A 72,089-nucleotide genomic window follows, 5' to 3' on the forward strand; every position below is an offset into this window, starting at 1 on the left:
TTTGTGTTTACCTAACTCTATTAATTTTGAGTATTTCAGACTCCCACCTAATTTAGCAATCACAAACTGATCCCCTCCATTTTTTGATCTTCCAAATTTTGGATTCCCCCAATGCCTAGAAATTATGAAAGAAAAACTTGATGACTCTTTGACTTTTGGTTCTAAGTATATGACCTACTGGTGTGACTGTAACAGCCCTGTTTCAGTTTGGCATCAACCGAATGAATGGAGGATTATTCTTTAAGTATAGTTAGATATTTAAAATAGCCTTTACTATTTACAACAGTATGATGAATATTTGCAGCTGATAGAGAGCTAGAAACTAAGTGAGAATATTATATAAGTTCAGTTCACAACTCAAATATGTTTCAAATATGTTGAAAAACATATTTGCTAAGCTATTCTTTTTGGTACAGCTACAACTTGTTGCCCATTTATATCAAGTACTTCATGGTGATATAGTTTATACATTTATGTCACCAAAGTCCTATTTAGATGGACTATGCTTTATCTTATAACAGGAGATAGAAAAAGAAAAGGAGCTCTTAAAGAACTCTGCCTAAAGACATGTATGGGAGGGGTAGGGACATAGTAGAACATCACACAGTGCATACGACATATGATTTCAGGTCATAGGCCCTAGGGATACAATTGGTCCAGTTTAATAAAAAAGATAGAAATAATGGTAGCAGAAACTGCAATTTTGATCAAAAGCAAAAACATAGGGTATTCAACATTATATTTGTGTTTATCAGCTTGGACTACTAAATTGACAAAAACTGATTTTTTACACTGAAAACATAAAGATCTGAGACTAATTGGAAAAATTTTAAAATATGAGTAGTAAAGCACACCAAACATTAAAATATATTATAAAAACAAATAATAAAACATGTTAGTATTGGCTAATATCCAGATAATCAGAAGACAGCAATCGATCAGAAGACAGAAGCAATAGATGTATCAAATATTTATAGAAATATAGTTCAAATATAGCACCATTTTAAATTTATATAGAAAAGATTAATCAAAAACAGTGTTACAAAAAATGGATAGCCATTTGGAAAAATATAGCTGAATTTCTTCTTCCCTCAGGCCTCACATCAAAATAAATTTTAGACTGATTCAGCATTTTAACATAATAAATTAAAACTTTCATGTGCTTGAAGAAAACACTAAAGATATTTTTAATACATGCTTAGAGTAAAATGACCCTTCTAAGCAGATGACACAAAATTCAAAAATCATTAAGGAAAAGATCTGATAAATATAGCAACATACAAATACAAAGTTTAAAAATGACTGACAAAAGTGGTTTAAAGTAATAAGGAAGTGTTAATTTAATTAGAGTAGCATGTTATGAGTTCACATGCAAATATGTACAAATTCATAAATACATACAAAGACATGTATATCTAGGATTGTAAATGCATAAAAACTTAGTTGAATTTATAAAGGGAAACCGGAGGCCAGAGTAATATATTTTTCATCATATATCTTTCAAACTTCTATACACTTTTTCATTATCATCATGGGTTACATTAACTCTTCTGAACAAAATGCAATTTATAAAAATAAACATGTGACCTTCTGGTTCCAGCCATACTAAAATAGCTTGTTTTGGACTAATCCTCCAGCACAAAACATCTATAAAAGCTGGAAAATTTTATAAAGCATGGATTTGAAGGTTTTGGAAAGCATCCAATGTAGAAAGGGCTTAAAGAGCTAATCTCCTTGAGAAAAGGGAATGTATAAAATGTGAGATTCATATTCTTTCTGGCATTCCTTGTTCACTAAAGTCATTTTCCATTATCAGACAAAGGAAATAGAACATAGGCAGGAAGTGCAAGTCTTGCTGCACTGAGCAGAATGACGGCAGATTTTGAGGCTCCCGTACTGTCTGCCAATTTAAAGGACAAACACCAGAGGAGAAGGGAACCCCACAGATAGAGTTCAAAAATTAGTATACAAATCTCCCCTAAATCATTGGCTGACTTCTAAACTGCACTCAGAGAGTAAGCCTTAGAAAAATCTTTTTAAGTCTTAGTAGAGACAGCATGTGGGACACTGAAATGCTAAAGCAGAGATCACAGCAGCCACATGGTATTGGGAGAACAGCTGGAGTTCAAACCACGCCAAGGTGGGTGACTTTGGTTAAGACCCAAAGCTTTAATCTGAGACCCCAGAAAGACAATGCTATAATATTAAGGGCTATACCTTAGGAATAAAGACAAAAAGAAAATAGCTCTAACAATGACTAAAACCAAGTTTTAATAGGACCAAGGGGATCCACTAGTCCTCTGGCTGTTTTTCAAAAGAAAATTTAGCCCACCTGGAGGAAGACAACATCATTTTGAATTTCTACAATTTTGATCCAGTTCAAAGTATGAGGCATGCCAAAGGAAAATAAACAAATGACCAAAAATCAAAGAAAAATAAAGAAAAAGAGAAATCTATAGGTGATTTCAATATTTTAGTTACTTGTTATTAGCTAGGTTGCCAAAAAATAAAGAGAAAGAGAAAAATAATTTTTTAAAGATTTTATTTATTTATTTGACAGATGGAGATCACAAGTAGGCAGAGAGGCAGGCAGACAGAGAGGAGGAAGCAGGCTCCCCGCTGAGCAGAGAGCCCGATGCAGGGCTCGATCCCAGGATCCTGGGATCATGACCTGAGCCGAAGGCAGAGGCTTTAACCCACCGAGCCACCCAGGTGCCCCGAGAAAGAGAAAATTTTAAGAGCAGCCAAAGAAAATCACACCTTGCTTACAAAGGAGAACCAAAAGAAAAAAAAATTAAAACTTACAACTTAAGGATCATCATTAGTATGGGAGGTTGAAGACAATGGAGTATCTTTAAAGTGATCAAATAGAAAAAGACAATTCACTTAGAATTCTAACTAAAATATCCTTAAAAAATGAGCAAATACACAACCAGTAGGCTTCACTACAGGATATGATAAGATAGTTCCTCACACTGAATAAATATAACACTATATGGAAACATAGAACATCAGAAGTAATGACAAACATTGGAAAAGGTAAATGCAAATGAATACTGACTACTTTAATGAACAACAATAATGTCTTCTAAAGCAGATCACAAATATAGAAGTAAGATTTAGCACAACGGAAGAACAAAAGGCAGGAATGGGGTAAACAGCATGAAATTGTTTGAAGGTGCTTGCTCTGAGAAGTGACAAAAGTGCTAATTTAAAGGTAGACAGTAATACATAAAAATGCAAATTACATTCTCTAGAAACTACTTAATGGAAAAGGCAAAAATTGGAACAATGAAAATCAACTTTAAAAAACATTTAGAAAAGAGTCAAGAGCCAGCATGGCACTCTCCTGCCCTACTATTCAACTGCAAACCCAACAGGAAGTTGCAAGCCCATGTTATTTTAGCTACTTCTTCATTACACAGCAGGAGGAGAAGATTCTTCTCTCCTCCTACCACAACCCAACTAACGACAGACAGTCCCAGCTCTGCCCATGAAAACCCCCTCCTGTATGAACTCCCAGTTTACTCCAATGGACCTTTTGTTTATAACAGCCCTCACAATTTCCTCCTTTCTTCTACAAAAAAGTGTTCCGCTCCTTTGTTCTGAGGACTTGTCTATGGTTTTCCTGTAGCTGGCTTGACCCATATTGCAGATATGGGTCTTGACCCATATTGCAGATATGGGCTCTGCTATTCCCAAAATAAACCTTTTTTTCTGGTAAAATAACTGGCAGTTGTATTTATTTATTTTGTCTCTTTTAAAGATTTATCTTTATCTTTATTGTTAATATTTATCTTTATTTATCTTTATATAATTTAAGATAAATTTTATAATTTATCTTTATCTTTATATAATAAATATATTTATCTTTATCCCATTTATTTATTTAGAGAGAGCTGTGGGGAGCGACTGAAGGAGAGGGAGAGAAAGTCTCAAGCAGGCACCCTGCTGAGCGTAGAACCCTACTTGGGCTCTACCTCACACCCTGAGATCACAACCTGGGCCAAAAAACAAAAAACGGAATCAATCAACTGTACCACTCAGGCACCCCAACTGGCAGTTTTATTATCAAGATTAACAGACTAATTAAATTAAACCTGATTCATCCAAAAGTAGACAAGAAAAGAGGAGTAAATGGATTGAGAACAAATGGAAAATATATACTAACCATAAGGGGTAAGTATATTTCAGAGCTGATCAAGGAAAAATATATAACCAAAGATGGAAAGAGCACACACAAACTTTATTGGACAATGAACACTTCTGACTTGTTTGCATGTGGGGGGGGACAGCCCTCTCACAACATGAGACTGATGAGAAGCAGACGGGGGAGGAGAAGACAAGGGAATATGAACAAGGGGCCAGGGGAAAGCACGAGGGACTTACATGCCTAAGTGATGTCCCTTAGGAGCCCCGTGGGGCATTTGTCTGGTTACTGGAAGCCTCCTCTGCAGTAGATGACTTCTTCAGGGCATGTGTTTATGACAAAAAATCTTCACACTTCATACTTATTCTGAAAAAAAGATATTTACATAAAGACATTGGACTGTCTATATACCTAACATAAAAGATGCTGGCTAGGGGAGGGGAAATAATTATTTAGAGCACAGAATCCAGAACCATATTTAACAGTTTGAATCCTGGCTCCAATATTTATTTTCTGGGTGATTTTGAGGAAGTTACTGTACTCCTCTTGTCATCCACAAAATGAACATGATAGTAACACTACTCTCCTCACAGGATTATTGTGGAATGTGTGAACTGAGGTAAAAACTAGTTATGACAATGCTGGCATAAATAAACACTATGTGAAAAGGGCTATTATTAGTACTATTTTTAAAAACCATTTGATAGGCTTCACTCTTTGCCTGGTTGCTTTGTAATGTCTTTGGGAGTATATATGTGGTAAAAGATGTATTTTACTTTTTAAAAAATAAGTTCTCATGCAACAACTAAATATACTCCTAAACTGACACATTTAAATGCCTAATTAGGTTTATTTCTTATTAGAGTGGTACTCACCCTTACATGTACAGTACTGGATTGCATTGCTATGACTGGATATTTTCTGAAGTTTGTAAGCACGTATTCAAAGTATTTAGGCATCAGGACTCTAACATTTGGTCTATGCTCTTACTCCTGGCTGTATCTCGGGGAAATATAGAAAATATGATTGGAAATATAAAGAATTTATTTGAAATTAGTCACAGCTCTATGTGACTTTGGCCAAGGTAGTGCATATTCCATTTTTTTTTTCATCAGCAAAGTGAGAGAATAAATGGTAATTAGATGAACTCTAAGTAATTCATCTAACACAGCAACAATCTGTAACAAATGTAAATATTTACGCACACATAAACTCAACACACAACATAGGCAGAGGTATTCCAACTATAGTTTTCAATGAAACCTAAGATTTTTTCTTTTGTTTTGTCGATTAAAACCATATCAAAGTTATAGGACAATTTCCAGCACATCTGTTCTGGATTATATTACCATAATTGTTTCCTTCCACTGAACATCTCAGCAGTACCAAAGCAATAAGCCAAGTAGGAGCAAAAATCTTATTATTAGGCAGTAACAACAGTCTCCAAATCTTTTCTTCCTGTACAGTAAAATACCTGAAGTCAAACACTTCTCGTGGAATTCTTCAAATTAAAATAAAGGTCATTTGTACTTAACAGCTATAAATGAACACTCACCTCTCAACTTAGCGCAAACACAGGATCTGGCTTATTTTTATTACTCAAAGTCCAGTCTGCACCCCATCTGGGTCTGAGCAGTGGAAGATAGAGCAGGCCATAGGCAGGGACTTCAGGGGAATGCACCTAGCTGCCAAGGTCCAGAATGCCCAAAACAGAGCTGCCTGTTCCCCCGCTGCCAGATCTCACAGGAGCTCCATAGTCTCCATCCAGGGCACTATAGAGTGTCTGCTGAGGCACCCTATAGTGCCCTGACTATAGAGACTTGACTCCCACAATGTCCTGTGCGCCCGCCCGGCACCTCGGGCTCACGTGGCCCTCCACACTAGAAATGAGGAAAGCAGCAGGAGGAACCATCAGCCCCACGAGGATGGCTGGCGAGGCTGGGGTGGCCCCTGTTAACCCAGGCCTAGAGTTCCAGGATACCTAAAGGAAGACGCTGGGACATTGAAATCTGCACCCGCGATTCGTGCTGACTTGGCACCCAGCTTCCTGAGATCTTCGAGAATCTGGGTGGCACAGAGCTAGGACAAGCCAAAGGCGCGAACATGTCCAGAACATCGGGAACTGCCAGGGTCCCTTCTCCACAACAGAAGTGCTAAAGCCGTGAAAACCAGATCTTGCAATATCTCAGGGCCAAACCTCGCGTGATCTCAGAAGCCCGGGCGGGTGGCTGGGGATAAAAGAAACGGAAGGCAGCTGTGAATTACAATTGCGGGACAGGCCTTACGTCAGCAGGACCTTATGGAGTATGATGTAATCACCTTTCCAGACTCAGAATCCACGAGAGAGAGGCCCTCCCCTAGTGCCTTTCAAAAATTCAAAGTGATCTAATTTAGGCCTGCAGTCTAACAAGTTAATGAAAGGATCACATTATTTGGCTAAACTATTTTTTCAGCTCCTGAAAATTATGGTGCCTGGGTTGAAATATCACCTCAGATAAGTGTTTTTAAAAATGTAAACAATGATTCTTTGTGCAGTAAATTAGTTTGAGCTTCAAATCTGAAGTTTGGTATGTTTTCAGAAATAACTGTTTGTTTTGCTCACTATAGTCTTCGAGAGTTTACAGTTCTTTTAAAAACATTTTAGAAATGCTAGAGAAGGCAGTATCTCGAAATATAATATTGAATAGAAAAGCATACATTATAATAAGCCAACTATCTAACAGATTAGGAGAGAAATCTTTTTGGAGAATTCTGCTTTGCTTGAAATACCCAGATCACTTTTATTAGATGCAGGACATTAAAGAAATAACACATGGTCTGGTAAACTTTAAAAGTTGAAATAATGTTAATATTAATACCATTTTATAAGCATTGACCTCTGTTTTAGATCCACATTTAGAATGTTTATCAATGATGGGGCGCCTGGGTGACTCAGTGGGTTAAGCCTCTGCCTTAGACTCAGGTCATGATCTCAGGCTCCTGGGATGAAGACCCGCATTGGGCTCAGTAGCGAGCCTGCTTCCCTCTCTCTCTCTCTGCCTGTCTCTCTGCCTTCTCCTGATCTCTCTGTCCAATAAATAAAATCTTTCAAAGAATGTTTATCAATGATCTATCTTCATTAGCTATAGTGTCTTCTGCTGTGATAATATGCAACAATATTCTTTTATGTCCTCAAGGGAAAAAAATTAAAGATTGTTGTAATATTCATTCAGCAATAATGACCAATCATTTATAGAATGTAAAAATCATTGAATCTCTTGGGTAAAGAGATAATGTCACAGTTCTCAAGGAGCTTATCACTAACTTTAAAGAACTAAATCTAATACAAGTCAAAAATCTAAAAATTGGTATGGTCAAATTAAAAGGACATATTAGAGAGCATTACTTAATTCTTACCAAGAGAATTGTAGGAAAATTCCTAGACGATTTCACATTAAGTGCTGATGGATCAGTAGTGTAGCATAGCAGATACATAGTTTCCCCAAGGTAAGTAACAAAAATGACTATAATTATATTAATAATAAGAACATATGTTTACCACAATCTATATGTGTGATGTCAAGTAGGATATACATCTCAGTTCTTAGAGCAATCCCTATGAGTTGTTATTCATCCCGTTTTTCAGGTGAGGTAATCAAAGTGTAGAAAGTTAAGAAACTTACTCAAGGCCATAATTTGTGTAGAAAGGATAGGTAAGCAATATGGAGCAAGACTAAGGAAGTTCATAAATGTTTTTATAAGATGATTTGTTTTTCTCAAATAATGGAAACTTATGGAAAAGTGTAATTCCAGTGAAAGATTTAAAGATAGATTAAAAAGGAACAGAAAGAAACAAAATGAGACTCCAACTGGAGACATTGTAATAGTACAGGAAATTGATGGTGAGTGTCTAAACTAGGGACAAATATGAGAGTCTTTATACTGACAAAAATAAAACTACTGGGGTGGGGGGAAAAATGGGGAGCCAAAGATGAATCTGAGTAAAGTTTACATTTCAATCATGCTATGTAAGAAGGTATAATGTGTCTTTTGGGAAAATAAAGTGTTCCCACAAATCTGCTTTAAATTTTGGTGTTTTTAATCTACAAATGCTTAAGTTTTGACTACCTATATTTTGAACCACTTAATTTCTGGCCAGTGCATGGTAAGTGGTCATAGTATTATTTTCTTTACCATTTGTTCCCCAGCAATGGTCTATATGAGCCTCTCCTTTATTGTTTTTCTATTATCCAGCTCTCTTGATTTTCCAGATCTCTGGCTATGACTTATCTCCCCCTTTTCTGCTCCTAAATACATAGTCATTTATTTTCTGAAAATATATGAAGTATTTACTGTCTTGTCAATTTTTTATAACTACTTTATATCTTTCAGATTCTATCCTCATTTTATTCCAATTTTCCCTTGATACAATGCTCCCAAATATATGATTGTCTCCTCTTTCATATACAAATAGCTACTCAAGTTGACTTTGCAGACTTCTGGTGTTGAGGATGTTATTTGTATTAATGTCAATAACCCAAATTTAAAAGACTTAAAATAATTTTGCTAATTTAAAATGATTTCTTGATCAAAATAAGGAAGGGACTAAAAATATTTTGAAACATGATTAATTTTAATATGTTTACAGGGAAAGAGTAAATCCACCAGCAAGAAAAAAAAATACCATAGTTAACATTTTACAGGTTTTTAGTCTCAAAGCACAATACATTTTTCATAGAAACAAATATATCACCATCATAGGTACCATAATATGGCAACATTTATAAACAAGGCCATTTACCATTAATAAAACCAGTGGCAATGGTGATACAATACATTAGTTTATCTTTGTTAAAATTTTTACTATTATACTTCCTGGCCTGCAGGAGTATTTGCCAGGATACAAAAGAAAAATGTGTGACCTCACTTTGAACAATACATAGAAAGCTCTGGCTGCCTTTGCTTAACCCTATATTTACTATATTATCACTAGGAATGTTTTCATACCACTACTCTACCATGGAACAATAGATCATTCCACTTACTATTAAAGCCATTCCCAAGGAATCAAATGTTTTAATAGATTCATTTGGAGATTAAGTAATTATTTTATACAAAATAAGAAGTACAATATCAGGACATAATATTTGATATGCCTAAACTTAACAGAGGAGAAAAACTATACCAGTATTAAGTGGAAAACAATTTCAGATTATTTGGAGTAGGTAATGGCAGAGTATTGAACTGGGGAAAAATGTGATAATATGGTTCCTCTCATTTTTTAAGAATTGATTATTTTTAAATGCACCAGATGATTTTCTGAAGTCCATTCACATTCACTGTTTAGATTCATTTTATTAGTGGCATATACAAAGCACCATATAAAATAACATGTGAAATGTAGAACAATCATGACTATGTAATTAACTATAGAAATAACTGCTAAGAAAATATAGCAATATTTAACACAGGATTTCTAAAACCATTGCATATTCATTATTTTCCCATAGTTAATAATGTCCCATGTTTAATTTTTACAGAATTTATCAAGATTTATAATGCATTTGGTACTTTTTGGGGGGCTGAAAATAGTTGATATCTTCTGTACAGTAATGTTACAATTTTATACAAACTTCAGAAATATGGCATTGAATAGTCTTTATGATCCTCTTCCGAGTGTTCCATTTCACACAACAGCAAATACTCTGAATGCCTTTCCTCCTGGAGGATTCTGTAAACTGCAAAAAAATACAGAAAGTATATTGATGTCATCTCCACATATAATCCTCCAAATAAATCATGTTTATTTATGACAGTCAAGAAAGCAGCTCTATGAATCCAGATGGCCAGCTTTCTTAGGCTACTATAGTTTATAGTTATTGGAAAGCTTGAGTGAGGATGACATAATTCTTTAAATCTTGGTTGTATGCTGGGCGGCAAGTTTACTAAAATTTAAGGTGCACAGTGGTAATAATAGTATTTTATATGTAATGTAACAGATTCCAGATCACGTTTTCCTGTGTTACCACCTTTGATTTTAATAAAGCAGAGTTAGGCAGCTGTTATTCCATTTTATTGGGAGAATATTAAGATCCAGGTTTACAACTGACCAATGTGGTTAAAAGTTAACTGCAAGTTAAGAAGACAGTGATACTTAAATAATACTCTAGAGTACTATTATTTTTGAGTACCTACTATGAATTTCCCAGACCTATAACAGACACTAAATGCCAAGTTGTCTTTTTATTAAAAATGGCACTCAGATGGTTATGTGGAAGGCAATCTACCTTACATAGCACCATCCTTGGGGCCATTTATAGAAACTTAATTGTATATGTGAAACCTCCACTGGCAATTTTAAAGAATCCGGTAAATGTCTAAAAGTTGGGAACTTTTTTTTATCTATACAATATACATGAGAGTTAAGGTTTTTTCCCCAAGTACAAATGATTTGAAAAAATCACTATAGGTTCTTTGCTCTTAACTTTAATACTTGATAAAGTAAGTCAAACTAATTTTCCCAAGCCACTAAAATATATACTACTGATGGACTGAATAGTATAAGACCAGAAGACATTCATTTATGTCATACAAGGTATCCAACTTCTAATCAAAAAGAATTTGTTTTTTGTGAAAAATCAGACCATTCTTTAGCAAATACTTTGTCATATAAAAGGATTAGAGAAATATCCAGTGCCCTTCTCAACTAGAAATAATTACATATAAAAACTAATCTAGAAAATCCAAGAGGATGAAAGAAATTTCCTTATTATAAAATCAATTAACAAAAGAGTGATTCTGACTCGTAATCCGATATTCATGTTGATTTTTATAAGCCTGTAGGAGACAGACATCTCTGGTACTGCAGCTTTTCCCATCCCTGGATGACCAATTATTACACAGCGTGCAAAGGAAACACACTGGCACAGCCACAGAACTCCAAACCCATATTAAGGTGAGCTGGTTGTAAAGCAAGGGTAAAGGGGTATGTGTGTGTGTGTGTGTGTAAAGGAAGAGACTGTAAATATATAAAACACAAAATATATATGTATACAATTTAAAATTTACCTTTCTGAGAAGATTCCATTCTGAAAAGAAGCAGTGTAAGTCTTTCTTTTGTCCACAGGCATGACATCAACATAACCACCGTGATTTCGAACCACTCCAGCATGGACGGCTGCTCTGCAGATACTGGACAGCTGAAGGGACAAGGAAAAACCCATTGTTACTAGGAAATTCCTGCTGAACTTATCCAGTCTACTCTTGTATTGGACTGAAGTCGGTGACACCTGTTTCTATATGGACAATCAGCGGTTACAGGTTGATGGTTTGTGCATAAAGGAATGTTTCAAAAGTCACAGTCAAAGCCAATTCTGAGTGAGTCTGAGGCAGATCTTAAGCGTAGCTAGGACGGTAAATTCCCTTCACCATTAAATCTAACAGACACTTGCCTTTCCAAATAGCAGGCTTTGGCTATAGAGCAGCAATCAGATGCAAATTTACTCCTTTTATCTCTTGAAGGGCCCATTTATCATTCTCAAATTTCAGCTTTTGGGAGTCCCTACTGGAGCCACTCTTTTATGTTCCATTTTGACTTATAAACAAATCATAGATCTGTATGTCTTTACAGTCCCTTTTCCAAAATACAGGTGTGTATTAAATGGGGAGCTTTCTTCTATTAAGTAATGTAATCTACACACAGCAAATTTGCTCAAGAAGAAAAATATAAAGAACAATCATAGCTTCTTACCTATATTTGCAATGGTCTATCACTTTGGTTTGAATGGTCTGACGTGAAGTGCTAGGAAAGTGCTATGATTACACTGTACCAGTTATATAGTCTGAACTGAACTGGATTTCTATGGAAGAGAAAATTATTTTCAGGCCCAACACTTTAAAATGATTAACTATGGATTTCTAGAAGTTGGCTCTTTTCCTTTGTCCCCCTAAAGTCTTCTCCAGACTTTCACATTTGCTTTAATCCCAATGTTCTGCCAAAATTTGTCAGTAGCTACATACAGCCTGAGGAAATCCAAAAAAAATGAAACACTTGAACTGTTTCAGGATAAAACAATCCCCCTCATATCCGAGGGGTCTTTTCTGATCCCACTGGTGTGTTCCTTTTTTTTACCTCTATGCACATGTGAGCGACTTAATGTGCTTTTTAAGTTCACATAAGCATGTGCATCTTACATGACCTTGCTTTATTACTGTGCTCTGAACTTTGTGGCATCAGTCAGAACTTATTAGATCAGAGAGCCTGAATGCCAAGCTGTTTAATCCTTTTCATGTTTTTGCTATGTCACAAAATACCATATATCCAAAGCCTCGTATCCTTACTCCAAAGAGGCATTTTATTCAGTTTAAAGTCCCTCATTGTATTAATTTTATATCCAATATGGTTCATAACAGATGAAATTAAAAACAATTCTGTACACATTTCAGTATTTTTCTTGCTCTGTTAAAAGAGTATCATCAGCATTTTCCCCAAGGCAATAAAAGTGCTTAGATATAACACTCACTAAATCCAAGCACTTGATATGTTTTGAAACTACTGTTTTGCCCACAACTATGCAGTCAGCAGGCATTCCTATTTCAGTTCAAAGGTCAGAAGAGATTTTCTTTTTATACCCATGCTTCGTAAGAATTAATATATCATGAAAAGAAAAATAATTTATCTGTGAAAACAGTGGAATATTTTTAATGGATGCAGAAATTAACTTCATTTGTAACAAATGAGAAAAGTTCAAAGCAATAGAATGTACAAGTTGTAGCTATATAAACAGAGAGAGAGAGACAGAGAGACAGGGAGGGAGGAAGAGAAGATGTCTTTCCATATCTTGTATTTAAAGAGACAATGTATTTTGTAAGGGGTGGGAAGACTGGCAATTAATGCTTAAGTCTCCGACTCTGCACTAACCTCATAATAGTAATCTTTTTATTTCCAAGTTACTTTTAAACGGATCTACATAATAATACATAATCACCTATATTCATTGCACTAAGGAAGATAAAATGATCTCTAAAATGATTTCTAATAAAACATTAACTCTAGAAAAATAGACGGCTGATGGATATAGAAGTGTATAGGGTATTTTGAAAGATTTTCATGAGGCATGACAAAAATTTTTAGAAAAGTTTTGGTGTTTAAACAGGTAATCTAAAAAGAATAACTTCTTTTGAAATCTTTGATGATTTTAGATAGGTTTATTCATTTACACTTATTAATTTATTTTTTCAACAAATATTTTAAAGATATTTGCTTAATTTCTGATGTCCTGTGTGCTCTAAGTTTGTTAAGGCAGGATGTAATACTGTTTTGTTCACAGGCTGGCTCACATCAAATTGTTGATTAAAAAGCGATGCATGAATTGCCTAGCTGTCACCCTCAAGGAACTTCAAAATAATAAAAGAGGTGGAGAAACAATCCTAACACTAACAGAATCAGCTAACTGCTAAAAGGGGAAAAATAAAGTTATAGGGGCCAAAAGAAGGGTCACATTACAAATGTATGAGGAGATCCCCCAACACACTCCACAGAGAAAGTGGTAATAATTTAGGATGTGAAGAATGACCATGATTTTAGCAGACAGAAAGATAAGAAGAAAAGCACAAACATGAGGATCAGAAAGTTAGGATACCAGAAACACATTTAAGCTGTAGATAAGAATAGTGCAAAGCTGAAGCCTGGGAAGGACTCAGATGTGGAAAAAATCTCAGAGCTAATGCTGAACTTCAAAGAAACAAAAACAAAAACAAAAAAGCCTGGACCTCAATGAACTTACCAATAGAAATAAGGTGATCAATACTATTTCAGACCGCTTTTCATGAGCCTATTTCCATAGTATTTTATTGAATATGTATTTCAAAAGTGTATTATCTGAATTTGTTTTTGCATCTCTCTGGCTTAGAAACTGTAATGGTTTCTAAATGTCTGCCACATAAAATCTAAACTCATCAGCATGCTATCAGACTCTCCAAGGACATGTTTCAAGAGCCAGATCCCTCAATCCCTCAAATCAAATTGGCTGCAGGCCCTTTGTAATTCAATGCTCACCTGTTCAGAGACAAGCAAACTTATGTGTTATGCATGCATCTTACCTGCTGTTCCCTCCCCATCTTTGTAGATGCTGTTCATCCCACCTAGGTTGTGTCCCTAATCCAATTTACAACCCACACTTGAAAGGTGGCTCAAAGAGCACTTGTCCCTATGGAAGCCCTCCCAGTTAATAGTCCTTGTTCAACCCAGTAACGTTGTCCATTATAACATCCCCTCAAGTGGTTTCCTTCTGTATGTATTTTAATGTACTATCTGTTCTTGATTCTATGCTACTTTTTAAATGTTCCTTTGCCAGCAAAAGATATTGTTCATATACCTGATAATTTCTTAATTATCAAGTTTACACTATAAAATACTGAAGAACCAAAAGGAAGATTTAAAAAAGAAAAGTCAATTTTCCTTCAAATGACTCTGGACTATTTCCTATGTGTCTGATATACAACAAATGGGTAAGACATAAAAATTTAGTAAAAATAAATTATTATGCACTCATATGTGCATACGGATAGTCATTTTTCAGTGTTACTGCTGACTAGCTTCTCTGAGAATATGTATATCCACATAGAATCTGTTCCCTTATTCTATATATAAATGTACATGCATTAATGTGTGTACAAATATATACATGAATACTGAAAGTTGAATAAATTAAGATACTTACATCAGAATAAACTCGAGTTCCAATTACACGAGCATAATGCGGATTTGCCTGCATACAGTTACGAGGACAATAGACTCTGAAAAATATATATATAATACTAAGTAGCTGGTTACTTCAGTCATTCTCACTAATAAGACCACAAACAAGCATACATAACAGTTAACACCATTCTCGAACTTTCTCATCTTTTTTTCTTCTGAAATAGGTCCATTGTATAAGCCAGGCAGTAGATGCAATTGCTTCTGCTTAATTTACTCACTTCCAGCTTTTGGCACAAATGTGTTCTTTTCTTTTTTAACTTAGCCAAGAAGCTTTCTAATTTCTGGATTAACCAGAAAGAAACATCAGGGTGCATCCCTGAGTATCTGGGAATTGGTACCCAATGTGTCTGTAGAATTTAGTAAACAGGTAACTTGAAAAACATGACTCATTGCCTCATACTTCTTATAGTTTGTTTCTTCTATGTTCACATCTTTGGTATCTCGTCTAATTTCATGGTTTTACTCATGATTATAAATTGTTGGATTTCCAAATTTCTATCTCCAGTTAAGACTTCTTAATTCCAAATTTGTATGACCTATTGCTTATTCAATATCTCCACTTAACTCTTACAGTCATTTCAAACTTAAGTGGGTTTAAAACCAAATTCCTAAGCTCTTCCTCTGGCCCCCCAAATCTGTTCTTTCTGTAGGCTTCCTACAATAAAGGGTAACTCCATTACTCCAGGTGCTCAGGCCAGAATCTCTTAGTCTAGCCTTGATGCCTCTCTTTATCTCACACCTTACATTCAGTCCCTCAGCAATTTCTCTTGCTTGTATGTTACAATCATAGAATTCCTCAACACCTCAGTTACTATAACCCTAGACTTCATGGTATCTAGCTATTGGTTCTTCTATGACCTCCCTGCTTCCAACCTAGCCCCATCCACTCTTTTGTTCCCCCCACTTATATAAAAGCATACAAGTCCAGTCATATCATTCATCTGCTCCAAATACTCCAGTGGCTTTCCATCTCTTTCAGAATAAATGACAAGATCCTTACAATGATCAACAAGCCCTACATTTCTTGCCCCCCCACCATTACCTATCTGATCTCATATCCTCCTCTTCTACTTTCTCCCCCAGCTCCAGTCATACTTGGCTCATAGTTATTTCTTAAACATACAAAAAACAGGCTCTTCCTCAGGGCCTTTGCACTTCTCTTTCTCTGTGCCTAGAATATTCTTTCTCCAGATTTCCTATTGCCTTCCTCATAACTGATTGGCTTAGCTCACTTAATAACATATCCAAAAGCCCTTTATTTAAACATCCAATTAGATTTAAAAATCCAATTATCACTGTTCAATCAATCACGTGTTTAAAAACTCCACTCCAAGAGTTTAAGAAACTACCAAGTGGCACTTTTTTTTTTTTTTAAAAAAAGCAATGGACTCTTCAATTCACACACATGCACACATACACAAAGACACTTGTGTACTAAAAGGAAATTAAAAACTAAAACTGGAAAAAATTCATTTTAGTAAATAGTAAATCAGAATTTCAACAAAATGACTACACAAAAATCACTGTCTGATGAAAGAATCAATGATTTTCCTAAAAGCATTCTAAAGAAACATTTAATTGCTACTACCTTTACCAATTGAAGAAACTCCTTCTTAAAAAAGTTCTTAAGAGATAGCTGCATTTCTTATTTCTAAAATCTATATAACATTGTACACTTTAGAGTATACCTGTGAATTATAACTTCTAAAGTAGAACCATTTAAATATAAATAATAAATGAGTCCAAGTTTTTATAACTTTAAAGAGCTATTTTTATAAAAGATGCTATAGGGGATTTCTAGAGGAAGAAAGTTGTCCCCATTGGCTGAGATATTTTCCCCATGTGTTCCCCATCCTATGGCAGTAAAATCAAATCCTCTGCCTTTAGGATCACACTGAAGGCTCTACCTTGACTATATTTAGCACTTGGTTTGTGGAAGGCAAAGGTCAGAGCTCCAGACTGAGTTAGTATCTACTTAGGCAAGTTCAGGTCAAAGAAAGACTAACGGAGGTTTTTACTTGGTTGTGTTCTGATCTCTGGTTTTAATACCTTGTTACGTACTACTGAGAATGTAGATAGTGACCCGGTTGGCATTCCTTTATATACAATTTAGTTATAAGCTTTGAATAAAAATGTTAACACGTTTTAATGATACCTGCTTTTACATCTTGAACAATCAACAGGTTTCAAAGACTGTGTCATTTGTAGATATATGTAAGTCAGGATATGATTTCTGCCCTCCACCTCTGTGGAGGTCAGGAAAAAAAAAAAAAAAGGATTTCTAGTAACTCACACAAACACATGATATTTACAAGATTATGGAACTAAATAATAGAGACTTCTTATTTGGGGCTACTCTGCCTGCTACGGAACCTTTCAATGACACAATGGTACAGGTAAATATTGTTTCTTCATGCTCATCTTGAGCTAATTTCCTTTCATTTATTTGTTCTTGGCATTTTCTCCAGAATAGATTTATGTCTCAACTTATTTAAGTCATATGATATTCTGAAACAGATGTACCAACCACATGGTTCCTTAAAAGTTATAAAGTGTTATATAAATCATACCATTATAGCATAATTTGTGAAACTATTAAAAAATTGTATGAGAAAAAAAAAAGACAACACTTTGTTTCTCTAGTGTCTAAAAGAAAATGGTGGGGTGGGGGGGGCTTTCCTGACTACCTAAGGTCAAAATTATGTATATCATTACTTCAACCAAATTGTTATGTTGGTAACAGTAAAAGGTAAAATTAAATTTTTTAAAAAGATTTTATTTTTTTTATTTAGAGAAAGAGAGATAGAGAGAGTGCACGCACAAATGGGAGGGGGTAAAGGAAGAGAGAATCCCAAGCAGACTTCATGCTGAGTGCAAGGCTGAGTCTCAGGACCCTGAGATCATGACGTGAGCTGAAATCAAGAGTTGGATGCTTAACCAAATGCCCACCCAGTGCCCTGGTTAAATTTAATTTTAAAAATTTCTCTCATGGGGGAATATTTCCCCTCCCTGGAGTAACCAAATAAATAGGAAACATTTATTAACATTTCACTGGTTAAATTTAATTTTAAAAATTTCTCTCATGGGGGAATATTTCCCCTCCCTGGAGTAACCAAATAAATAGGAAACATTTATTAACATTTCACTTTAGTGATTTTTATTTTTTTTTTTTTAAGATTTTTATTTATTTACTTGACAGACAGAGATCACAAGTAGGCAGAGAGGCAGAGAGTGAGGAGGAAGCAGGCTCCCTGCTGAGCAGAGAGCCCGATGTGGGGCTCGATCCCAGGATGCTGGGATCATGACCTGAGCCGAAAGCAGAGGCTTTAACCCACTGAGCCACCCAGGAGCCCCAATGTGATTTTTATTTCTTTTGGAAAAATATTGCTAAATTATTCTGCAGATATTAAAATAACCATTTACTGAGTATCTACTAGAGGGATGCTTTATGCTGGGATGCTCTACAGAAATTATCCTCACTGTTTGGTCCTCATAAGCCTAGTCAAATGGCTGAGATAGAGCTTAGCATACTACAGTACACAGGGAGTATTTAATAGTATTCATAAATGGACAATTCTAAAATTTTTGTTTTTTCTATCATATGATAATGGCAAAATTTACCAGCTTCACCTACCTTAAGAAGTAGCATCACAATCTTTTATTACCTTATGAACAACCCATCTCATTCTTTAAGTAAAACACCACTTAAGTTTCAAAAGATTCAGTGACAAATCTTTTCCAAAACAAACTTTACCATAAAAAAGTAAGCTCCCTCAATTTTTAGTAATTACAGTTTATCAATTACAATTCTATCTCTAAATCTTATTATTGGCTTTTAGAATTAACATGTGATTACTTTGTATTAATGGAGGAAATGTGGATAGAAATAAGACTGGAAGTGAAGAGATCTATTTCATTTTTCCTATGTATGGTTATAACGTATGGCCATAATACTTCTAACAGTTTTCACCTTAGTGTGGTCAAAATAAATGAAGTACTTTTCATTATTGTATTATAGATAAACTCCATTATAATTTTTAAAAAGATAGTGTGCAAAAAATAATAAATAAAAGAAAGGCAGAAGATGGGTTTTTTGACTTAGCAATCACAATTAGATTTATCCAATTTAGAAACTGAATGGCAATGCTTAAAAATATGTTACATCATTATAGTTTTTGTGGTAACAATTTGTTATAGACTAACTGTGTCTCTCCAAATTCATACGTTGAAGCCATCTCCCAGTGTGACTGTATTTGGAGATGGGCCTTTATGAAGTTGATTAAGGTTAAATGAGATCATCAGGGTTAAGCCCTGATCCCAGGAAAGGAGAATCTTCTCTCTGTCTCTGCCTTTGCCCCTGTCTCTCTCTCTCCCGTTCCCTACGTCTCCTGCCCTGTGAGAACACAGAGAAAACGCAGCCATCTGCAACAAGGGGATAGGCTTCAGAAGAAACCAAACCTGCCCACACCTTGATCTTAATATTCCATCTTCCAGAATTAGGTGAAAATAAATTTCGACTTCTAACACCTCTTGTTATAGCACCTGAGCAGACTAAGACAGAAGTCTTCATAGCACATGTGAACATGCAGAATACATCCAGCAGCTCTGGTATTATGGAAGAGCCAAAAGCACTCTGGGCTTTGGAGAAAGCGCATGAGGAATGCCTAGAGTGCAGGTAGTTTTTGGTGACCCACCGCTCCCTATGGTTTCACAGCTCAAGACCATGTACATTTCAAAGCTTGCAGACAGCAGAGTTCCAGGCAAGAACAGTTATCAGAGAGTAAAAGCCCCAGCAATATATGTTCACTGGTCGAGAAGAATGAGAAAATTTAGAAAACATTACCTTGGGCAATGTGAAGCAGGCTTATGAAATGGACAGAGCTGTTCCACAGTTGTTTCACAAGTGACGGCCTGGACTGAAGAATTGAAACACAAAACAATAAACAAATCTTTGGCAACAATAACATGCAACATAGTCATAAGAAAATAAGATTTAAAAAAGGACTAACCTGTTACTTTAGAGACTGTGAAGGAATTAGCAGATTGATATTTGCTGAAGATAAAAACATAAACATGTCAGTCATTTTTTAGATGCATCATCAACATAATTCTTGGTATTATTTAGGTCTATGAATACTTTATTTCCTCTTAATTTGATTCTTATTTAAATATCCAAATAAGTAGTAGTATAAGAATACATCCTCTATTTTTTTTTTTTTTTAAGCTTTGGTCATGTTTTAAAAAATTTTTTCAATTTATTTATTTTCAGAAAAACAGTATTATTTTTTCACCACACCCAGTGCTCCAAGCAATCCATGCCTTCTATAATACCCACCACATGCTACCCCAACCTCCCACCCTCCCGCCACTTCAAACCCCTCAGATTGTTTTTCAGAGTCCATAGTCTCTTTTATGCTAAATCCATACTATCTTCAAGTATGAACCAAATCAATACAAACCAAATTAATCATTCTTGATATTAGAAAATGGTCTCTTCTCATGATCAGTCTCAAAATATACAAATAACAGCATAAAACCACACAGATTTATATCTATATGTTTCCTATTAAAATTAAAACTCTAGGGGCACCTGGGTGGCTCAGGATGTCTTCTTTGCAGAAATGGGTTAAGCTTCTGCCTTTGGCTCAGGTCATGATCCCAGGGTCCTGGGATCCAGCCCTGCATGGGGCTCTCGACTCAGCAGGGAGCCTGCTTCCCTTCCTCTCTCTGCCTGCCTCTCTGCCTACTTGTGATCTCTCTCTGTCATATAAATAAACAAAATCTTTTAAAAAAATTGAAACTCTAAATATATTAATCCCCTGTCACCATAGAACCAAACTATTTAATTTCTTACAATAGTAAATACAAGATAGTATTGTAAAAAGACTATTAAATCATAAGTATGTTAAAGGAATGTGTGTTATTCATTTTTGTCCCCACAAGTATATAATAAAATGTCTGTGATGAATGAATTCCTCCTTATTATATGCTTCATGAATCATTAAAAAGCAGGAATAGAAGAATAGGTATACCATTATATATCAAAATTTTAATTCGTTTATTTATACCCAAATTTTCAGAAAAAAAAATCTATTACAAAAGATAAACTTATTTGTAATAGTATTGGAATGACACACCTTCACATTTTAAAGATTTTTATTTATTTATTTATTTTTTTATTTATCAGAGAGGGTGGGGGGAGAGAGCGAGCACAGGCAGACAGAATGGCAGGCAGAGGCAGAGGGAGAAGCAGGCTTCCTGCTGAGCAAGGAGCCCGATGTGGGACTCCATCCCAGGATGCTGGGATCATGACCTGAGCCGAAGGCAGCTGCTTAACCAACTGAGCCACCCAGGCGTCCCACACCTTCACATTTTAAAAGAGTTTTCGTAATAAACATAATCAAAAACTAAGTTCATTCCATAGTTTGGCTATTGTGGACATTGCTGCTATAAATATTCGGGTGCACGTGCCCCTTTGGATCACTACGTTTGTATCTTTAGGGTAAATAACCAGTAGTGCAATTGCTGGGTCATAGGGCAGTTCTATTTTCAACATTTTGAGGAACCTCCATGCTGTTTTCCAGAGTGGCTGCACCAGCTTGCATTCCCACCAACAGTGTAGGAGGGTTCCCCTTTCTCCGTATCCTCGCCAGCATCTGTCATTTCCTGACTTGTTGATTTTAGCCATTCTGACTGGTGTGAGGTGATATCTCATTGTGGTTTTGATTTGTATTTCCCTGATGCCGAGTGATATGGAGCACTTTTTCATGTGTCTGTTGGCCATCTGGATGTCTTCTTTGCAGAAATGTCTGTTCATGTCCTCTGCCCATTTCTTGATTGGATTATTTGTTCTTTGGGTGTTGAGTTTGCTAAGTTCTTTATAGATTTTGGACTAGATGTCCATCAACAGATGAATGGATAAAGAAAATGTGGTATATATACATAATGGAATACTATGCAGCCATCAAAAGAAATGAAATCCTGCCATTTGCGACAACATGGATGGAACTAGAGCGTATCATGCTTAGCGAAATAAGTCAAGCGGAGAAAGACAACTATCATATCATCTCCCTGATATGAGGAAGTGGTGATGCAACATGGGGGCTTAAGTGGGTAGGAGAAGAATCAATGAAACAAGATGGGATTGGGAGGGAGACAAACCATAAGTGTCTCTTAATCTCACAAAACAAACTGAGGGTTGCTGGGGGGAGGGGGGTTGGGAGAAAGGGGTGGGGTTATGGACATTAGGGAGGGTATGTGCTTTGGTGAGTGCTGTGAAGTGTGTAAACCTGGCGATTCACAGACCTGTACCCCTGGGGATAAAAATATATGTTTATAAAAAATTTAAAAATTAAAAAAAAAAAAAGAAAAACTAAGTTCAAACAGAATAGTAAATAGGATAAATGTTGTTTAATCCAACACCCAGTATTTGGTTTACTAAAGGTAATAACTTCTATTATTCATTTAAGGTAATTAATAAATATCTGCTGAATTACTAAGCTAATCAATAAATGCTTCTATACAGCTTTTACTTAAGAGAGTAATTGCTAATGACTGAAAACTACAGATAAAGCCTTTAAACAAAATTATATACAGAGAATGTTATTCTACTGAATTTGCAAAGGTTTTTAATAAATTCTTATCATTATGAATTCTCTACTGTGGAGTTTCATGCAATTCTATAATTACAAAGAAAAGAAACTATGTCATATATCTTAGGAAGAGGCATTCCATATGAGGTTTAATGTTTGTTTTTTTTACATAGAAGTAGGATACTAACAAAGTTATTTCAGGTCAGATTTTTCTAATTTCTATAGAGTGTATATCAAAATATATAGTCTAAAATAATGCTTCATATATTTAATGTAAGAAACATTTCAAAATTTAATGCTTTTATGTTTAGTTAAATTATTTAGATGGACAAAAGTACATAATATATTACATATTTAGAGAACTTTTCAAAATGCTCTTTTACGTATTAATCGAATTTAGCTTATTAACAAAGTTACTGCTGCATGAAATAAACCATTTTCCATAAGCAGAGCAGGCAGAATATGCAAATCAATTAGACTTCTCTGGGGTATTTTCTTTTATGGCTGAAAAAAATCTGTTGCTTCACATCAAGAAAAACTGTAAATTTGTACATTCTCAGTCAAACTCCAGAAAATGTGGAGCTTTAGAATGTTCTTTATAAGTAAAACTGCTCAATTTTGAATTTACATACTTCAGCTCCTTTTCGTCGTCAGAAATTACTGAGCTCAAATGAGCCTTGACGATTACCAACTTCCACATAAATCCTTCTATGCTGGGCTCTGAAAGAATTTGTCAATTCATTATTACAATTTAAAATCATCCCATCCAAAAGATCATTTGTGTACTTACCCGATTGTTTGAATACCATTTCTATTGGATTTGATGAAATAATGTTTTCTTCCTTGTCTAGTGATATCTACCCAACCGCCATCATTGTCTATTATGCCATAATGAATTGCAGCTCTACAGATGCTGGATTGCTTGGAGAAAAAAGAAAGGAGAAAAGGACATTAAAATACCAAGAGTTCTCCATAGGATACGTCTAATAACTATTTACATGACTTTAAGTTAAACATATTTGAGCAAAATATCTGTATTTATATAAATTATTATTTTTGCATTTAAAAAAAATTAAATATTATGTAAAAAGATCCTATTCCCAAATGATGATATTTATAGTACTTACCATTTCATAGTGTACACTGCCAATAACTTTAGCTTTACTATCCAAACAGCCAGCCGGGCATTCATATCTAATGAAAGTAATTGAGAACAAAATTCAGTTTCTCTGAATGTCAGTGCAAAATGAAAAAAATCTCCTATTTTGTCAGGTAATTTTGAGAATAATAACAAATATTACCTATTGCAGGTTGTTCCTTTGCACTGATCTCTTAATCTTACTTCACAAGAAACAATTTGGGCTGAAAAAAGAAAAAATACAAAAATAATTTAGATAATGTAAAAGCTGCTATATTTCATCACATATAGTCTAATGTCAAGCTTCTGTCATTCTCAAACTGTCCCAATTAATAAAATAGAGTTGCATGTGCCATTTTTGTAAACTTTAAAATTTGTATAAATTATGCAGAGGTCTTACACATTTGCTGTGTGCTTATCACTTCATTTCTGTTACTATCATCTGCTCTTGTCTGAACGTGGGTGTCACGGACTTGTGACTGCTGCCGTTCAATTTCATTTGTTTCTTCTTCTCGAGGAGGATAATACCTGTCTGATCCTTCTGTTAGAGAGAATAGATTTAAGAAATATGAGCCCACCTTAAATGTACACAAATCATCAAATAATAACAAACCATTAGATGCCTGGGTAACATTTAAAACTAGAAAACTAAAAAAATCTGTAGATTTTTTGGCACAGGTGTTGGCTTAAGGTGGTGATCTTATCTACTGCATTGTAAATAAAATAAATGTATAAGGCTTTGAACTCTTGATTCATTTATGCTTCCATCTGGCTAACATTAAATAGAGTCATTTCTAAACTTGCTTTATATTTGAGCGTGGTATCAGTGATTGCCTTTCATAATAGAACCATGAAGTCTATACTGTGATCTAATGATGTAAGGGCTTGTGTATTTGAATTTGTTTTCCAAAATGAAATCATATTTTTAAGAGAATCACTTTTAAAATTTTCCAAAGGGTCACATTTAAAATTCTCCCAAAAAGAAATTCAGCTTAAAGAAGGCATGCCATGCCCTTCTAATTTACTACAATGTCAGTTTCCATGGAAATGTTTTTCTTTTTTAGAAGGAAATCCATTGTGCAGAAATTTAAACTTAACAATGGAGAATTTAATTTTTTTTTCCAGGTTGACATATCAAGGGTTTAACGGTGGCATAATGTGGAATGGTGTGTTATTTTCATGTATGTCCAAGAACTCAGAACCTAGAAAAGAAAGTATGAGTTCAGAGGAGAGTCAGTTTTAAATAAAATAGTGGTCACTGGTGGAGAAGCAAGTAGGTTGGAGGTTTAGAGATGGAGAAAATGGAAAAAAGACTCACACACAATGAAAATTGCTTCCAGGAATGAAAAACGGCTCATATACCAGAGTAAAATAAATCGTGACTTCTTGTCTGGTCATTATAGTAATGGGCACTCGGTCATCAGGGAAAAGACACATCTCTTATGAGTACTTAAAAGGAGCTGCATTAATTCATATTTTTTAAAACACAACCTACATTAATCTTCATTCAATCGTCATTAAGAAAAAAGTACAAGGGAATAGAAATGTTCACTGGGATGCCCAGAAAGAGTAGGATTTTCACAAAGCTTTATCATACAATTCTTCTCTTCATGTGCTGTAAGCAGGACATCAAATTTATATGTATATTTTAGCACATCAGATGCATTTCAGAGCACTACTTTTATAACAGTCTTACAATACTATGAGAGCTTTTATTATTGGTTGTTTGGGCCTGAGAATTCATATATTCTGCAATAAGGAGCACAGAATTAGTATATTTCTTTGAGCAGTTTCATGGATAGGTATTTTGGCAAAAACTCTTAAAGTGTTAAAAACTGTATTAGATTGCTAAATCCTTCAAAAATTAAGACACTTATAAAAATAATTCTAGTCAATAATATATTAAGGTGGCTTTTTTTTTAAAGATTTATTTATTTATTTATTTATTTGACACAAAGATAGAAAGAGAGAGCACAAGTAGACAGAGCAGCAGGCAGAGGGAGAGGAAGAAGCAGGCTCTCCATTGAGCAGGGAGCCCAAAGCGGGACTCGACCCTGGGATTATGACCTGAGCTGAAAGAAGCTGCTAACCAACTAAGCCACCCAGGCACCCCTATTAAGGTGACTTTTTTAAAATGTAAATGTGTACTTGTCACTCTGAGATAATTCCAAAGTAGAATTAGAAGTGGTTACCTGAAATACAGATGAAATTTCCCTTTAAAAACACATTTGATATAACAGAATTATTAATATTATACTTTTAAAAATATTTATAATGGCTTCAAAATATTTTAAATAGAGTTCTGGGAATTTTTAATGTAATAATTAAATATGCTTTTTGCCTTTTAAATACAAATTAATGTAGAAGTTGGATTAAAATATGAAACTGAATATTATGACACAATATCACATACCTTTGTAGCACAGATTTTCTCTACAGCCTCCTCCAAAACTAGGTGGGCAAGCAGAACAGGGCCGTCCATGTTTATAGGGTGCATGACCCCACCAGTTTCCCCTTAAAGAGATGATCCACTCTATTAAGAGTTAATCTAATATAGCATAATTTATAAGACACTGAAAATTTGCTATTTTCTAAGTAATTATTTTGGTGTATAGATTTAGAACATTTATCTTTCATCGCAGAGTCCCTTCAGTTACTAGGTTTATATATGAACTGTTGCCTCATTCTTTTGAAAATATTTAAGTCATTTGTTATGTATATTGTTAAAAATTACAAAATTAAACTTTCATAGAACACTAAGCTGTTATGGGATATTCATCCATATTCCACTTGTTTTAATGAAGAGAGTTTAGACTTAGATTTATCCCTATGTAAAATTGTAATATTTTCAACATAGTTATTCAGTGGTCTTTACGCAGGTAAAAATACATTCCTCAATTATTCTATAGTTTTTCATCTCTAAGAGATCTAAATTATTAAAACTACTTATGTAATATAGCATAATGAGTAAAACTGAAGACTTAAAAATGTAATTCCTGTCTTCACAAAGATCATATTTTCAATTTTCATATTCCTTTTAAGCACTGACTTTATTAATCAGGCAACCATAATTATTGTTATATTAAATAACCGGAGTTACAACAATATCGTTAATTCAGTAATACCACTGAAAATGAGAAAAAAGATTGGGAATATAAAGTTACTTCATGTTGCTGGGAAAATTTACATATAAAAGTAATGTTTTGTCTACTTACTTTGGGGAGTAATTGCACACCAGGTAGACAGCTTTGGGCCATATCTGTCCCCAGATGTTCATGTTATGACACAAATTAATGGCACAGCCTATTCTGCTACTTGTTGCCCACACCACCTACATTAGAGAAACGAAAAGAAAGGCTCAGAAAAGGTAGGCTGAGACAAAGTAAGACAACAACATATTGCAGAGAGAAGTATATAAAACTGAACTTGAGAAATCAACCTTTATCATTCAGGATGAAATAAAGCAATGTCAAAAGGATACTTTTTCTGAGACTGTGGGAAGTGCTTGATTCAATTTAAAGAAGAGTGTTACAGGTAAATAACTCTGTCTAACTCTAAAACGTAACCATCTTCAAAATATACATTTACTAAATAGTTCAAAAGTTACACTCTCACAAACCCAAATCCTGTGTTAGTGTGTCTATGAAGAGTCTTACCTAACAAAGGAACCTAACAAAGGAACGAAATTTCTCATCTTAATCTGTACTGAAATAAAAATGTAGAGACTCAGATGTCTTAAACAATGTGTACTTTCATAGTATGACTGCTTATTAGGGAATTACGTGCTGATTTGACTTTGTCATATGCAAAGGCAGACAGAATAATTTGCTTTATATTCACTAAAAATCAGCTGTAGAGATTCTAGTAACTCAGATCTGTTGTGAGATTTATCTAGTTGAATTTACCCTTAGTGGTTTGATTTAGAGGTTTACAACTTATCCAATACCAACTGTGAACACTGAATAAAATATATATGATGTATAAGGTATATGTATACATATAATATATAAAATGTAGATATATAAATGCTCCACACATGTAAATATTGAGTATTGTGGTAAATAAAACTATATTTTATATAAAATATAAAATTGAAATAAAATAAAATGATACCTGACTTTGAAGATGGTAAACTCCTCCATGTGCATTTCCTGGGGCCAGATTAAAAATGTTTCACATATAAAATAACTGAAATAATGTTTGTTTTTTTTTTTAAATTGGTATTTGGACTTTCCCTAGTAATTACTGTTATCATTTATAGAAATTGATAAGTCTATTCTACATAAATCAATATCTATGTTTTTAAATAATCACACCAAATTATACAAGACACACATTCAGTAGCTTAAATTCTGCCACAGTTACACAAACTCAACTTAGAAAAATGAGGTATAATAGACCCAAAACATACCTGTGTATAATGAGTACACACAGGACCAGAACATCTGAATGGACAATATGGGTTGCATTCATGTTCATAAGGGTAGCTGAAGTCTCTCACTTCATCATACCATGCTTGTACATGAAATGTTGGTGGCCTGTATCTATTTGAAAGACAATAACCACCAAGAGTAAGTAAAGCAGGAGAAAATGTAAAACCGAATATTAAAAAATAGATCGATAAAGTTTAGCAGAGAGATATTCTTGCATAAGTTGTTAATGTTAAATATTATGCCCATTACATTACTAATAGGTCAATGATTTAAACAAAAAATAAGACTAAAATATTGCTGGTATTTTGTTATGACATTTGTTTTTTGGTTTTTGCTTTTATTTGTGTGGGTGTGATCATTTGTTCTCCTTTTAGGCTCTAACACTTTAAAAATATTCAGTACTGAATTAATAAGCATTTCAAGCAGTTAAACTGTCAAAAACAAAAAACGTTATACTTTACACTACCTTCCCCAGTGCGCTCCCAAGTTCTGTCCAATTGATGGAAGCAAACTTGCAGGTCCATGTTCCCACAAACAGGTTTCAGCCCAGGATTCTGCAGATCTTTCCAGCTCTACATCCCATGTCTATAGTTTAAAATGAAAACAACACACAGATACAAACAGATAATATATTTGTTTGGTGTTAGAACATTTCTTCAGAATATAGTATCCTTCAGTTCACTTTCTTCCATTCTTACTGCTTTACAAAGTCAACATCTTAGTGTGGGTTCCCACCATCTCTCACCTACATTTTTGTACTTGTCTCCTAATTAATCTCCTTGCCCCCATATTTTATCCCTCCAATCTGCCCCACAAATGTTCAGAATTTCCTAAGTGAGTACAAATACGCTTAGGTGATTTCTCTGTCAAACACATCCAACAAATTCCATACACATAAAGTCCAAGACCCCTGGTCCCACTGTTCCTTATCATAAAACGTGCTATTTCGTACTCTTGCTGGCATTGGTTCCTCTGTCTAAAGCATTATTTTTCCCAGCTATTTTCTACAAAGAGCATATTCTTTTTTCACAGCCCAGCTTCAGATAATACATTTTAGACACACTTTTTCATTTCTCTCAGATGTAGGCTATTCTCTCCTTTGAGTTGTTTGGAGGCAGTCATTTAATTCACACTGGTATCTTTGGCTCATTTTTGTGTTTTCTTTCTATCATATAGACAAGGTGATTAATAAATGCTTATTGAGTATAAAAATGATGAATGAATCTGATTCCTATAAAAATGTATATGCATTAAAAATACATATGCAGGGGCGCCTGGGTGGCTCAGTGGGTTAAAGCCTCTGCCTTCGGCTCGGGTCATGATCCCAGCGTCCTGGGATCGAGCCCCACATCGGGCTTTCTGCTCAGCAGGGAGCCTGCTTCCTCCTCTCTCTCTGCCTGCCTCTCTGCTTACTTGTGGTCTCTGTCTGTCAAATAAATAAATAAAATCTTTAAAAAAAAAATACATATGCATTTTTATAGACAACATTCAATGAGGGTGATTAATTTGTAATTTTAACATGATTTACAAAGAAATATTTAAAATTACAAAATTATTACTGAAATTGTTTTGTATGTCCTAGCTTTAGTGTTCAATTTGTTAAGGTGAAAAACAAGCAGTGTAGTAGGAAATGTATTTGTAAAAACCCAGAGTTAGGCTGAGCCGGGTTCAGTCTCAACACAATCACAGAACTCTGGGCATGTTTAGAGGATAGGAAATAGTCCTGGAACTGAAACAAGAGCTCACAGCCCAAGGTGATAGCAATGAAAATGGAGAAGAGCACAAAGATGGAAATCATGTTTCAGAGTTTAAATTCCTAGAAGTTGACGGGTAACTGAAGGTAGGTTGTGGGGTGCGGGGGGTGGGGGGAGATGAAGATGATGAAGGGTACCAAATTGGAAGAAGGAAAATACAGAAAGAGAAATAGATTGTTCCCATGGAAATATGTTCAATGTTTCTCAATGCAACGTGTGCTAAGGAGACAGTGGAAATAGAAGACTGGGGTTCTGGGGAAAGAAATCTGTACTGAAGATAGGAGTCTTGATGCTCTTCACCCAGAGATGACTTTCTTTAGGAAGATGATACAGAAAAAGAAGAGGAATGAAAAGAAAATTCTGAGATGATCAACCTTAAATGGGAGAAAAAAACAATAAATTAGTAAAAGAAACCAGGGAAAATGGGATCAGAAAGGTGAAGGGAAAACTGTAAGAGGATTAAATTATAAAGCAACAGGACAAGGATTCCATGCATAAAGAGCAGGCAACAAGATCAAATGCCACAGAGACTTCCAGGAAGACCAGAGCTGCTAAGTGTTAATTCATGATCAAGAACAATTTCAGATCAATGCTAGAGAGAAAATCAGGACACATGGGCACATACTCGACTAGAAGGAGAAAGTGAAGAAAGCAAGTGTGTGTTACTTTGTTAAGATTTCAGAAAGGAAAAAGAGAAATGTGCAAAAGCTAAAAAAAAAAAAAAAAAAAAAAAAGTAACCTGCCAGGTTCTAGGGAGAATGTGTTTGCTTGCTTTGACTTTTAAAGGGTGGAAGAAACCTAGTCGTGACTGAAGGCCAAAGAAAGCACACTAGGAAAAAAAGAAGCACCAAAAAATTTTAAAAATAATAATAAATAAATTAAATAATGGCTTGAAGCCATTGTGGTGATTTTAAAACAATCTTCCCCACAAAGGTGGAGTTGAACTCCCTCCCCCTTCCCTTCAATTTGAGCTGGATAGTAACTCCCCCCCCCCTTTTTAAAAATTATTATAGTCAATTAGCCAGTGTATATAACTACCTTCTAATACATAGAAGGACACTGTGAGACTTCTCAGACTAAGAGGAAATACAGCTTCTATTCAGTCAATTCTTTCTCTTTTAAGACACACACTTTGGGGCACCTAGACGGAATAGGCAGTTAAACATTCAACTCTTGGTGAGGGTGGTAATCTCTGGTCCTGCTCTCAGAGTTGTGAGATCCAGCCCCCGGCTCTACATTTAGCGTGGAGTCTCCTTGGATTTCTCTTTCCCTCTCCCTTTGCCCTACTATACACACAGAGAGCGAAAGGAATTTCAGTTGTTTGGTTTTCCTAGCGCAGGTATGAGGCTGTCAGTTTGCAAGTCCAGGTCACTGAAAACAAACATGTGAGAGATCCAAGTATGAACCACCCAACTAAGCCCTTAAAAAGAGACTAAGCCCTTAAAAAGAGACAATTATTAAATATCACTCTAAGTAGGAAGAAATAGGTTTCTAAGATTTTCTAACATTTTACAAGTCTACCTAAGCGGATAAAACTACAATAGGTCTTTTCAAAGACATGCTGAGAAAAATGTCTTTAAATAGAGAAGATAAACTTTTTCCAGAACAACTGGAAAATATAATTAATGTTGTAATTACCTAACAAGTGGAAAGAATATCTTAATATATAGGAATAATGTACTAACTCATTATACGTTTTTGCAAAATTGACACAGTTTTAATGGATTTCCAAGATGAATGCAAAAGACAAAATAGGTCTTTGACTACCATACTATTAGGTAAACTAATCAAATGATAAATATCAGTCCATGATACAATTTGCGATTTAATATGGACTTTTTAAAATCTCTATTGCTTTCTGGCAAAGTAACAATATTATGAAAACACAGTAATCTGAAAAGGCAAATGTGTTGAAAGTCCAGTCTAGACTAGAGCTCTGGTCTACTTCCTACCATTAAAAACTAGAAATAGCATGATGAAATTATTTTTAAAAATTATCTTAGCATTTGCAATAAATTTTGACAAAAGGAATTTCACAAACATTCTTGTTTTGAGACGTATATATATGTCCACACCTAACCTGAAATACCACCCTTATATCTACAAACCTACCTCAGTCATGAGCAGTCAATGGCTGTCAGAAATAATAATAGCATGATAATTTTCGTTTTTTTTAAAGATTTTATTTATTTATTTGACATAGAGAGAGATCACAAGTAGGCAGAGAGGCAGGTAGAGAGAGAGAGAGAGAGAGAAAAGGAAGCAGCCTCCCTGCTGAGCAAAGAGCCCAATGCGGGACTCGATCCCACGACCCTGAGATCATGACCCGAGCCAAAGGCAGAGGCAAAGGCAGAAAACAGACTTAACTGAGCCACCCAGGCGCCCAGCATGATAACTTTCAGTGGGAATGAAAACACCCTTTCCCTAGTTCTTTTGGCCATATGTAAACAAGGTCATTAGTCATAAATTTTCCTCTCATTTTCTTACATAGACAGACTAAAAATAAGCTTGCATTTGCTCCAAGTACTTCAATGGGTAATTAAAATACATGATACACCCTGGAAGAGTTTTCTTTCTTATTTAAATTATGAACTTCCAAATTTGTCTCTTGATGATGTTAAGCTTGGTTTCTGTTTCCTTATCTGTAACAATAGGAAGATAGAATAAGTCTCTTCAATTTCTTTCAGCTTTAAAAGCCTATTATTTTGCACTTACACTGCTGTTTTGTGATTAAAAGATGGGCGGAGGACTTGAATACGCCTTTTTCCAAAGAAGACATACAGATGGCAGAAGAAATATGAAAAAATGTTCAACATCACTAATCATCAGGGAATGCATATTGAAACAACAATGAGATATCACTCACACCAATCAGAATGGTTAGCACAAAAAAAAAAAAAAAAAAAAAAGAAATGAAAAGAAAAGAAATAACAAATATTGGAGAGGACGTGGAAAAGGAGGAACCTCCTGCACTGTCGGTGGGAATACAAATTGGTGCAACCACTGTGAAAAGCAATAATGAGTTTCCTCAAAAAAATAAAAACAGAAATACCATATAATCCAGTAATTCCACTACTGAGTAGTTAGCCAAAGAAAACAAAAGCATGAATTCAAAAAGATATATCTACCCCTATGTTCACTGCAGCATTATTTACAATATTCAAGGTATGGAAACAATCCAAATGTCTATCAATAAATGAATAAAGAAGATATGTTTCAATGCTACAATGCAATATTACTCAGCCATAAAAAAGAATGAGATCTTTTCATTTGCAATAACATGGATAATTATGCTAAGTGAAATAACCCAAACAAAGAAAAGTACCATAAAATTTCATGTATATGTGGAACCTAAACAAACAGAAACAGACTGAAAGGCAGAGAACAAACTAGTAGTTACCAGAGGGAAAGAAGGTGGGGCAGAGGGATGGGCAAAATAGCTGAAAGGATTAAGATACAAACTTCCAGTTATAAATAAGTAAGTTACAGAGATGAAAAGTACAGCATACAGAATGCACTTAATAAAACCAAATAACATTGTGCAGTAAAACAGGGTAACTATACTTATATCCTAAGCACTGCCTAACATAGAATTGTCAAAAGGCTGTTGTGCACCTGAAACTAATATAACATTGTATACCAACACAATTAAATTAAAAAAAGAATTAAAGCTGTACTGTGACTTAGAAGATTGCAAAATCAAAAAGGTTTCAGATCTTCCAATTATGAGTCTAGAGAAGAGCTCAATTATTTCCGAATCATCTCTATTAAAGAAAGCTTTAATATTATCCAAAACAGATAAACTGAAACTTAATTGAATATGATAAGGGTATATTCTCCGTAAGAAATTAAAACCAGGCTCCTTTCAGCTTAATCCCAAAAACACAATGATAAAACATTTGAAATAAGACATAGACTTCTACATGTAATTTTTCTGCACCCCCAAAAGGAAAGGGAATTTTCAGCCAGCTAACACATTTTTGTAAAACTGATATAGTTTTATGGACTTCTAAAATTTAATGTACATGTAACATACATGTAACTTTTATGCACAGCTAAAAGGAACAAGGATTTTTAGCCAGCTTATGAATGTAGAAGTTGTTGAAGAAAACCGAAGACATAAAGAATTATGTCTTTCTAAATACCATGTATAAAAGATAATTCTTGCTGTGCTTTCATTTCTGGAAAGACAGGTTTATAAATTATCCATCATGTGTCAAAACTAAATCCTTCCCCACATCACTGCTGTGTCCTCCTATTTGAATCAGAACGTGCAATCCAAAAGTCTGACAGGATAAGTTGTCAACATGATCCTCTCCATAGCAATAAGCTGACCTTCAAAACAGAATCTGTTATTCTATGCAAGTCACACTTTTGACAGTTCATGATATTTTAGATTTAAATTCCAAATATAATGCTTCATCATACATTTTTTAAGCCACCTTCTCTGCTCCCTGTTGGTGGTATTATTCAGAATTACAATGAAGAAACTGACATCAGTGAAATAAATAATAAGCAAGTCGATCAATGTTGAAAGAATGTATGATGTTTTTTGTGATAAAGTCACCTGGTATAAAAAGCACTATGGAAATCTGCAGTAACACATTCCTTACAACTTGGAAATTACCTCAGGTGTTTAACTACTGTGCTTCACCTGTCCTGAAAAGACTTTGTAGTGACAGGGAAAATGTACAAGGCTCAGATTTCAAAGGGAACACCTGTGTTACTATGCACAGAGGCCAGGTACTGAGAAAGTAGCATTAGCCTCTGGGCAATGCACTTCTGAGAGTGTCCTGGAAGTTATAGAGATATGAGACAGATGGGGCAGTATTCTACTTAAAACACTTTAAAACAAGGCCTTAAAACCTTAAAAAATTAGCAACCTGCAATTTAGGGAATTGTCTCTTCATTTCCTTAAAACTGAAATATTTTTGAAATTTAATGTGTGGATAAACACACAAGATGATTTCAATAAACTCACAGTTTCAATATTCAATAGATACGTTGAATGCATGATGTTGGGAAGATTTTCCTTGTGAGACATCAGAGCCGCTAAATCAACACCATCCTTATGTAGAAATGTCTACTGATTGATCTCATCTCACTGCCAACGACCTTCCAAGTCTGGTCATAACTTAGGAAGCTCACTTATATCCCACCCTTATTCAACAGGGACCCTCAACAGCAGACTTTAAGAAATTTTAAAGAGTTTGTGGGGCGCCTGGGTGGCTCAGTGGGTTAAAGCCTCTGCCTTCAGCTCAGGTCATGGTCTCAGGATCCTGGGATAGAGCCCTACGTCGGGCTCTCTGCTCAGTGGGGAGCCTGCTTCCTCCTTTCTCTCTGCCTGCCTCTCTGTCTACTTTGATCTCTGCCTATGAAATAAATAAATAAATAAAAATCTTAAGAAAAAAAATTTAAAGAGTTTGTAAATCACCAGATCTTTTTTAAAACACAGATTCTGGGGGAACCTGGATGATTCAGTCAGTTAAGCAGCCTAAGATACAGGACCCAAGTTTTCCGCCTCAAACATACACGTATGATGCAAACTCAAATTGACAGGTATTCATAATGTACCTCTACTAAACAGAAGGCAAGCCTCTAAAAAGCTGAACTTGGATTATATTTGGAAATGGGATACCTTTGTGTTAACTTAGTGATTAATCCAAGGTGATGATGCCTTCCTTGCTTTTATTAGGAGTAGTTAATAATCTTCAAGACTATGTTCTAGATGTTTGAGGAGACTTCAGTATTTAAGGAAATCCTTTAGCAACTTGAAAAGTACCATCAGTCAGGGGTGCTTGGGTGGCTCAGTTGGCAAAGCACCTGCCTTTGGTTCAGGTCATGATCCCAGGGTCCTGGGATCAATTCCCATGCTGAGCAGGGAGTCTGTTTCTCCTCCATCTTTCCCTTTCTCTCTCTAAAATAAATAAAATCTATTTTTTAAAAAAGTACCACCTATTAGTTAGCTCTTTAGGTCTCCATTTATAACACTAGGCCAATTTATAAGTGTTAACACCTGTGTTTTAATTTATCTATAATTCTTAAAGTTTAGATAGTCAACCCTAGAAAAATACATGATAGGAAAGATAAGCTCTCATAATAAATCACTCTACAGTATCTACTTATGCATTAGTTTATATTTTATATTTCAATTATTTCAATATAACAGGTTTGGAAAGTAAATATTTCTTATTGTTTTAAGATTTTATTTATTTATTTATTTGAGAAAGAGAAAATATGAAAGAGAGAGCTCATGGGTAGGGGGGAGGGGTGGAGGGAGAAGCAGACTCCCTGCTGAGCAGGGAGCCTGATGTGGGACTGAATCCCAGAGCCCTGGGATCATCATATGAGCAAAAGGCGAACCCTTAACTGACTGAGCCACCCAGGCACCTCGAAAGTAAATGAAATATTTATTGCTTTTATTTATTGTACTTAGGGATGCTTTTCTAGTTTTCAGAAAGGAAGACATGGGTTAACAAATGAACAACTTCTTCTTAGTAAAAGAAAAAGTTGATGGACACATAGAAACCAAACCGTATAATTTAGCACCATAACTTCAATTTAAACCAAACTCTAACACCAGAAACATTTAAATGATTATGTTTACATAGTTTTAATGAAACTGCTATAGTAAGGGGCTCACTGTTTTTACAGTGAGAATTCTGTGTTAACTTTTCACTAAGAAGTCCTATTTCAGGGTGCCTGGGTGGCTCAGTCAGTTAAGTGTCTGCCTTTAGCTAGAGTCAAGATCCCAGGGTCCTGGGATTGAGCCCTGCAGCAGACTCTCTGCTCAGCGGGGAGCCTGCTTCTCTCTCTCCCTCTGCATGCTGCTCTGCTTACTTGTGCTATCTCTCTGTCGAATAAATAAATAAAATCTTAAAAAAAAAAAAAAAAGAAGTCCTATTGTAAGAATGATAAATTGCTCTGCTTCCCAGCAGTCAACAGGAGCAACATAAACATGGTTTCCCAGCTTCCTTAGCTGTTAAGGAAACTAGAGCTAGTTTAATAATGACAGCAATCAGGTTTTCAGGTGTCCTTTAGGAATGTCTTTAGCTGCTTCTTCTTCAATAAACAAACAATGACTAAGATGATGATTTTAAGAAATACGGTTTTCAAAAGTCCTTATCTGAAAATCTGAGAAAGAATACCATATTTAACATTTGTGTCCACAAAGCCATTCTTGGTCCCTAAGCGCTAGTATTTATGTCTCAAAAGGCGCAATCCTACATACTAATTTACTTCAGGCTCTCTTGGGCCCTGGATTTTTGCTAATGGGAGACACAAACAGGAAGTCCGAGGGTGTGAGGTGAATTTAAGTCTGTAGCACCAACTCTATTCATCCCCTTTGAATCCTCTGCCTCACTGTGATAATGACAGTGCCCTATCACACAGCCCTACTTCCAGGCAATAGTCCTCACCAGGCTGTGCCTTCACCATTCAAGTCTGGGTGCACGCCATCCTTTATGGCTCACTTCAGCCCTATCCAACGCTGCATGTAGACCACCAAATGTTCTTTAATTAAAAACTTAAAATATAAAGCAGCATGGCCTACTAAATAGATTATGTCCATATTCATATTTTGCTTCTGAGGTGGATAAACTGCCAATACAGAAAATATGCTGCTATAAACTGGAGGTTAGTTGACTTAACCACACCTTATTGATTATGTGAACTACTTAAAAGAAAAAAAGTAAGGTTCACCAGATCATCGTTATAGGTTCTTAGCTTCAGTAAGTTTTAGCAACCCACTATTCCAAGTAACATATTTGGATTGGTCCCATAATTTAATTTTTGGAATTCCCATACAATTATCTGTATTTAGCATTCAGTTGGCAATATGACCCCCAAACATACTTTTGGTCTGTATCTGTACTTCATCAGTATTACACAGTAGCTGAATACTTTAAAACTCAAACCCCACTAACATGCCTTTAATCATGTCTGTCTCATCTCCAGAAGCTGCCTAGTCAAATGTCTTCACAGGTCAAGCTGGTGCCATCACACAAAGTGGCTGGAAAAGAGTGATGTGACCTATGGCAAGTCAGAGCAGGAATCAACACTTTAAATCTCCATGTTTTTTAGAAACACCTTGACATACTATATAGTAAACCTCCTCTGTATCTATTGGATATTTAAACTTAAAGCATTATGAACCGAATGAGCCAAAAACATCTCAAAACCTCCCATACCTTTGATTCTACATGGATCTATATGCAGTATGTCTGAAATTACCAGCTCATAATGTCTTTTCCTCACACTCTTCATTCCTGCCCTCTCAATCTCTGTTGATGGCTTTGCTTTATAATTTCACTGGGGGAAAAAATGGAAGCATCCACGTGAAAATTCTCTTCTCTTTTCTTCATTGAATACACCAAACTGTCTGCTTCTGCACCTACAGCCTCAGTATTTCCTATTACAATAAATGAAATGACATTGTAGCTATATTTTCTCCCTCCCATTGCCAAGTGCTTTCTCAACTTTTTTATTAACCTACAAACATATTCTGAAAAAAAAAAAAAAAAAAAGGAAAAAAGCCCCTATTCCCCTTTAGCAATAGCTAGTTTCCTTTCTCTGATTTCCCTCATAGAAACATCATCTTAAAGAGTTACCTGAGGTAACTCCACCTTCTCTACTACCTCTCCTCCAGTTCTCTTCTTCCCAGTTCAGAAAGACTTCCAGTAAGACCCCCCCGCATTGAAATTAATCTTATCAAGATCATCAACAACGTCCATGTTAACAAAACCATTGTTGGCTTTTATTCTTCATTTTACTCAGCCTCTCAGCAATCCTGAAACACTGAGTTGTCCCTTGCTGAACTTTCTTCTGGCTTCTGAGATAACAGTCTATCCTGTCTTTTCCTGCAGTCTTGCTGACCATTTTTTCTCAGCTTTCTTTGTTAGTTACTCCTCTGTTCAACCCCTACATATTGTGGGACCCCAAGGCTCAATACAAGGCCTTCAACTCTTGTCCATAAAAATCTCCTTGGATGATTTTGTTTGGTCAGTTAAAATGCTTCCTAATAACATCTACATAATTTCCACATTCTTATCTCTAGTTCCACCTCCCCAGTGACCATCAAAACCCAAGGGAAGATGACATTTGGCATCACAATGAAGCTGGGCCAAAAAGAAATTTCTGATTTCATCCTCACCTATTCCTGTCTTCCTCTTAGAAAATGTTTCAGCTCTCCACAAATGTACTTAAGCAAAACCTATGAACATCCCAGATTTCTCTTTATCCTTCACACTTCACATTAAAGCTGTTAACCAAATCATTGGCAATGCCATCAAACCATACCTTGAGCCACCCACCTCTCTCCATCTTTACCACTATCATCCTGGTCCCAGTCACCATCCTCTCACACCCAGAATATAACACTGGCTTCCCAACTATCTCTCTGTTTTCAGCCTTAGCTCTCCTTCAGACCACTCTCCATAATGTAGTCAGAATAATTTTTGAAATGGAAATGGGCCAGGGCAATCCCTTGCAAGAAATTTTCAAATGAATTTCCACTTCACTCAGGATAAAAACCAAATTTCTCTTCACCTATAACCCAAAAGGACTTCTGGCCCATGCTTCTAAGTCTACCTCATGTTCTAACACTTCCCTCATTACTGAATAAAGTTCAGTCACACTAGCCTTCTTTGTGACCCATGAAAATCCCCACTTCATTTCTGACTTGGAGACTTGTGTCTCCAAGTATTCCTTGTGTCCAGTATTTTTGTGTCCAGTATTGTGTCCAGTATTCCTTCTGCCCAGATCTTTGTATTTTTCTTTAGCTGATTCCTTCTTATAACTTAGCTCTCAGGTCATGAGCCACCAACTCAGAAAAGCATCCCCAACTACTCAACAAGATTAGCTCCAACTCTATTCTTCTTTATCATCTCATTCTGCATATTTTCATAATTTGTTAAACTTTTTATACAATGATGTACTCTCCAGCATCAAGAACATTGCCCGACACAAAAATACTCTACCAGGACTTGTTGAATTAAATGTTTTCTCAAACACAAGTTCATTAATAACAAATCGGTTTAATCAATATAAAAGTTTTTTTGTAACTTCCTAAAATTCTGAAGGCAACAGATATATAGGAAAATAAGGAAAGCGTTACTTAGACATACTGTAATACTTGAACTAGACAATTCATTACCACTTGAATTTGTACTTTTTCTTCCAATGAACTAGATGTTATATATATATATATATGTATATATAGTACATAATAGCATATAAGACATATAGGTCAGTTTTATAAATATTTGGCTTTAACTGAAATAGCAAAAATCATTAAAAATATGAGAATTTAAATTTTAAATCATGTATAATCGTTGGTTGTATAAACTCCTAAAAAGAAAATAAAAGGATACAGCTAAACAATAGCAAAGGATGTTCTTGAACCAAATATCATTCAATTATGATTATAAATCATTATAAATGGTTATTTTGTTTTTAATGAAGGCATTCAGTAAAGATAAAAAAATAATTACTCAATAATTACTCAATAATTGCATTTTCCTCTTGACTGTTATTATAAATGTGGGATATGTTCCCTAATTGAGTTAAGTCTTCTAAAACCACGTTGAAAATTTTTGGTTAGAAAAGAGTTAATGCAGATACCACCTGGCCCATAGAAAATGAAACACATATTTGATGAATGAGTGAATGAACACACATGCTCAATTTTCATCCCATTCTGCCCATCTACCCTTGGACCACTACGACTTCACCTAAATGGTCAGTTCTTCAATGTGGCCTCCATATTGTTAAATTCAAGACTCTTCATTTCACTTAATCTATTTATAAGTAACATCTAACATAGCTGACCACCATTTCTGCCTCTGTTCATTTAGCTTCTAGAACATCATGCTCCTAGGTTTTTTGCTGTTGTTATTTTTATCCCCCTAATTTTCAATTTTCTTTGCTGTTTCTCCCCACCTCTCTATCTCTACACCATAAAGTGTGTTAAGGGCTCACTTCTCAAACATCTCTATCTATACTCACTTCCTCAATGATCTTCTCTCTCTTCATGCCTTTAAATACCATAAATGCTGATAAATGTTAATTTGATGTTCCAGATTAGACTCTACCACACTTGTCTAATTGCATACTTGACAAATTCACTTGGATATTTAGCTAAATCTTAAGTTTAATGTGTCCAAAATTGAGCCTCAGCTTTCTCTACCAAGAGTTGATCTTCTTCCCTATCTTAAAAATACCACAACTCCAATACTTCTAGTTCCTCAGGCAAAAACCACACAGCCATACACCATATCCAAAATCTGTTAACTCCAAAATAAAATAAAATCCTAATGATATACCTCATGATAAAGAAACTGGTGTTTACTGGGCAAGAACTAGGCACTATACTGTTCTGTTTCTCATGCCAAGGGTCTCATCTTCTGTTGTTAATGGAGGGAGTGAAACAATGGACTGGCTTTTTGGAAGAGAGAAAACCATATGGAAAACAGGAGGCATCCTTATTCTGGGAAGTGAGGAGGTAGAGGTTGATTTCATCTCCTCTAATCTCTTGGAATTTGGTTGGCAAATGGGTATCAGGTTATAAGGAATTCGAGAAACAAGAAAGAGGATCATAGGGGAAGGGAGGGAAAAATGAAACAAGACGAAACCAGAGAGGGAGACAAACCATAAGAGACTCTTAATGTCACAAAACAAACTAAGCGTTGCTAGAGGGGAGGTGGGGGAGGGATAGGGTGGCTGAGGGATGGACACTGGGGAGGGTATGTGTTATGGTGAGTGCTGTGAATTGTGTAGGACTGATGATTCACAGACCTTTACTCCTAAAACAAATAATAACATTATATGTTTTTTTTTTAAAGTAAAAAAAAAAAAAAAAATGTGTGTCAAGTAACTGGATGACTTCTGGGATCTCTATAACCATTTAGGAAGTCACTACAAGTTGAAAGACACAGAGTCTTCACCATTGGTATTACACTAGAATAGAAACACTATCCATTTTCAAAAAACTGCAGCCAGGAATTGATTTCATCCTGCATCAAATGCAGAAACTCCCAGACTACTGGCTGCCTGGCTCACTGAAGCAATTTCATTAGTCTTGCAATAGGCTTCCTTGAAATTTTCAAGATTGATGTTACGATTACAAAGGGGTTTTAGTGTGTATTCACACTCTTGCCACTTCTGACCACCTTCATGGTTACCAGCCGTCAGTGTTAGATGGATTATTGCAATAGCTTTGCCTCCCTGCTCACACTTTTGCCCCACCTCGTACCACCTAACTTCTGTTCTCAGCAAACCCAGGTGATTCTGTAGAAGTACAAAATCATACTATTCCTCCGTTCACACAGTTCAAATGGTTTCTTACCACTCAGACTGAAAGTGAGTTTCTTTTTTTTTATTTTTTTCAAGATTTTCTTTATTTATTTGACAGAGGGATAGAATGCACAAACAGTGGGAGAAGCGAGCAGAGAGAGGGGGAGAAGCAGGCTCCCCATAGAGCAGGGAGCCTGATGTGGGGATCGATCCCAGGACCCGGAGATCATGACCTGAGCTGAAGGCAGACGCTTAACTGACTGAGCCACCCAGGCGGCCCTGAAAGTGAGTTTCTACAATGATCTAATAAATCTGTCCTTCTCAGTTAAATTTCTAATCTCATTTTCTACCTTACTTCCCACCCTCCCTCGGTATAAGGGCCCTTTGCTGATTATGGTGATTTAGGATCTTCACACCAATCCAGACAAAGAATGTTTGTTGTGTTTACTTCTGGGTCCTAGTGGTACCTACCATGTAGTAAACCTCTAATACCTGCTGAATGGAGGAGCAGATAACAATAACAACTTCAAAGTCTTGTGGCATTTTCTGGCTTTGAGTGCTCCGTTCTTCTTAAATTACTTCTCTCCTCTTTCCTTTCTAAGAACCTAGATTTGCTGTTTACATTTAAGGAGGTATCTTTAATCTCCCCAAACTTCAGGGTAATAACTAGATTATATAAAACTGGACTGTTACGTCGCTTTCTTCCTATGGGTATGGCGATTTACAATGCAACTTCTGAAAAAATACATTAATTGTAAGTTCCATTGTCTTTAAAAAACAATAACCATTTATTTAAATTATGGTTTTGAGATGTTTTTAATTGTGTTGACCAAGATACCGAGAACCATATATAACTTCATTATATCTAAACAATACTGTTAAGATAAAATGCTTTAGGAAAATTAAAGAAGCTATTTTAAATACAGAATAAAAGCCTTAATAACAAATAATGATAATATTCTTTGAATCAAGAAATATTTCATGTACCTTTAACTAAATATTATATTGTATATCAATAAAAGATGAAAATGTTTAATTTTTGAAAATTACCAAGTAGGCACCAACATACACAGGGAGAACAATTGCTTTTGGAATTAAGACTTGTAACAAAACCTTAGTTGATGTGAATTCCTGTCACTTTTAACAAGATAAAAAATGTAAATGAGTTATGATGTCATCATTTCATCACCTGCATTTATTCTGGATATATGTAAAAGGTGGCAAATAATGTCAGAAAATATAGATTAATGAGAGTAAACAGAGCAACCCATAAGACAAAGATCGCTCTTTCAGGTCTGGATTTAGGCTAGACAGAAATAGGGCAGAACCCAGACTAGCTTCACCCTGTTTAGCAAACTAGGTTGTCTCACGTTGTTTCTAGGATTATCTGCTATAAAGAAGTACAGGAAAAAACAAGATCAATAACACCTTGACTTCCCATGTTAAACATGACCTTAGAAAAAATCTAAGTGACAAACTGGAACCAAGTTATTACAACATGCACCATGGACCAAAAGTACCACTGGTTGTTTGGCTCAGGGCCTCCAGTTTCCTACCAAAAGCAGAGGTATCCAGATGTACTTTGTTCTACATTTGGAAAAGTGCTATGCCAAGGTTCTGCCAATAGTTTTGCCTCTATGTGAGGTGAGAACAAGCAGCCACAGCTATCAACCCGCCCAGCAGACTGTCTGTCAACAGTTCCTTAAAAGACATGGAAATAGCTGTAATACCAGAAAATGGCTTATATAATTGACCCCTGTGTTCTTTTTTTCAGTAAAGTAGTCTGGCTGCTAAAGCGCATTCTAGACTTAGGTACACTTTGCATCATAGTGAACCACCTGGGATCAGTCACTCTATAGTGTTTTAGAGGCTCTATGTTAAACATTTGTAGCAAGAGGTAAATATCCATTAACTCATTTTAGTATTTGAATTCCATTTGAATACATTTATTATTATCTCAGTAGCTCCACATTACAGGATAATTTTTGATGTACTACCAATATTTTAAATATTGAATTTTTTGAAACATTCATTCCTTCATCTCTAGCATTTCCAATTTCTGTGTCAGTATCTCCAGTGTTACTGATATCCTACCTTCCAGAACTTTTATTATTTTAACTCCTCTCTCTTACCTGTCCTGTCCTCACATTTATCTCATATATAATCTCCTCTATTTTCCACCCATCCTTTCATTCAACAGATTTGTTGAACCACCAACAATATTCAATCAATTAATATTTACTGAGCACTTCTATGCATCAGGCACAGGGTTATAAACATTAATAAGGTAGGATGTTTACCCTTCCAGAAATTTAAAGTCTTGGAAGGGAAAACAGATATGTAACTATTTAATTGCACCAAAACTGTTATACTTTCAATAGGTTTGGATAAAATACTTTAAGAACACATAAGTAATAGGACAGAGGGTTGGGTGCACCAGAGAAAATTTTGCAGAAAGACAACATTTAAGCTTAGTCTTGAATAAGAGATTATGTGGAGGAGACAAGAAGCACAGACATTCAGGGCAGAGACGAAACTGATGAGCAAAGAGACGCGAGGAAGCACAACCACCTTTAAGAACAGTGAAAATAGTTCGATGTGAACACAGATCGGGATATACACAACGGAGTTGAGGGCCATAGGCAGAATTGACAAGATGTGTCTCCTTAATTATACATTAATCAAAGTGGGCTTCAACTTGAGAGCATCCAGAAGTTAACAGAAGTTTTGAACAGCTGAGTAACCACCACAGATTTGTTTGAAGAAAAAGACAAGATTTAGTAACAACGAGGAAGGTGTACTAAAGTAAAAAATAAAGTAGGAACAGACTGGTATAATCTGTTGGGTGAGAAGCTGTGGTACCAATCTTGAGGTAAGATAACAAGATAAGGTTAGGATGAATTGGAAGAGATGAACTCAAAAGACATTTCCGAGACAGAATCTACAGCATTCGGCACGTAGCTGTGTATTTATGTTTGCGTGCATGTTATGTGAAAGCGGGAAGAAAGAATGACAGTATGGCAAGGGCTGGGCAGATGGGACCAGTTTTCTATTCTGTGGGATATTTTGTTTTGTTTTGCGTTGCTTACAGAAAACTGAGCTGATGCTGATGAGATCCACTAAGAATCCAGGAAAAGAAGTAGGATCCCAGGCAAGGGTAGAGGGAAACAGGTAAGGCATTCATTTTCTTTTCAGACGTCTTAAGGCTGAAATAACTGTGCAGTAATATCACACAGAGATGACCCAGTAGTCATTTGGAAATATGAAAATGAAGCTCAAAGAGATGACAGTTACATGGAGATACAGACTAGGTATGGACGATATACCATCAATACACAGATGGTATTTACAGTCAAAGGAGTAAAGAATATCTTATAGCAAGGGAGAAGGCCAAAAGGAAAAACCTAAGAAACAAAGTCTTACAAGATGAGCTGGAAAAAGATCGCATTGATGAAATGACCAGAAAAATAAAACAACAAAACAATAAGATGAAAAGCCCATGGAAAGGAAAGGCCTGAAAAAAGAGCATATGTGCAACAATATCAAATGTCTTATCTCCTTTCGGCTTGTGGTTTTATTCTTTACCCAATTTTACCACTGAGAAAAGCAGTGCCCTGAAGGGTTGCTAACTGTCAGAGGTCACATACCAGTAAGCGGCACAGGCAAATGTGAACCTGCTGCTATGGAGGGCCAAAGCTAGTGTTTTTTCCTTTAAAAATCCATTGCCTCTTCCAGCAACAGTTTCCTTTGGTAATGTTAGAGCTCTAGTTTCTCAGCTTATCCAGAAGTAAAAGTGGGTAACCTCTCTCTTTAATGTGCTTGTCTGAAGTAAAAACTTGTAGGACTTTTTCATTTATGAGCTTTTCAAAAAGAAAGGCAACTAGGGAGCCTGTCCAAGCATCACTGGTTTCAATAACGAATAACTCATTTCTCCCCTTCCTGATTCTGCTCCAGGTCTGTGCTTTCCTTAACCTACTCTTCTAGAAGGTTCCATGGAAACACCACCTGCCTGTCTCTCTTCCTCTAGGTGAGCTATGTCCTCCAATTCAGGATCCTGACCACCTTCCAGGAACACCATAAACCCCACTTTTCCCACCGATTAACTCTCACCATTAAGAATATTCCATTATTCTGCACTCCCTTGACATTATTCACACACCTCAGCAGAGATTTTATGCCCTTGTTTACTCTAACATTTTCGAATGTGTCTATTCTTTCTTCTCAATCAACCTATAAGTTCTTCAAGGGAAGATGCGGCATTCCAGAGTCAATTTTTAACTCTAGTAGTTAAATGAGGATAAGATAGGGATAGAGGGGTGCCTGGGTGGCTTAGTGGGTTAAAACCTCTGCCTTCGGCTCTGGTCATGATCCCAGGGTCCTGGGACCAAACCCCACATTGGGCTCCCTGCTCAGCAGGGAGGCTGCTTCCCTCTATCTCTGCCTGCTGCTCTGCCTACTGTGGTCTCTGTCTGTCAAATAAATAAATAAAATCTTAAAAAAAAAAAAAAAAAGAGTAGGGATAGGAATGTGATATTAGTAAATGTGGATGTGGTTTGACTGCTATAGGTTCAAGTACAACAAGTACACTAACATGAACTCCAAGCGTAAATAAGGTTACTGGCTGTTCACATTTTTAATGTGATCTGACATCTAGCATACAAGCAGACAAAGTAGTGGCACTCTAGGTTATGGCAGACTTTACAGGAAATAACTCTTGAAGCCAAATTTTAATTTTGCTTTCTCAGAATAAGTACACTTTCAAATAATTATGTGAATAAATAACATTTTCACAAGGTTGATCAACATCTGTACTTCTATTACTATGCAATACATAAGTCAACTATATTTCACATAAAATAGTATTATTTTTTAGGCTTTCCCCTTAAATGTGTATTCTAGAAAATGTGTTCCAGTACAGCTGGGCAATGAAGTTCTTTGCGGCCGATTAATGGCCAAGACACAGTTCCAGTGCTAATAGTATCTAAGGGCAACACAACATAAACCCTGGCTGGTTTCTAAATCTACATTTCAAGGATAGAATGAAACCAGTGAAACTAAAAAGAAACTCCTATAAACACCCCAGACTAGACATCATACAATAGGCAGTTATTTTCTTTGGAAGTCAGACATAAAAACGAATCACAGAACTGTTCTTCCATTATTTCCATATTACTTAAAACACACACAAATATTCTCAGGTTTCTTTTTGTGGGTTCAAACTCCCAAGTTCTTCCTTATTTTAAATAAAGCAATGGAATGCCTATCCACATGGAATAAGCATAAAGTGGCCTACTTGGAAAGGCTCCATAATTGGCTCTTGCTGTTCTAAAGCTTACAAATGAAGAAGTCATAGAATATTTTACTTTGGACAAACGCTTTAAAATATGCAAAAAGCTGAAATGTGAGACATTTCAGATGTCATGGCCCGCACAGAATTTTTAAAAGAGCTAACGATTTCCTCAGGTATTTTATTTAAACACTATGGGGAGACATAAAATTAACTCTCAGTCATAGTCACATTTACTGAGACCTTACAACATACCTGATGAGCTAAATTTTATAGGTTATCTCATTCAATCCCCACAACAACCCTCTGCAGTGAGTACACATGCTAGACATGAGGGAACAGAAGTAGAAAGAAATTAATTTGCTCGAAGTCACACAGCTTGTGGGTATCAGTGCCGGAATTGAAACCCAGACCACCTGATTGTCAGGCCCTGATTCTTAACCTCTGATGAGTTCTATTGAGTGCTACCTATTTTCTTCAGGGTAATTTTTTTTTCCCTAATGAAAGTTAAAATAATATGCTATAAAGTTAAAATAATATGCTATAATATGCTAAAATAATATGCTACCCATTTTGTAATGGGTAATGTGAACTTAGAACTTCCATATATCATTTAAGTTGCCTAGAGAATACTCAACAGCACTAATGTAAATGAAGAAAGAAGAAAACTAGAATGCATTAAAATTAATTATACCCTACAATGTATCCAAAGGACAAATGTAATTCCCAATTTTCACTGTATAAGCATTGCTATCACCAATAATTACTTACCAGTTTTGCTAGTACATTCCTAATTTTAGTATAATAGATATTTGAAAATGTTTTACATATTTGAGATATAAAGTAATACATTCATTAATAAGTAATATCCCAATAGCCTTTAAAAAGTAAGTTTGTGGGTTGCCTGGGTGGCTCAGTCAATTAAGCGTCCCACTCTTGATTTCCACTCTGGTCATAATCTCAGAGTCGTGAGATCGAGCCCCATGTACAGCTCCACTCTGGGCAAGGAGCTCACTTAAGATTCTCTCACTCCCTCTCCTTTGGCCCCTCTCCACCTTTCTAAAAAAAAAAAATAATAATAATAATAATGTAAGTTTGTTCCCCAAACTTGCTGTTTTACTCTAAAAATAAATACAACATTAATATGGATAAACCACATTTAAAAAAAAAATATTTGTCCAGGCTTGTTTTCACTTGTCAAAGTGCACAAATAAACCCACAAAAAAAAAGTAATTGCCAAAGCACTGCTTCCCATAAAGAACCACGGAAACATACCCTTTACAATGGGTCATTTACATATTGGTAAGAAGCAAGGACCCATTGGAGAGTTATCAATAATCCAGAAAATTGCTTTAAGTTATTGGTCCCTGATTTTTCAGATCCACCATTCTTAAGGTCCATCGTTTAGGAATTAGGAAGCAAGTGTTCTACTAAGTCACTTAAAAGCAAATGCATGAGCTGTTCAGCATTTTCAGTATAGGAGTCTTCCTGGTAAGGGTAGAATTTAGAGATTTTAGTAGGAACATTGCATCTGAAGATATTTAGTTCTACTCTGAAATTCAAAGAGCTCTTAGAATAAAGGGAACACTAATAAAAGAATATGCAGATGAAGATAGTCCCCAAGAAAGTCTGCCTCTTTTTTTTTTTTTCCTAATTTCATACAGGACAAATGGTAATGATTAAATAATAGCATGAGGGAATTTAACCAGGAAGACCAAAAGCATTAATAAACATTTTTTGTACATACCATTTGAAAAATGTCCTTACCATATACTGCATATTAGACGCTGTTGGATACACCTGACTTCGTAATTTATTATGAAGGTCCAAGATACTCTGCATGTCATTGTCCGTGATGGCCCTTTTCCCTCTCTGCTTGGCCATCCACCACTCACCATCCTCATCCATGTACTTTTCCAAAAGTTTCTCCAATAAAGTAGCATTAGGAACTACCATGGCTGGAATTGCTCTAGCCATGAATAGCACTGTGGTTACTCTGAGCCACTCCTGCGCGGTACACTTCATAATGAATGATCTCAGGATTTCCCCAGGAAAATCTCCAAGACAGGTTCTTCCTCTCCTTTTGGCTATAACGACATGTGGTGTGATTAAGGTGAACATCGAGGCAGATATTAATTTTCTAATAACAAAAGTAAAATAAGTTGCAAAGGAAGTGTGCCAGTTTGATCTGTTTATATAATGTCAACGAAAGGACATGCATTTTTTCAGAATAAATACCTCCAATCCATTTTTCTCTAGCGGATTTTTCACAATGCATTATTTGCACAAAATAAACAATTATATGTACCAAGATAACATGCATGAGGCGAAAATAAATGGAAAAATTAGCCCGAAGAGTCCAACCTTGAAATCAGTTTCTGAATTGAAAGGCTTTATTTAAATGGCTATATACCGCATGCAGTCTGGCAAGGGTATTAGCTGTCTACAGTGTTTTCTACCAATCTAGGGGTCCACGTTTCTGTGTCCTAAGGTATCATTCTATATCAGTGTCCCATCTCCGGCTCTCAGACAGTCAGACACATGTCTACAACATGCAGAAACTGAGGTGAATGTTTTCAAGTACATAATGTCATTCACACATATATCCACGGGTTCATCTAGAAGGCCCATGAAACTAATGCCAAAGAATGGTCTGGGAGGAATCTCCTCTTACCAGGCGCAGGGCAAGAAGAATTCAATCATTTCCTGGAAAGTGTGTGTCCAACCTGTGGCCGGCACCCGATAAAGCTAATAGTTCACCAGCAACTTCAGCCTTTCCTCCCACACGCCGCAGGCGCGCTCTTCACTTAACCCAAACGGAAAGCGCGCGGCAGGAGGAGGGGAAGGTGAAACCCACAGTCTCTTGCAAGCACAAGCGCCCGCAGATCTCCATCGCTGCAGCTTTGCAAGCAGCCCCCTCACTCTCCGTGTCCGCTCACTCTCTACAAGTTGGTTTCTTGTTTTTCTGGGTTTTTTTTTTGTTGTTGTTGTTGTTGCTGTTGTTTGTTTGTTTGTTTCCTTTTTTAAAAGACGGGTTTTAGAAGAAAAAGGCAGGTAGGAAAATGTGGGAGCCTGACGACTCGGCGATGCGTTTTAGGAATGCCCTTACCTCTCCAGCGTGAAGTTCCGCAGGAGCGCGGAGCGGAGCACCACGTCCGGCCTCCCACAGCCGCCCCAGCCTGTGCACGCGACCGCACTCACACGAGTCGGGTCGGGAACGATCGGGGCGCGGCGCGTCCTGGAGCGACGAGGGCGCTGATCAGAGGGTGGCCGCGAGCCTGGGCCTCCGCGGCTCCGTCAGGACCTGCAGCAGGCGACGCGCTCCAAAGTTAGAGCCTGAAATTCGGGCCGAAAGGGAGCCTCCGGGCTAAGCCACGGTGAGCGCCAGAGCTCCCCCGAGCGCTTTCCGCAGGAGCAAGGGGCGGGGACAGGAGCCGGGCTGGGAGGCCAAGGCTGGCGGCCACTTCGCGCTCCCGCTCGGAGAGTCCGCTGTGTGCAGAGCCAGGAGCCGAGCGCTTCCGCCGGTCCCCCGAGCTCCCGGGCATTTATTGCGGTCCCGGCGCGCGCACGTGACGTGAGCGCCCCTCCTCGCCCACCCCCACCTCTACCCCGTCTGGCCCGCTGCCTGCTTCGGAGCGGGGAGCAGCCGCCCTGCTTCTCCCCCGGCCCAGCGAAGTCTGGGCGCTTGGCCTTTGTGGGCGTACTTTGGGCTTCAGAGGCCCGGCGTGCGGATCAGGACCCCGTAGGAGGCGTAAGCAAGGACGGCCCCAACTCCTCCCGCCCCTCACAGCTCCTCTGCTTCCAGAGGGCTTCTTCCTGGTTGCTTCCTGAGATGCTCCAATGACTTTAACAACCCTTACAGAAAAGGAGGCGCCCCAGAGACCATGCAGTAGGAGTGGGGATGGGTTAACACCTCAGATCCTGGAGATGCAGAATGTTATGGGGAAGGGGGGTTGGGGGTGGGCGGAGGGCGGGATGGGGGAGGAAAGGTTTTTTCTTTGATTTTTCCAGGAGATCACTTCTGTTTCCAGGACCCAGTGTCTAGAATTGAGTTGTTGTTCTTTTTGACTCCTTTAAACCTTTACGATGACCAGATGGACAAGGCGTTTCATGGAATGATGGAATGATCTGTCATTTGGGATTGTCTGACAGTTGAGTCTCACTTCATCTATAAAATATGTGGCATTCGCTTCCCAAGGTGACCAGAGCAGTTTGTTTGTTTCATTTATAATGATGTAGATATTTTTGGAGTTGCTATATAAAGGGCCCCCTACATTAATTCATCAGTGCTATATTAACAGGAATTCAAAACCCAGCCCTAGACTTGATAGTGAAAGAAGTGCCAGTTTCTCTGTTGTCCATGTTATAACTTGGAGTACGAAAATAACTAGTTCTTTTAAATTTTTTAAATTAGTAAGCATTATTTAATTCATTTACCTTTGCTTCCTTTCTGCAGTAAGCCATGATTTTAATTCTTTATTTCTAAATGCTACATATATGATCAAATGAAGTAAAACGTTTTGATAGTAACTCCCAGATCATCCCACACTGCTACTTGTCTCTTTCCACAATACAATTACACTTTATGAAACCTAAAAACTGACATTTAAGCCTCAAGTCAACTTGAGACCTTGATTCCTCTCACAATAAAGGGAAGCATCACCTATCAAAAGGTCACAGAAAGTGAAAAATTTTGGTGCACATAGGACTTTCATAGGTGTAATTTTCGCAACTTCATAGCAGTTTAAGCACAAAAAGACTGTTGCCTTGTACTTTTCAAACAGTTATTTATAACTCTTCTGCACAGGGTTCAGAAAATTGGCTTTTCCTCCTGGAAACAGGAGGAAAAGCCAATTGAAAAATGAAGTAGCATTGAAAAATATGCTGAGTATCAAATAAAAGAAATCTTAAAAGTAATAACAGCACTTAAAACGTTTTCAAAGTGAATTTGAACTGAGAAGAAGGGAAGTAAGATGATAAGGACCCAAAGGTAAATGCACTGACTCTTGAATGTTTACATCATAAGCCTTTCCACACAATATACAATCAGACACCTAAAGGCTTACATTAAAGAAAATAAGATTTGGTTTTAAAGTTTTATTTCCAAACGCTCCAGACTAAATAAATAAATAAATAAAATTATCCCTTGGCTCAGCATTTACATTGGCTTCCAATTTGGTACTTCAAGTTATATTTTTATGTAAAAGAATGATTCAAACATTCATTATATTAAGTATCAACATTTTGATAACACAGCTTATCATATCTGATTTAATATATATGCCTGAAATGTTCTGAAGAGAAGTGACAGTATTCTTGAATACTCAAAGATGATACTCTTCACGTTGTTATTTGTGATTGAAAAATCTGTATGTAGACAAAGCGAACATCTTCTCCACACTGAATTCATGTAAAAATGGCACTTTGGTTTGTGGCTAAGGATGTTACTTATAAAGCCGTGGTTGTTTTTAGCATTACTACTTTCTTGTGGCAGACACTGTTGATTGCCTAACCAACAACCAGGCTTCCACCCCTTTCTTCCAAGACTGCAGTTTACTGAGGGTGGTCATACTCTCACATCCTGCCCAGCGGGCATCTTTAGGAGATGAACGTTGATTAACTAAAGCCAGTCATCACAATGTAACCCTGCTGGCAGTGATTGATTTCCCATGGACATGCCGTGCAATCCTGGCTGCTGAACGGATAGAAGAAATTGTCTTAGGTATGAGGAGAAGGGTTGGTAAGATTTTCTTCTGTAATAAAGAGAGATACAAAAGGCAAAAATGTTCCAGCAAGTACTGATAAGTTTGTGAAATTTAAAGATAAAGCCGTTACTGTACAAAGAAGAGGGGCAAGCCTGAGAGCAGGGACCTATCATCTGGGCTGAATGGATGGACGGATAGTGTTGTCATCTCTTTGCCATTGGCCAGTCATTGAACACCTGCCTACAAGAAAGATAATAAATGCATTGTTTAGTTCACATTGACTTGGGTGCTCAGTTACTTGCTGCTCAAAGTGTTCTAAGAGACATATTGCGCAAAGAAGATAGCTTTCTCTGGAAATGTCATTTTGTCCATGCTGCTATCATTTTCTGCTAATGTGCATACTTAGATGCTATCTTTAAATACATTCCTATGCATTTTTCTGTCCCTGCCCTCGCAAAAGTAGGTATGGGCATACCTCAGAGATACAGTGGTTTCATTTCCAGACCATTGCGATAAAGCAAGTAGCATAATAAAGCAAGTCAAATGAGGTTTTTTTGTTTGTTTGTTTGTTTCTCAGTGCATATACAAGCTATGTTTATACTATACTATAGTCTATTAACTGTGCAATAGCTATGTCTAAAAAACAATGTATATCTTAATTTAAAAATATTTTTAAAACATGTTAAGGGTCATTTGAGCTTTTAGTGAGTCATAATCTTTTTGAATGTGGAGGGACTTACCTCAGTGTTGCTGGCTGCTGACACATCCAGGGGTGGTTACCGAAGGTTGGCGCGGCTGTGGTAATTTTTAAAACAACAATGAAGTGTGCCACATTGATTGACTCTTTCATTCACAAATGATTTCTCTGTAGCTTGTGATGCTGTTTGAGAGCATTTACCCACAGCAGAACTTCTTTCAAAATTGAGTAAATCCTCTCAAACCTTGCTTCTGCCTTAACAACTAAGTTTATGTGATATTCTAAATACTTTACTGTCATTTAAAATATCTTCACAGCATCTTCACCAGGAGTAGATTCCATCTCAAGAACCACTTTCTTTGCTCATCCTTAAGAAGCAACTCCTCATCCATTCCCGTTTTATTGTGATGTTGCAGCAATTCAATCACATCTTCAGGCTCCACTACTCGTTCTGGTTCTCCTGCTATTTCCACCACCTTTGCAATGACTTCCTCCACTGAAGTCCTGAACCCCTCAAAGTCATCAATGAGGATTGGAATCAACTTCTTCCAAACTCCTATTGATGTTCATATTTTGACCTTTTCCTATGAAGGTCACATGTTTTTGAGGGCATCTAGAATGGCTAAATATTTCCAGAAGGTTTTCAATTTACTTTGCCCAAATCCTTCAGAGAAATCATTATCTATGGCAGCTATAACCTTATGAAATGTATTTTTTATTTTTTTTTTTAAGATTTTATTTATTTACTTGATAGAGATCACAAGTAGGCAGAGAGGCAGGCAGAGAGAGAGAGGAGGAAACAGGCTCCCTGCCAAGCAGAGAGCCCGATGCGGGGCTCGACCCCAGGACCCTGGGATCATGACCTGAGCCAAAGGCAGAGGCTTTAACCCACTGAGTCCACCTAGGCGTCCCTGAAATGTATTTTTTAAATAACAAGATTTGTAAGCCAAAATTACTCTTTAATCTGTAAGTGGCAGAATGAATGCTGTGTTAGTGGGCATGAAAACAATATTAATCTCATTGTACATCTCCACCAGAGTTCTTGGGTGACCAGAAGCTTGTCAATGAGAAATAATTTTTGTAAGTAAGCTTTTTCTCTCAGCAATAGTCATAACAGTGGGCTAAAAGTATTCAGTGAACCATGTTATAAACAAATGTGCTATCATAAAGGCATTGTTTCCTTTACAGAGCACAAGCAAAGTAGACTTAGCATCATTCTTAAGAGCCCTAGGATTTTCAGAATGGGAAATGAGCAGAGGCTTTGACTTACAGTCATCAGTTGCTTTTGCCCCTAACTAGAAAGTGAGCCTGTATATGAAGCTTTAAAACCAGGCATTGACTTCTCCTCTCTAGCTATGAAAGTCCTAGATGGCATCGTTTTTCTGTTAGAAGGCTGTTCTGTCTACATTGAAAATCTGTTGTTTTCTGTAGCCACACTCATTAACTGTCTTAGCCAGATGTTCTGGAGAACTTGGGGCAGCTTCTACATCAGCACTTGCTGCTTTACCTTGAACTTTGATGTTATGGAGATGGCTTCTTCCATAAAACTCATAAACCAATTTCTTCTAGCTTCAAATTTTTTTTCTGTGGCTTCCTCACCTCTCTGAGCCTTCAGAATTTAGGAGAGTCAGAGCTGTGCTCTGCAGGAGGCTTATGCTTAACAGAGTGTTGTAGCTTATCTGACCCCCTATTCAGAACATTAAAACAGTCTGCGTATCAGCAACAAGGCTGTTTTGCTTTCTTATCATTTGTGTATTCACTGAAATGGCACTTCTAATTTCCTTTAAGACCTCTTCTTTTACATTCACAATTTGGCTAATTGGCACAAGAGGCCTAGCTTTAGATCCATCTCTGTTTTCAGCATACCTTCCTCACTAAGCTTAATTATTTGTTTTCTTTTTTTTTAATTTAAAATAAGAGGTGGTGATTATTCTTTCACTTGAACACTTAGAAACCATTATAGGAATTATTAATTAGCTTAATTTTAACATTGTTGTCTTTCAGGAATTAAGGAGGCCCCCAAAAAAGGGAAAGAGACCAAGCAATGGCCGGTCAGTGGAGCAGAGTACACACAACATTTATTGAGTTCATAGATTTGCAGGGGCGTGGTTCATAGCACCCTAAAAGAATTACAGTAGTACCATGAAAGATCACTGATCACAGATCATCATAACCAACACCACAACAAAGAAAAAGTTTGAAATATTTTGGGAATTACCAAAATGTGACACAGAGACAAGAAGTGAGCAAATGCTTCTGGAAAAATGGCATGATAGCCTTGCTTGACACAGGGTTGCTGCAAACTTCAGTTTGTAAAAATTGCATTATCTGTAAAGTGCAATGAAACAAAACACATTAAAATACATATATACATATATGTATATATGTATCTGTATATATTCCCCTGTAGGCATATCTGTATGATTTCATGACCCTCAAACCTGGACCTCAAGCTGAGGCACTGGCTGTTTTGGTAGTATACCATTGATAAATCCTCCACTAGGGGATATAGAGATATAGATATAGATATAGATATAGATATAGATATATAGATATAGATATATAGATAGAGATAGAGATAGAGATAGAGATAGAGAGATATAGATATAGAATTCCTGTCTTGTTTTAAGAGGTGGACTCAGTATAATGCAATGTTTTGAAGTGTGGAATTTTAAATTAAGTTGCTGGAGCTAGCTGTTACTAGTTGTGGGATCTTGATTATGTTTCTTGGCCACTATGAGCCCCTAACCTTCCTCTTTAAGAGGAAAGAATAATAGTAGCTAGCTTAACCCTTGTCACTTTGTGTACTAAGATGAGTTAATGGGGTACCTGGGTGGCACAGTTGGTTAAGCATCAGACTGTTGGTTTTGGCTGGGGTCATGATCTTGGGTCATAAGATCCACCTGGCATTCGGTTCCACACTCAGTACAGAATCTGCTTGAGACTATCTCTCCCTCTCCACCGTGCACTCTCTCTCTAAAATAAATAGGTGGATCTTTGAAAAGAGAGAAAGAGAGAGCATTAATGCATGGGAACACTTAAAACAGTAACAAAAAAAGTTCTCAACAAGTTGAATATTATTATAAGAACTAAATTAGAGACTTCATATAGGATACTTTATAAACTCAATGGGATTTAATCAAAGTACTATGCAGTTTAGAAGTTTAACCTTTAAATCAAAAACAAATAACTGGCTATAGACACGATGAAAACAATCTATAATATTTCTGGCAACGTGCAGTCAATTTTATTCTCATTGTTCTTATGGTATTTAATTCATCTTACCATAAGAAACAGTCTACACTCTTACTCAAAGCAGCCCTTTGTCTCTGCTCAACATCTGAATATCTGAAATATTCATGTATATGTATGCCAGATTTTAATGAATGCCATATATTGTCTTTCTACGCTAACTGCACACATGCAATCAGTTATCAAACCTTGATTATTGAACTGTAATATATATATACATTAAAATGCAGAAATCTTAAATGTGCAGCTTGATGAAATTTTACAAAGTTAACACAACTGTGTGAAAACCACTCAGATCCAGATAGAGAATATAATCATCCTCAAAGCCTATTTTGTGCCTCTTTCCTGATATGTCCTCCCTAAAGATAACTAATATTCTTACTTTTTATCTATAATTAGCTTTGCCTATTTTTAATTTATACATAAATGGATTCATACAACAGATTCTTCCATTATCTTATTTCTTTCAGATTCAGTATGTCTTCAAGAGTCATCCATGTTGTTGTATATGGCAATAATTTGTTCTTTTTCTTTGGTGAAATTACCACAATTTATTTATCCATTCTGTTGTTCAATATTAGAGTTGTTTCCAGTTTAGGAGTATAAAAATAATGCTGCTAGGAACATTCCTGTACATGTCTTTTGGTACACATATTTACACTTTTTTAATTGGCTGTATAGCTAAGAGTAGAACTACTGAGTCCTAATGTATACTTATGTACAATTTCAGTAGATAATACTGAATTGTATACCTTTTCTTATTGATTTGAAGGAATCTTTTGTAAGTGTCAGTGGTGTCTTTTTTAGATATAAAATATTCATTTCTTATTTCTCTCCTTTTATTGACTTTTCTCTCTTGTAATCATGTCTCTTGGTGATCACAATGTCTTAATTTTAATGAAGTTCATTTTATCAATCCTTTTTCTTTTGGTAAATGATGTGTGTGACCTGTTGGAGAAATATTTGCCTATCCCAAAGTCATGAAGAAAGTTCTCCCATGTTATCTTCTGCCTGTTATTTTATACTTTACAATCAGGTCTTTGACCCACCCAGAATGGATTTTTGTGTTATGCTATGTCAAAGGAATAACTGACTTTTTAAAGAAAGATTGCAATGATTATATTGAAATCTGCATTTCTTGTAGCCATCGCTATAAAACTATGAATTTGTTCTGGAAAAAAAAGGTAAGTTTCAGAATGGAAAGAGAGAAAAATGTCATTGTTCTTGAAATCTAGAGTCACTATGATGCCTTGATCAGATTATTTAAAACATAAATGCTGAGATTCATATTGATGCCATAATCTGCAAACGCTTTAACCTGTTTCCTGAAGTCTAGGAAAGTAACTATTTTAAGCTTATTATTAGATTTTTGGAGAACCTATTTTGTCATCTATTTGATATTTGACCCATCTATATTCACTAAGTGCGGTGATTCATTTTAAAGATATTTTCTTTTACCACCCAGAGCCATCCTACATTATCTGGAAAAAACAAAAGTTCAATAATTTCCATAAATATTTCTGAACCTTTGTTGATCCTGTTCTCACTGCTTGGAGTCTCCTCCATTTATTCTTCTTTGAGCACCCAATCTCTAACCATTCTTCTCCACAAAGATTTTAACTGATCCAGCCAACCGTTATCTCTATTATTTCATTTTTCTCTCTTATCAATATCTATTGCGTAAATGATAACTATTGATGTACTTATCTTATCTCCAACAATGCTAAGAGCTCCTAGAGAAGGGAGATCATGTTTATGTGACTTTGTATTACTTACACTTTATGTTAAATAAACAAATGAATTTGGATTTTTGGAATATTCAGTGTTTCTCAGAATGGTACACATATATCCCTGGATATACAAGCCTGTTATCAGGAGAACTAGAATTCACAAAACAAAGTACATTATACTAGAGATGATTTTCACTTGGAGCTCTTTTTTTTTTTTTTTTGAGGGAAAATACAGTAAAACCAATGTTCATGTCATAAATGAATTACAAAGCAGGTGGGCAATTCAGATTGATTTTAAAATGAAAACCAAGCATGGCATTAACTTAAAAAAAAAAAGAATGTACGTTTAAGCCATGCATTCTTTTCAATATATCATTTCTAAACATTCATAGGAAAATGATGTTTGCTAAGGTAAAGAGAAGCAAGTCAAATATTTATTAAAAATTATATTTCAGAATGATACATTACTTCATTGATGTCCTACTGTGTATGTTTCACCTATTGATGGATTGCTTCTATTTCCATAGGTCTCTTTACAGTTTATATGAAGACCTGGCACCTGTGTATCGTTAGCATTTGCAACATTGTAAATTCAGCAGGAGCCAGAGATGTGAAACTGGAAGACCTATTCATTGATATAACTGTCCACCCTGGTTGAAATATTATATTTTCATTTCTTTAAATTAGAATATCCATAACAGCTAAAAACATTTAAAAATAAAGAAGTGTCTCTGAAGTGCTTTTAGCCTCAGAAATCATGCTGCAGCTTCATCTTTGTATTTTAAGCTTTTATTTTAAATCCAGTAGTTAACATACAATGTTATAATGGTTTCAGGTGTACAACATAGTGAGTCAACACTTCCTTCCAACACCCACTGCTCATCACAAGTGAACTCCTTAATCCCCATCACCTATTTTGCCCATCCCGCCACCCACCACCCTTCTCATAACCATCATTTTGTTCTCTATAGTTTAGTCTGTTTCCTCCCTCTTTCTCTATCTCTCTCTTTTTTTCTCTCTTTACTCATTTGTTTTGTCTCTGGAATTCCACATTTGAATGATATCATTTGGTATTTCTCTTTCTCTGACTTATTTCACTTAGCATAATACTCTCTAGCTTCATCCATGTCATTGCCAATGACAAGATCTCATTCTTTTTGTGGTTGAGTAATATTCTGGTATATATACCAGGTATATATATATATATATATATACATATATATATGTATATATATATATATATGGGTGCCTGGGTGGCTCAGTTGGTTAAGCGACTTGCCTTCAGCTCAGGTCATGATCCCAGAGTCTTGGGATCGAGTCCCGCATCTGGCTCCCTGCTCCATGGGGAGTCTGCTTCTCCCTCTGACCTTCTCCCCTCTCATGCTCTCTCTCACTGTCTCTCTCACAAATAAATAAATAAAATCTTTTAAAAAATTATATATATGATTAGAAATACAAAAATTACATATATAAAGTGTGTATACATATATGCATGAATATATAGCATCTGAATGTTAAATTCATTATTTTGCTAGATAATGGGAGAAATGGAGAAAATTTAATTTTAAGTAGATAAGTTATAAGGGGAAACACTAGAAATATGGAAGAAAATGTGCAACTTTTCATCTGCTATGTATTACCTCTGGCTATTCTCCTGAGTGTAAACCCAAGAATTAACATAGATTTTACAAATGCTTCGATCTTAAACAATTGAAATAACAACAAACTAAAGGCTTTGATAAATAGTAACCTTATAGAAAATAAACAGAGCACATGGGCAAACAAAAGTATGTTGAAATAAACAGCTTTCAAGAACAAATGTGAAACATTCATAATCTCAGTATTGTGTAACTGCATTTACACAAAGTGACTTTTGCTTCTGCTCCTGTCTGGCTTCATGCTGTGCCCTTAACTTAGGTACCCATTCTTAGTTCTCACTGCCTCCTAAATATTACTGCATTGATGCCCTTTGCCCAAATTCTTCCCCAAATTATAACATTACTCTCAATTGCTGCATGAATATCTCTGCCCCTCTTTCAAGGTTTTGTTTCCAATCTTGATTCTTCCAAGAAATCAACCTAATTGTCCTCATATAAAATTTATCACTCTAAAATCTCTGTATATCTGAAAACATCAAAGGAAAGTCTGTGTTAATAGTAAAAACATGCTTTTTAGACCTGAAAAGGCCAACTTTTTTAAGTGGAAGTGTTCGTTACACTGGTGATCCAGATATTAGAATCTTAAGATATAAACTTTTTATTTAAAAGAAATACTTAGAAATTTGAAGACAGAATAAACTCAAACTAAGCAAAATGAAATTTGTTATGTACTTGCTAGAATTTAGGTGAAAAGTCACATTTTAGGTATAAAATTACTTTTTAAGGAAGCATCCTTCTTTTTTTTTTTTTTAAGCATTCATTGAAAACCTAGCATATTTTAGCTGGTGTTAGATTGAATTATTTGCCTACAGATATTTTTCTTGCCATTGATTTTGGTTTGGTCCATATTGCTTTGCTCAGCAGAATGCAGGTGGAAGCTAAGACCACTGGAGGCTTGGTAATTTCTACCCACCCTTTTGGAGCTTCTACCTTCTGTCTTGAGAAGGGCATCCCCAAGCAGCTGTTGCTTTTTTAGTTCCTAAACCTTGGAGTCCAGCCTAGTCCAAGTGAGGTCAGCCAAGACCAGAGCCAACCTATCAGATTTATTTAGAAGTAAATATTTCTAAAGCTCCTTGGGTTTTGTTGTGTGCTGCACAGCAAAAAAGCTGATGATTAAATACTTTTATAGTTAGTGTATCCACATTATAACAATTCCGTGAAATATACATTATTGAGGTTCAGAAAGATTAAGTGACTTGCACCGAATGATGATAAATCTTTTCCTCAAGACAAATGTGCTCACTACAACCTCCCTCTTGCTGTCACCACTTCTGCCCCAACCCCTCTGCTCCTTTCTTTTTCAAGTACAAGTGAAGAAACTTTTGAAAATGAAAAAAAAAAATCAGTAGTAGGGAACAGGAGATAAAGAGTAGCAAACTAATAGAGAATATCTGTGCCAAACATTTTGTTTTGAAGTTTGTAAATCTTGTGCATGGCTAAATACCCTCATATGTGACATATAACACATGAGAATGTTTTTGTGAACCTTGGCAAAATGCTGACTGACATATCTTAACAAAATCACACTATGTATAAGTAGTGCTGTAGATGTGATCCACAGGAAGATGGTGAGTGAAAGGACGTATCATGAAACTGCACAATTTTCAAGGCTTTGAGATTGTTTCTCTTTAACAGAACTGTATTACTCCCCTAAAGAATTTCTTGATTTAAAAATTTAGGGGCACCTAGGTGGCTCAACAGGTTAAAGCTTCTGCCTTCGGCTTGGGTCATGTTCCCGGGGTCCTGGGATCGAGCTCCATGTCAGGCTCTCTCCTGCGGGAGGAGCCTGCTTCCCCCTTTCTATCTGCCTGCCTCTCTGCCTACTTGCGATCTCTGTCTGTCAAATAAATGGGTAAAATCTTAAAAAAAATTTTAGGCAAATTTTTGTTTTAGTCAATCCCAGGATAATGTTATATTTTAAGAAACAATGGTGCTACATTTAAAATATATATATATATATATATATTTTTTTTTTTTTCCTACATTATAGAAAAACAGCCTTGGGAGACTGGTTCGATCCTGAGCAGGACTGTTGAGTTTAGAAGGGTCTGATGGTGCAAAGAAGTATATTCAATTAACTGAAGAAATGAACAACAGGAAGTGTATAGGCTTGAATCCACGGCAAGACATATTTCTTGATATTGGAAAAGGGAAAATGAAGTACAAAGGCTCTCTGCCCTTAACAATATTATATAAAGGAAGTTATGTTCTGAAAAGTCAGGTCATGCTGGTGCCAGGCAGGAAGAGGTAGGTGTGCGTGTTTTGAGATGTGAAGAATGGCTGTTATCCAGATGGCAGACAGGCCGACTGAAGGAGGAATCAGAAGAATTCAAGACATGTTTCTCGTTTTGCCAAAGCAGCAGACTATCCAAGTTTACTCAAGATTTAATACTTTAAATGTGAGGTGAAACTTTAATTATACATTTGAAATATTTGAAAATTAAGATTGCCTGTAGTTATAAAAAGAACATCTGGAAAAAGAATATGTAAGAAAAACCATTACTTCTGCAAATCCCATAAGACAAATTCAACTTCTATTTCAAATTAACAGCTTATCTGTTAGTAACAATTCAGCTCACAGACCATCTATTAACAAGATGAAGCACTTCTCCCACATGTTGAACAAATTGCCTTCGTTTTATCAAACCAGGTTTCCTGTTCCACTTCTGGCTTTTCAGAATTTGTTTAAAGTCTGCCCTTGGCTTACTTTGTTGGACCAAGGGATAGGAATAGAATTAAAAGAATGCAAACACAAAGAAAATGAATTCCAAGTTATACAATATACTCTTTCTTTCACTGTTTCCCTTTTTTACTATTCTATCTGCTATTCCCCTTTCCCTCTTTTAAAAGACAACTAATTTTTGTATCATTTTATTTTACTTTTAATATTAATGTATTTATAATTTAAACATGCATTTAACTAAGAATCATTTCTGCCTTTTAAAGCTATTTAATTTGGTAAATAATTCCTTGCTATTGATCTTCAGTCTGTGGCATAATCCTGGCTTCCTTTACTACTGTGGCCATCTAAGAGAGATTATAATACCTTTAAACAGAAGTAGCTCTGTCTTGGCACTTCATGAATACTCAGTAATTATGACTTACTGATTCATAAGTCTACATGACTTTGGTTGCTTTCCGTTGGCAATCAACGCCATGAAAATACCTACAGAGGGCTTCAATAAACCCCTGGGAATGTATTTTATTTGTTACTTTAGTTTTTACTTACTCACCTATTTTATAATAACATGATAAATACCTTCACATACAAAAATGAATAACTTCAAATTATTATAGGTGTAATGATATATAAAAAAGCATAAAGAATTGTTTCTGAGTTATAAAGAATCATAAAGAATTTTTATATAAAGAACCTTATAAAGAATTTTCTTTATAACTTTTTTATTACTTTCTTTATAACTTCTTTATTACTTTTGAAAAGTAAGCTCGAGTAAAAAAGATAGCCATTCACCATTGTTTATGCACATGCATTTACTCTGCCAACTCATTTGCAAAGCATTGCTAATTTTTAAAAATTAAAACTTCACTGCCTTAGAGAGTTTTATATTGGGAAAATGCCATAATTTGCTTTGACTTGGTCTGTTTTCAGATGTAAGAATCATGTCTTTCATGACTATGAGAAAAAAGTGAAATGATCTAGTCTTCAGATTTAACCATAGAAAATACTATCTCAGAAGACACAAGTGTCCCAGATATCAATTTCACTTTTTTGTGCATTTAATTAATTATGACAAACTTAAAGGCTATCATGTCTGCCAAGGGCAACTAAAAACATTGATTCCATATTCTGAGATAACATTCCCACCTATTTTGACAGCTTTACCAAGACTATTTTCTTTTTGATTCATAGCTATTTCCAGATTTCCAGTCTAAGAAACAACCTTTGTTTCTGGACTCAAGTCCAACAGAATCATAATTTAACCAATAAAATTGAATAAATTCAAAAGGATAGAGGACTCAGTACATGAACATTTTCTATAGCCTTTCTTATTTTTTATAGACAAGGTATATCTTTTCTAAATTGAAGAATACATTTCTAATAAAATCGAATCAATCAGCTTTGTGTTTATTCTGTCTAAAATAGAGCTGTAGCCAAGGTACCTTCTCCTTGATTGAGCTTCTAGTGGAATTATTACTTTGCTTTGTAGAAAACTTGAGTATTAGTCCTCAAAGCTGTATTAGAAGAGGTTTTCAGGCATACCTTGACAGTGTGATGGCCTTTTGCCTACTATCAGGAAGACACCTCACCTGCCACAGGTGCTCATACCATAAACGGAAGTGAGAGAAACATCACTGGGGAAATGAAGTTTTGATGAGCTTAATTGAAACTGTCTGATTATAAAACTAGTTCATTGGGTTCCACTCCATTACTCTATCTGGGTGGCAGGTTTTCAGAAATATTGTAATTGTTTTTTTACTAAGCCCAGTTTATGGAGATGAAAATTCCATAAATGTATGAGGATTTCACTTCCTTCCATATAGCAAAGTCATATTCTTTTTAACTTCTGATCTCAAAGCAAGTAAAATACATCTACAAACATGTCAACTCTCCTAAGAACAAACCTTGAAGAAATGGAATGATTCTAGCTACAAATTCAGTTGCTTTTGGAAATTTGTGTTTTGGGGAAAAGTAGAAAACAATTCCAGTCATGATCCAAAAGAGGTAACTTTAACGAGCCCTTCTCTTCTCTGGTCAGGACAGTTATAAAAAGAGTACATATTGGAAAAAAGCAAGGCTTGTTACCACAAGTTAAAGCAGCATGATTGGCAAAGTTTGATGGAATTTGTTTAACACTTTCAGTAGATTTTCTAGGATTCTGTCTCTGCAAGTTCATACTCCCCCTCCCCCCCCCCCCCCCCCCCCAGGAATCAAATCTGTAAGTGAACACCATGATCAGTGATTTGGAAGCTCAGCTGGATTCTTGTCATGTGTCTTTCCCAAGGATTTTAATAACCATTAAAGTTGTCAGCAAGTCAAGAATTCAGCACCAAGTTGGCAAGGAGCCACTTAGTGTTTAGATAGCATCCCATGATGATTGCTGCACAATGGAAGTGAGGTTGCTAAAGATCTCTAAGAAAGACCTGAAGGAAAAATAGCCAAGGCTAGCCATGTGTTTGGCTGCAGAACTTCTTGTTAATTACAGTCTATTAACAAAATACTTTCTACCTGCCATTAACTATGCTCACCCGTTCAGGTATTAATTATTTGAACCAATGAGTCAGAACACTGTAAGCCAAGGCATATTTGGAAACTTGGTATATAACAGGTATGGCATTAAATATAAAGAAGTGGGACTGGATCACTCCATACGTGATCCTGTGATTGTGGAAAAGAAATTCTGTAGTGATTTCACATCACAAATAAAAACAATATCAGTTTTATTAGAGACATTTGTGGGGAACTTGAAGCTTATAGAATATATATAGGTAGAATGGTTTTTTAATACTAGGTGAGGAAAAAAATTTTTATAAGATAGAGAAATCACAATATCCAAAAGAAAAGTTGACCTACTTAGCTACAATAAAAATTAATAGCTTTTGAATAATAAAAGAACCATTAAAAGAGTTAAAAGACAAATCACAGATTAAAAGTAGGTAATTCTAGCTTATATAACTGATAGATTTGTAATCAGAGCAAGCAAAGAAACTCAAAAATTATTAAGAAAATCACAAATGACCCAGTCAGAGAAAATGACCTAAGAATAGAAGAATAAAATTGAATAGCTAACAAATTTATGAACTGTATCACCCCATTATTAATGAGGGAAATGAAAATTAAAATAACCAATACAATTTTAAATATTCCCATTGACAATATCAACATTTGACCAGGCTGCAGAGAAAGAGAGACTCATACTAACATAAGATTTATTATACTTACTATACACCAGAGTCTCTGCTAAGCACATACCATTACTAACACCTATTTACATATGGATAAATTGTGAAACATGTAAATACTATTCAGCCATAAAAACAATGAAATCTTGCCACTTGCAACAATGTGGATGGAGCTAAAGAGTATTATGCTAAGTGAAATAAGTCGGTCAGAGAAAGACAAATACCATATGATTTCACTCATGTGGGAATTTAAGAAACAAAACAAACAAGCAAAGGGAAGAAATAAGAGAGTGAGAGAGAAATCAAGAAACAGACTCTTTATGATTATAGAGAACAAACTGATGGTTACCAGAAGGGAGGTGGGCGGGGGGGGAATGGGTCAAATTGGTGAAGGGGATTAAGGAGAGTACTTGTCCTGATGAGCACTGGGTGATGTATGGAAATGTTGATTCACTATGTTGTACACTGAAACTAATATTACACTCTGTGTTAACTGGAATTAAAATAAAAACTTTTAAAAAGTATAAAACATGCATGGGCAGCTTGGAGTAGAGACTGCCCTTAGGCGTAATGATAAAGGAATATAATCAGGAAATACAGTTCCAAAAAAGGTATATCTGCATGTCTCTGTTACCTTTTAAATAGAAAGAGACAGACAGAAACGGAGAGACAGAGATTGGAGTCAAGAGAGCAATTGTTCGATTGCATGCCTTCCGCAGCCTCCTCACCTGTCCTTTAGCAGTCTCATCCTGCAACTCATGTTCTTAGTATCTCTATAAATGCTCACAGCAATCTGAGATAATCATTATTATTAATCCACCTAATGTACAATAAAACAGAAATTCAGAGATGTTAATAGACTTGCTCAAAGTGAGTGACGGAGGAAGGCGTAGTTAGAACTCAGATTTGATATGTACACATACACGAAATGTATGGCAAGGAATTCTACCAGCTATGAATAACACTGAGCAGGGGAACATGGTGGTGGGTAGCATCTGTAGCACGGAGGGAAGGCTGCGGAGTCCAGGAGGCCCAGTCCAAGCTCTGCCACTTAGGATCAACATGAACTAGGAAGAGTCAGCTCTTGGAAGTTCTCTCAGACTTAGTCTACACATTTCTAAAAAAGATCCCAAAACACCTACTGCAAAGAGTTGTGAGGTCAAATGTGATGCTAAATGTAATGCACTTCATTGATGCAAATAAAGGACAATTTCCCTTAGAAAATGAAACAATTTCTTCTGCTTAGGACTTAGCAACCCCCAAATTCCTGTTGCCTAGTGCAGTGCTTGCATATAGTAACCATTTGATAAATGTTTGTTGATGGTGATGTTGACTAGTCTACACAGAAAACTAGAAGTCAAACAGAACTGGCAGCTCTCATACAAAGGGGTAAAGGATCTCAGGTGGAAATATATGGATTTGTTGCTAAAAGTCATTCAAGTGGAAAGGAAGTAGAAGCATACTGAAGATACATTGTTGGGATCCCATTAGACCTCCAGCGACAAAGGAAAATGCAGAACTGGGAAGAGATGTTTGCTTTCTTTCTCAAATATTCATGATGGGAGAAAAGGCAGAAAAATTAGCCAGTCCATGAAGTCAATGAAGGTCAGGATAAAAGTACTTATATGTAACAAGTGCCTGTAGAAGGTGTCCAAGTTCTGAAAGGAAGCAGCTAGTTCATCAGGTATAATCAAGAGTCTACTTGTCCTTTGAGTCAGAGCCTGAGTTCAGCTTTTGTGACAAATTAACCAGCTTGGAAAAATGTCAGGGCCCTCTTTAGGAAAAAGAAGACAAAATTATGAAACAAAAATTCAAAGGTAACTATTTAAAATGAGAAAATAAATCAGAATTCACTGCAAAATGCAAGTTTAAAAGGCCAACAAACCACACTAATGTCACAAAATTAGAAGAGAACATAATACACTTATCAATTACTACATGAAACATTTCTATAAAATATAACCTTTTAATCTTTGGCTACATAGTTTTGTCTTTTCATATGACAACAGTCTTATAATATTTTTTTTCTATCATTGAGGAATAGTTGATACACAATGCTACCTTAGTTTCATGTCTTGTAATATTTAAAGAGATAATAGAAAGGAATTCAATCTTTCTTCTAGCATGGTTGATCAAAGACACATTTATAATGCAGAGAACTTGCAATAATAACCTTATCTAGAAGAGATTTTGAACCACATGAATATATTCTGCTAATTCTAAACTACATGGATAACTGCTCAACTCAACTCCTATTTTCCCAACAATCCCTGGGAACACTTTGACATCACTCCATAAGAGAAAAAGTTTTAATAAGTTGTCATCAAAATACAGTATTTTGCAATTTTTACAAAAACAATACCACACGGGGGCACCTGGGCGGCTCAGTGGGTTAAGCCATTGCCTTCAGCTCAGGTCATGATCTCAAGGTCCTGGAATCGAGTCCCACATTGGGCTCTCTGCTCAGCAGGGAGCCTGCCTCTCTCTCTCTCTCTCTCTCTCTCTCTCTGCCTGCCTGTCTACTTGTGATCTCTGTCGGTCAAATAACTAAATAAATAAATCTTTAAAAAAACAAAAAACAAAACAAAACAATACCACACAAATATATTACTAGTGCCTTTCTTGAGGTTCTGCAAGGGCTCATGCAGGTGATGGACCCCAAAGCTTGACCTCCATCCACTTCAGTTAATTGGCCTCTATCAGGATTGCCCTCTGCTCACCAAGATACAACAATGGAGTGTACAGTCAGGAAGTCCGTAACAAAGGGTTGGGGAGAGGTGGGGAGTCCCTCCCTGTTCTGTTAGTTTCTATTGTCATTACAATAATCTTGGTTGTAAGTCCTTCCTGAAAACTGGCCAGAAATTCAAGTCTCCCCTCCAGTGGAAATTATAGAAAAGAACACCACCTTCCTGCCAAAGCTCATGCTCTTGCACTGTTAAGGAAATTAAAATCAGAATACCATTTCATTAATGTTTAAAGTAACTTAGCCTGACAGAAATGGCTTTTGTTGTCTTTGGAGAGAATTTTATAACTCATGATAATGGCTTGGTAGATGCTTTGACACTCAGGCTAGAAAGACCTGACTGGCACTATTAAAGCTCTGTGTTACCAAACTGTGCACGGAAGGGGAGATAGAATGTAATACATGTGAATTTGATTGCCTATGAGCTCACTCACTATTAATGTTTCCTTCCATGTGGTATATGGAACCTTGGTGGTTTACTGAACCACTCTCCACCTAGGTTACCACTGTCAAGTGACATAGCATACATGTTGTTATACCCAGAAAGCGCATTTGGCATAAAGGAAAAAGGGGCTTGATGTGAAATGCAGTTCTTTTGCCTTTCCATCTAGGCCACAAGGAGGAAGGAACTGGAGGTTCAAATGGGGACGGCTTTACAAGGCAACTAAAAAAAAAAAAGAAGAAGAAGAAGAAGAAGAAGAAGAAGAAGGAGAAAGAAAAAAAAAGACTTAAAACCAAACCACAACCACGCTCACACTAACCTGGCCATGTGAAGCCCTAATTCCAGTAACACCCTTGGATTGCATCCACTCTTCCCAAGGCTCTCTCCCAAGACTGAATGAGTTGAGGAGTGCATTTTTGCTTAATGGAGACAGGGAAGAAAAGATTAAGGAGTATGACAAAGCACTTGGTTCTTGTGGGCAGAGTAACAGGGTGACCAGCTATGAAAGGCACATTCATTCTTCTGACTCACAGGTTGATAGCATGTCTCTAATAAAGGGTCCTGCAAATTTACCTTCCCTCAATGTAGCCTCTGAAAAAAATTAATTATGTGCTTAAATATAACAGGTGCATTTGATGTTACACCTTTATGTTCATGATTCTATATTTCATATATTTTCCATAATTCTAATAGTGAATACAGTCAGGTGATCTGTTACTCAAAGGACATATACAGAGAAATGTTAACAATCTCAAAAGCATCTTATCTTTCACAAGCAACAGTTTGGGCATGAGGCAAATCAGACTGAAATAAATATTTTCCTCATCATTTTTTTAAAGATTTTATTTATTTATTTTTTTGACAGATAGAGACAAAGCAAGAGAAGGAACACAAGCAGGGGGAGTGGGAGAGGGAGAAGCAAGCTTCCCACTGAGCAGAGAGCCAGATGCAGAGCTCAATCCCAGGATCCTGAGATCATGACCTGAGCCAAAGGCAGATGCTTAACGACTGAGCCATCCAGGTGCTTCTTCCTCATCATCTAAATTAAACAATTTTGACACATTTTTGGACAAGGTCAGCTAAGATAATATGTTGAATATTATAATTGGTAATAAAAAGTCAAAAAATGAACATTTCTATCTGATACTATCCCTGTCCTCCAATCTTCAAGTGGTTAGTCTAAAGTAATTTCATATTGGCCATTAATCTATTTCCACATGTTATGTTTATTAAGATATAATAAAAACAGGAAGTAAAAGATCAAAAGCATTATCTCACACCACTTAGTCTGTTAATGGCTAAACAGTAAAAATGGCATCAATGAAATGGAAGAAAGATAAGTAGCAATAGCTATCTCGAGGTCATTAAACTACCTTTGGTCATTCTCATTCTCTGTGGTTCCATCCTAACTCTGTCAATAGCTCATTTAATTTCTTCAGGAAAGGAAGGTAATTAAAAAATGATTTGTTTCTCCAAATTTATTCAAGTTTCTTAACATTTAGAAACTCTAAAGTTTCTTGTGTTTTATTTAAATACAAAACAAGTAAGTTTTTATTTAAATACTTTAAAATTTAAAGTGCCAAAACAGGTTCACAGAAAACTGTAGCTACCTTTCAAAGGTTCTGGTTGATACCAGTTATAGAAAGGGAGACAGATCAAGTAGAGACCAGATAGACTGCTCCCTCTTCTGGTAAATCAAGATATTTGAAACACAAAATACTAAATGTGTGGCACATGGTTTGCAGTGGTTTTAATCATTCAAAGAAAGAAACATTACTGTAAACTACTTAAAATCAGTTTCAACTAATTAATTGGGTCCCCAAACTGAGACCTTAGAAGGTAGCTTTAAAATAGGGTCTTTGAGGACTAAAGTTAGGTTTTCTTGCCCTTGGTAAGCAATGAAAAATTTTTTATCCTAAAAACACTTAAGTATGTTAGGTATGCTGTTAACCATTACTCTTGCATATAATTACAATTCATACTGAAACTTGAGATGTTTGGTAAGCACTATATTGCAGCAAGTGAGGGTGGAGAGAGGAAAACACTGAAGCAAAAATATGCTTTTCTGCTCCTTTATAATGAGGTCCAAAAGAACATATTACCAACATTCACTTTCCCTTGAGGTTTTATTTATTTAACTTTGCCTCTTGCTCATTAGGGCGGATTAGGGACTGAGAATAAATGTGACAGAACCTATTACAACCAGAGGAAAGCAAACCAGGTGCTTTGGAATAAACAATGAAAATGAACATTTTGTTATTGTTTTCTTTATCTTGTTTGACTTTCTATTATTTCTGAGAGTCATCCATTTATGAATGGATTGTGTCTAAAGTCAGTCTGTAAGTCATTGATGTGGAATTTGTAAATTTTTCTTGGAGAACTGGGCTGTAAATGGTATATGGTTTTATTTTTTACAAGTGATTTAAAAGTCTATTAAACATGTGATGTAGTAGAAAAGAATTTTTTTTTTACTTTACCACTGGTTATCAGGAGGGAAAAGTCACTCAGGAAAATGTCTCGAGAGGCTCTTTTGGAGGAGGCAAAGCTGTAGCACTGAGGATTTAGTTTGAAAAGAAGCACCAGATTCGAAGTGTACTGTGTACTGCCTGACAGC

General features: G+C 36.0%; 1 protein-coding gene across 2 annotated transcripts; it reads right to left on the minus strand.

The window, feature by feature from the left end:
* Window positions 1–8,743: 8,743 nt before the first annotated feature.
* On the minus strand, window positions 8,744–51,127 carry CRISPLD1 (cysteine rich secretory protein LCCL domain containing 1). 2 transcript variants are annotated; one of them, XM_059166186.1, is made up of 15 exons: window positions 50,496–51,127; window positions 49,154–49,473; window positions 28,521–28,639; window positions 28,033–28,165; window positions 26,837–26,952; window positions 26,035–26,135; window positions 24,022–24,162; window positions 23,785–23,845; window positions 23,611–23,677; window positions 23,274–23,404; window positions 19,901–19,944; window positions 19,735–19,807; window positions 14,851–14,926; window positions 11,198–11,328; window positions 8,744–9,867 (listed from the first exon to the last, which is right to left on the minus strand). In XM_059166186.1, the coding sequence occupies exons 2-15, from the start codon at window positions 49,409–49,411 to the stop codon at window positions 9,816–9,818; spliced, it is 1,503 nt and encodes a 500-aa protein (XP_059022169.1). In that variant the 5' UTR covers window positions 49,412–49,473; window positions 50,496–51,127; the 3' UTR covers window positions 8,744–9,815. The 2 variants fall into 2 exon arrangements, with proteins under 2 accessions (XP_059022169.1, XP_059022170.1); XM_059166187.1 differs by lacking the exons at window positions 26,837–26,952; window positions 28,521–28,639; window positions 49,154–49,473; window positions 50,496–51,127 and having other exon boundaries at window positions 28,033–28,100.
* Window positions 51,128–72,089: the final 20,962 nt, after the last annotated feature.

Source organism: Mustela lutreola, chromosome 3 (genome assembly GCF_030435805.1).
Source record: "Mustela lutreola isolate mMusLut2 chromosome 3, mMusLut2.pri, whole genome shotgun sequence".
NCBI lineage: Eukaryota > Metazoa > Chordata > Mammalia > Carnivora > Mustelidae > Mustela > Mustela lutreola.

Coding starts and splice junctions, on each gene's coding strand:
- CRISPLD1 (XM_059166186.1), bottom strand. CDS start 49,411: ATGAAGTGTACCGCGCAGGAGTGGCTCAGAGTAACCACAGTGCTATTC. Junction 26,953..28,032: donor TGTGTACTCATTATACACAG/GTATGTTTTGGG, acceptor TCTCTAATGTAG/GTGGTGTGGGCAACAAGTAG. Junction 11,329..14,850: donor GAACTCGAGTTTATTCTGAT/GTAAGTATCTTA, acceptor TTGTCCCTTCAG/CTGTCCAGTATCTGCAGAGC.